This window comes from Megalops cyprinoides, chromosome 18 (genome assembly GCF_013368585.1).
Source record: "Megalops cyprinoides isolate fMegCyp1 chromosome 18, fMegCyp1.pri, whole genome shotgun sequence".
Classification (NCBI taxonomy): Eukaryota; Metazoa; Chordata; class Actinopteri; order Elopiformes; family Megalopidae; genus Megalops; species Megalops cyprinoides.
Window position 1 is genome coordinate 4,557,070 of NC_050600.1, and position 69,557 is coordinate 4,626,626.

Below are 69,557 nucleotides of genomic sequence, written 5' to 3' on the forward strand. Positions count from 1 at the left end.
AGCACTTCACAGCAATGCTCTGTGAGGTTGCAGTGGTTCAGTCTGAAAAACACACAACATTACCACAAACTTCCTACCTGACTTTCCACCATCACCTGCAGGGCATCAAGATAACGAGATAAGTTCCTTTTAGCATGAATGTGTGGGATGCAGAGGGCATTGGCAGACTATTGGTCCATAACTTGAGCCACAGGGGTAATTTTTTAACAGATAGAATGTGCAATATTCTGTAATGGCACTTACAGAGCTGTTCGAGTCCTTTTCACCACTGGCAACAGCCTCAGAAGGCCTTCGTCTGATCTGGCGTATTTCTTCAAGTCAAACACATCCTGCACCTCTTTTGACATCAGCAACACAAAGACCAGAGCGGACCACTGTGCAGGCGAGAGTTTTTCATTTGAAAGACTTTCTGAGCTCAGGTAGGTCTGTATTTCTTCCACGAAGGAGTTATCATTCAGTTCATTTAGACAGTGGAAAAGATTGATGGACCGCTCCGGCGATGGATTCTCCCTTATCTTCTCTTGAATGTATTTGACCGTTTCACGGATACTTTGAGAAGTGCTCCCCATCCTCGTCTGTAGGCCTCTCAGCAGACTCTGATTGGAGTCCAGTGAGAGGCCGAGAAGGAAGCGGAGGAAAAGATCCAGGTGTCCGTTCTCACTCTGTAAGGCCTTGTCCACTGCGCTCTTGTGCAAGTCAAACAATGACAATTTACCCAGCATCCATTTCAACCCATGCCACTGAGCGTCACTCATTAGGTTTCCATATGACAGAAACACATACAAGGCCGCAAGGTACTCCTGAATGCTCAGATGCACGAAGCTGTACACTCTATCCTCGCAGAAATCAGTCTCCTCCTTGAAGATTTCTGTGCACATCCCAGAATACACAGAGGCTTCACTGACACTGAGACCACATTCACGCAGGTCCTCTTCGTAAAATATGAGATTGCCCTTTTCCAGCTGTCGAAAAGCCAGCTCACCCAGTTTCAGAATGGCTTGTCTCGTTGACTCAGAGATCCTCCTCGCATCTGTGTCCTTGGTCTCAGCGTACTTGTATGCAGTGATGTTTGTCTGAATGAGCAGTAAACGTGTGTACATTTGAGTTAAAGTGCAGGGGGTCTCCCCACCGTTTCCCTCCAATATTATTCGCTCAAGAACAGTGGCTGATATTGCGCAGAACACTGGTATGTGACACATGGTATAGAGGCTCCTTGATGATTTAATGTGTTTGACCGCTGTGCAAGCCAGGTTCTGGTCACTGAACCTCTTCCTGAAGTACTCCTCTTTCTGTTCGTCGTTAAATCCTCGCACCTCTGTCACCTGGTGGATATACCCAGGAGGGATCTTATTGGCTGCTGCTGGTCGGGTGGTTATCCAGAGGAGAGCAGAAGGAAGCAGATTCCCTCTAATGAGGTTTGCCAACAGCACGTCCACTGTGGCCGGCTCCATTGCGTCGTTTAGCTCGGAGCTTTGGAAATCTAGAGGAAGCCTACATTCGTCCAAACCGTCGAAGATGAACAGAACTTTGAATTCATCACAGTCAATACATTCAACGGCTTTCATGTCCGGAAAGTAGTGATGAAGAAGTTCCATTAAAGTGAATCGCTTATCCTTCATTGAGTTCAGATCTCGAAAAGGAAGGGTAAAAACAAAATCGATCTCCTGGTTTGCGTCACCGTTGGCCCAGTCAAGGATGAACTTCTTCACAGAGACCGTTTTGCCGACGCCCGCGATCCCCTTCATCAGCACCGTTCGGATGGACTTCTGCTGCAGAGTCAACGCTTTGAAGAGGTCATTGCACTTGATCACAGCCTCCTCCGTGACTCGTTTCCTGCCTCCTGTCTCAATCTGCCTCACTGCATGCTCATTACTGACTGTCCCACTTCCACCATCTGTTATGTAGACTTCTGTGTAAATGCTTTTCAGGAGCACCGAGACCCCTTGTTTGTCTGTCCCTTCATATATGCGCTCAGACCTCTTTTTCAGATTTATTTTCAGTTTCTCTTGAATTCTCTTCATAACAGGATCTGAGGATAACACTTGGGAATGCATGAAAAAGGGATTACAAAATTACATTTTGCCTTCTGGTAGCTCATTCAACACAAGTACAAATATGGTAGAGGAAAAAACATTACTAAATTATCAGACATAACCCAAAAAACATGCATTTTTATGTTAAAGCGTGAAGCATTATGAGGTCTGGTTGCAGGATTTTCTCCTCTCAACTAACAGAACACCTGGAGCTCCAGGTGAGTTACAGCCCCCTCCCTGGACACAAAACAGTTTCTCTCTGAAGTATTCAGGTTGGATAAAATCCAGGCAACCGTACGTCCACCCCTGTTGGCTACAATGCTTTTTGTCTCTGATGTGTCTGACTGGTCATCAGCTTACCAAGGTGCCCAGGTCTTGGTGTCCTGGTGTCCCCTGGGTCTAGAGAAAAAGGTGAAAAAGAAAAAAGTTTTTTTTTTTATTACTTTGTTGTCTCACCTGTCAGTTAATGTACATAAAAATAATATAATGATGTACTTTGCCAGTACATTTCATTTTTCATTTTATTTTCAAAAGCAGAAAGAAATGTCAATAATAAAATCATTAAATCAGAGAAAGAGTGTTGGGTGACAGAAAGTGAATGCAAAGTGAACCAGGCCACAGCAGACATGTGGAGACACATCCACTGAATGCAGTCATGCTTCTGAAAGTTTGTGGTCTGTATATCAACCACACGGAAAGGCTCGTGAAGGTTCCCATGACCTGTTAGTCTGATAAACATACACCTGTCAGAAGAGGTCAAGAGTTACCGCTGCCTTCACACTTTGGAATAACTTGACTCGAGCTTGCATTTCACGTAAACCCCGGGAATGACAGGCCGGTGATATTTTACCCGCCACATCCGCCAGCCGCTCAGCGAGGTCGTTCCTGTCCATCTTCTGGAGGATGTAGCGCGTGACCTCGGCCGCCCTCTGCCCCCGGCCGTAGTAACCCTGCATCGCAGTCACGATGTCTGTCCGGTCGCCGCCCTGCAGGATACCCTTCGGAATGCTCGGGCACACCTCGGGGTCGTCCCCGCTCAGGTGAAAACTGAAGCGCTTCAGCTCAGACTGCACCAGCTCCTCCAGAATCCTCAGCAGCAGGTCCCACACAGCAGACATGCTCCACAGCTGGTATGGAGTCTGCCAAATGAATAAATGTAAATGTAATGTAAAAGAACGGACAAGAAGCACGACAACGTTTTCCACAAATAGAATACGATTCTCATTGTCTCATTGTCTCACTGTAAAATTATTCTCATTGGAGATCCTGAGATTTTATATTTAAGAGATCAGATATGTCAGCTCTGGATTACACTAGTCCTCTTCAGACATACAGCCAATTCTCCACATGCCACAAGAATAGAGTTCTTGGAATACGTGAGCTGGACATTGAAATCTGACTTTCCCTCCAATTTTCTCTGAAAAACCTCATTAGCTAAGCCCCCCATTTTCTACACCAAGGCAACTCTAACTTTGGAAAAGAGAACCAGGCATGACATTAAAGTATTGCACAGTGAACTACTGGAAAGATGAATATGTTAACCTTTAGGGTAGACTTGGGGATGATAAAATGATCCCGGGGTCCAAAAACCAAACTGCAGGTTTACAAACTGATAATCCTCTCTAAACCTTTTTGACTAAATCAATGGCCATCAACAAACAAAATAAAGCAAGCATGATGCAATCATTTTTACAGACAAAGTGAAGCGGTAACTCATGAGCATGAGAAAATTTTTCGCTCCACTGACTGTTTCTCCCAGAATGCTCAGATACATGAGTTCACCCATCCACACTTGCACAAACCTGCGTACTTTATCTCAATCTGAAAACACAACTTAGCACACTCAAACCGCTCTTGGTCTCAATGCCTTCCTTTTTAATGTTAGGTTGAGGGACCATGTGAAGGTTTCTGTTCTTTGTTTTTGTATTTGCTGTGACTGTAAGTCAAAAAAAACCCTTTTCTTTTCATGCAGGTAGATTTGTCTGAAAATCTGTCTTACTGCTCTTTGATACTGCAGCAGTTTGGTGGGTAGGCAGGACTGACAGATGAGGAAAACAGCATGCAAATACTGCAGGCCTTTCATTTCCACAGCTGAGGAAGGAGTGTTAAGGAGATGGAGACGCTATTACTAACAAATAAAATAAAACAAAACCTACAGTTGCATTCTCTTTACAGAGAAAATAAAACAAAACCTACAATCTCATTCTCTAAACAGCCAGATAGCTAGGCTGGGGCAATCAGTACTCAGCATCATGGCAGAAGAAGCAGGAAGTGTTTACCACAGGAGATCTTCTGCAGCACTGGTCATGCAGGTCTCAGGGTGTCTCGTGTTGCAAGTGGATGGTTGACAGGTAATCACAGGAGTTTCTCCTTGAAAATCAGCAAACCAGCTCCACTTCTCCTCACACATGCACACCTACCGTTCACTTCCTACCCCTCCTCCCGTCATACAATAACATCAGATCTTAAATTCGCCCCTAATTTCCTTCATCACAGTCAGGCGTGCCTTGTTTCCTGTTTGTATGGTGTGAAGCTATGTATTCACTAGGGTTTTCAGGGCCAGCCCCTTCCTGGTGCCAAAATGCATGCTCAAATAATCAGAACTGCAGCAGCATGTTCAGCAAGAGCTTATCACAAGCACAAGTACAACGCATTCATCAGCTGTGCGTGCGAAAAGGACTCACAGTCATCTCTGGTCTAGATGATAGCCTAATAATAAGCATTTAACGACCTTGTGGTTTTTAAACTGTGGGCCTGTTGTTACAGAGGCTGGAGTGGAAACCTTTGTCAAGTGTATGTAAAGCACTTATTTGTTTGACAGATTCCTTTCTCTAGAGTGATCATACAGGGCATAAACAGTCATTTTTTTGAACATGGGTATCAAATAAGCCAGTAAAATATAACCTTGAGCTTGCAACTAAAGTATAACACAGAGACAACTCATCAAATTGACACAAATCTCTCTTGCTGTACATAGATCATTATTATAACTGACTGAATATCAGTACAACCAAAAAGTGGACTAATTTCCTTTATATTTTTGTTCGTCCTTAATTTATTGTCATTGCTTCACCTACATGTTATAAATAGCAAATCTCTTTTCTTTTTGCTCCAGCAACTCTTAAAAAGATGCCATTCTATAAAACAAAACCACTGAGAGCTGGGTTTGCATGTAATGGTACAATCATCAGTTAATAAAACTATTTTGTGACCGTAGAAAGATATGATTTCTCATGAGCTCCACAAACTCTTGTACAAATAGATATCTGTCAACTTACGCCATCTGGGGGAGACAATTAAAATGGCAACCCAGAGAGGCCGATGAGGAGAGGAGTGGCCCTAGAGTACACATGGACAAGGAAGACCTACAGGATCACAGAGCTGGAGCTGGACTGTCGGGCGGCATTGGCTGAGAGGGTGGTGTAAATTGAAAATCCCAGGGGACATGGCACCCTGGCCTAGAACAGCGGTTGACCAGAGGAGATGGTTAGAAACACACAGGCTCTTCCTAGCATGAAGAAGCCCCAAAGTCTGGTCTGCGTTGCAATGTAACTGAAAGCACATTATTTCTACTTCTTGCGGCGTAGCCTATGATTCAGAAGGTGTCTACATACATCAGACCTGATGTCGTACCCAAGTTTATTCATGCCGCACAGTGCGGCTTGCAATAAACTTATAAGATTGCTGAAATCTCACACTCTGTAGGCACCATTAGTGGATATCAAGTACAAGAACACACAAGAAAGGAAACATGCCAGGAGGAGAGCAAAAATGACATTATTCATAACCATTACCTGCTTTATTTGTTACTGTTGAGTATGGTCATGGTTAAAAAAAAAACATACAAGAAATCACTCTGGTCTGCCACTGTCCAGCACAGTAGTGATTTGAACTACACATGCTGCAGATCAAGGCTGCTGGATTTGGATGCCATACTACATTTCTCCACATGGGGGCGCTTTATCACCACTATCTATCCATCCCTTTTCTTTTTTCTTTCTTGCCTGTTTCTTTCCTCCTTTCTGTTTCAAGGATATCAGTAATACTGACCTCTTGTGTTATAAAAATACAAACAATACAAATACAGAGCCAGAAGTATCACAATTGATTTTCCAGGGACAGAAGCCTAGAAATGGGTGTACTATTTCTGGTATACAGACAGAGGTTTCCATATTTATTTCACAGGGGAGGCACAGCAACAGTGTGAGGAAGACATCGTGGTTCTATGCCCAGCAATGGAAGGTTCTGAGTTCCATAGTGACACAGGTTCTGTATGCTGTTTTATTTCCTAAGCGCTGTCCAACAGAGAAGGGTGTGGCATTACAATGCTGTCATAGCTCTGATCATCGGTCTGCGTGCAGAGAATGTGAATATATTCGCAGCTGTGGAGGTGACATGCATGGTTTCAAGTCACTTTCTTTTATTTAAGCCCTGCTAAAAGCAAACAAACCAACAAACAAAGGCCCTGTAGAAATACCACAGCTATAATTTGTCAGGATCTGTCCGCAGTCACCTCCTCTTTCCCCTTTACACAAAATCTCTAGTTTCGGTCATGTTCGCCCACAACTCTATTCTGGCTGGTCTCCCCATGAATGCCATCAGACCCATCCAGCTGACTCGGAAGGCATTTGCTCGACTGATCTACAACCAACCAAAATGCAGTCATGTCACACTTCTCCTCATCTCTTTACCTGCTGTGGCTGGGATAAATTTCAGATTGGACTGTTATACTCAGACTCTGTTATACTCAGACTCCTCAGATGGGCTCAGAAGAAAGCTGCGGCTTGTTCCTCTTTGTGTGCTGGGTGGGGCTGGAGTGCTGGCCTGACTCTTCTCTGTTGGCCAGAGGAGGACACAGCTGGATTCCTAGGTCTTTGTCCCCCTTTGAACAGGAGTCCAGGTTCTTCTACTCAGCCTTCTACCAAAACCTACCTAGACTTCTGGCTACTTCATTCACCAGATGCCAGCTTCTTGTTCTGGAAACAGATCGGTTCCCAACCAATCACCAGGCTTCACACCTGCTGAGATCCGCAAAGGAGCACCCAGCTTTATGACCCGTTGTTTAGCACACACAGAAAATGGAGAGGGAATAAGTTTTTTTTTCTCACATGGTGCAAAGAGGGAAATTGCTCTGCCTAAAGACATTACAAACATCACCCTCGCTGTACTATTGAATGTACTCTCTCTAATACCTGTAATAGAATACATGTAAATGACATTGTAAATATTTTTTTTCCAGTACAACATTAATTCACGTCCTCATCTCAAACAGCACCTAATCATAGGAATCTATTTTCAACTGTATTTTTCTTGGAGCCATTTCACAGGTCACATTAAAGGAACAAAGAGGAATCAATGTGAGTTGAGTGAGTTATTCTGTGTTGTTCTTAAAATTGTTATCCTCTCTTCTGACACAAGTTGCATCTGGAACATTTTGATAATACACTGGAGACCTGTGCTGCTGGTATTAAAGGTTTTCAGACAACAATCAGCAAACACATTTAACGCATTAATTTGGGAACCTCATATTTCTCAAAACATCCACACCATGGATTTCCTTTCAGCACTTTTAAAGGTAACCAAATTATATGTCTGTTGATGGAATTCCTTCAAAACCTATTTTGTTGAAAAAATAAACAAATACTTCAATGAATCGAACAACTCATTTTCTGTACCGAGTGTTTCTCTGTGATTTACCATCAAAATTATGATTTTAAAAACCCATGTATATGATCCCTTATTGGTCAACTGCCAACAAATAACCTGTTATACCGCTATTCCCCATACGTGAGGGAGGAGGGGATTATCCTCTTTTGACTGACGCCAATGCAATTACTGTCTGTGCACTCCTTCCGAATACGGCATAAGAGTTTTTCTGCCTCGGAATATTACACAGTATTTTCCCCCTGTGACTTCTGTTTATTTGTTCAGAACATGTCTTTCTTCAAGGCAATTTACAGATGTTACATTTTACATACTTAACCATTTACGTGGTGGGTTAATCGGCAATTCAGCTGGGTCACAACAGCCTGCATTTGAGTCAAACCTGCAACCCTCTGCTTACATTCCCAACTCCTTACCACACTGCCATTTAAATGAACAAATGACAACTAAAATTAATATCAGAAACACGCACAGAAACAAACAGAAACCGTGACAATTTTAGATTCCCTGAAGAGTCAAAAAATCTTCTCATGAACGGTTCACATTTAACTGTTCTTCTTGTTAAGTTACAGAAATTACTTATAGACAGTTATGGACAGCAAGCTGCAACATTAAATAGCCTGACAGCAATGGGAGTTACTTATTTTTTAATTATGCGAAAAGTAGACAAAAAAGGCAGTGTTAATCTATTGTAAAGAGCTTAAACTGGTTACACGAAATGTCCGTGATTGTAGACAACAATGAGAAGGGTCCTATTAAAAGTGATTGCATCTCTTGGCCACATATTACTTGTTTTCAAACCTTTGCATGCACAAAGTTTGACAACGTTTGTCTTAATTGGATAGTTCACCATTAAGTCAATTTACAAAACAAAACGGCTGTCACAGACAAACAAAACTGGGGCACAAATGATATTCGTTGCACTTATTCTCATACCCAATTTGAATTTATTAAACTGTCTCCACAGTAGGACCCTGTGCTACATAAACGCCAAATACAATCTGTGTTGGCACATGGCACATTTAATACATGTTTTAGGTGTTTAGACTCCTTGTTCCTTGTAGATCTATTTTAACTTCTGTTATTGCGCTGATATGTAATCTAAAACTCATCTTGCCATTTTGCCAAAGATGTGAAGAAATAAATATATGTTTTGGCAGGAAAGAGTGAAATGCAGAAACAATTATTTTACAAGCTTTTTATTTGTGTAAAAAAGGTTTCATTGATGTGGAAGCAAAAGTGAAAGTGTGTTACGTCTTGTTTGTAATAAAGCGTGTTATGAGACCAATTCTTTTTTGATGCTTTCAGCATGGGCCAAATTTCTTTTGCACGGGCCAACATCCCTGTTTTCATTCCACATTGTGAATGCCATTCCAAAGCTCCATAGTGTAATGTTTATTTTCATTACCTATTTTATCGTTACGTCTGGTGGCAGATGTCACATTTGTCAGGATATACAGAAGGAGGGGATGGGCAGGCTTATCCCTGAAAACCTGCTGTCACTCTATAATTCCTCCCAACCCACCACCACAGTCAATCCCCCACTCTCCCTCTCTCTCTTTCACACACACACATGCACACACACACACACTCTCTCTCTCTCCCTCCCTCTCCCTCTCTTTCACACACACACATGCACACACACACTCTCTCTCTCCCTCCCTCTCTCTCTCCCCCTCTCTCACACACACACTCCCTCTCTTGTTCTCACACGCACACACACCCTCTCTTGCTCTCTCTCTCTTTCTTTCTCTTTCTCCCTCTCTCTTGCTCTCTCTCTCTCTCACACACACACCATTTATTTAGTCTCTCAGCAACAACCTGCCCTTTCATATTTTAGCCTCCAGCCAGACTGCCAGTCAGTGCATCAAAACCTGTCAATCATGCGGTAAAACAAGACAAACATTCAATTAAGCTTCACACGGAGAGACTTCTTACTTAAAAGTGTTGCGCAAACGTCCCTGAAAATCAGCGGATGAGCAGGCAGATTGTCATCACTTTCACACACGCTACGTTTACGTTGCTTCAATTTAACACAGGATTACCTGCCTGGGTCGGGACATGTACATGGGCGGGATTAAGGTCACCGTTTCTTTTTACGTTTGGATGACATCAGGAAAAGAAAGTCCGTAACGACACCTCATTGGTGCGGCCCATCTGAGTGACATTTAATCCGACCCAATGGCAGTAGAGGGGCGGGACTCCGTCCACTCAGAGAGGTTCCGGATGTCGCTGTTGCGGCCCTGCCGTTGCAGCGGAGTGTAATGAGTCAGGGCTACCTGCGCTCCCGGACATTAACATTTTAAATGATATCTGTTATTGGCAAGTATTCAGGAAGTACTCACCTAGTTAAAAAACGCGACACCCGACGAAAACGACGAATATCGTTTGTGTAGACGGTTTAACGGCTTAACTAGCTACCAGTTTCCCCTAAAAGTATTGCTAAGTGGATAGCAGTGTAGCTAGCTAGCTAAGTTAGTAGGGACTAGGCATAAACATTATAACCTGCCTACCTTCGACGGCCGTTAAAGACGCAACCGTTGTCGGTTTTGGAGACTACGTTGCTAGCCACTGAACCAGCCATTTAACTAATATAGTAAAAGTTAAAACTAAGGTAGCTAAAACTAATTCGACTTATTCTGTCAGTCGTGTAGGGGTGTAAACGGTACGGATTTCCAGCGACATATTGCCAGCTAGCCATGCGTGTCAGGCTGGGATAAGAGGGGTTTAGGTGGCTAGCTACATCTCGTTACCCGAACCTAAGGTGTAGCTAGCTGGGTTACAAGAGGTAGCTTTTTATCCGGTTTGCTAGCAGCGCCTTGTCGGGCGAGTGGAGGTGATTTTTCTGTTTGCCGGAGTCCTAAGTGGTGAGGCTGGTTAGCTTCGTCCTGTGCACCCTCCACTAATTTTTTATTATCATTTCCGAAAGAGAGGCTATCCAAAGGGTTGTTATTAAATTAACGCCCAAAGAGGGAGCTTTACGGAACCATGGGAACAAGGACTTAAAATCTGCGTCCCCCTGCCCGACGGCCGGGCCCTTGCAGACGGACACATCGGACTCTTTGCCCGGATGAGACCCGGACTGGATGCGCACCTCGGAGACCGAAAGTTCGGGGATTCGCGTCGGGGCCTACGGCGAGTTTCGGACCGCAGCGCTTATTCACACCCTGCTCACAGGGCAAACGGACGGACACACCTACAGTAACGCGTACTACAGGTATTTCTTCCTCATAGTTAGCCAACACGATATCATTACACGCAGTTAGCTGGCTAGCGTGTTAGCTTTATTAATCAGAACTGTGTGACACCAATACAGTTACACGTTGTGTGTTCAAACATTGACAAAACTGGTTCGTTACCAAACTTAAAAAAACGAAAACTGTAAGCTAACGTTAACTAAACTATTAGATTTGGGTTGTGTATCTATGGGCACTCTAATGCCAAAAAAAACTGCATTTCAGATTTCATGTTGTTAGTTACTTTCGATTTGTCCTCATATTTTGTAGCTAATTGACTAGTTTATTATCTGTTCTCTCCGGATGTTTACTACAGAATTACTCACAGCCTTTGATCAAATATGAAGTAAACTCCTCTGTCGGAGGCATTGCAGAATCATGTACGTTTCAGATAAAGTGGGGATTTTATCGGTTAACGACACGATCCCTATCATGTTTGTCAGTTTTTTTAGGTCTAGTTACCATCATTAACGTTGCTGTGCACAGTGAAACATCTGTTTTTACTTTGCAGCCAGCGAGATATTTTCCATCTTTGTCGCTGTGCATATGGGAATTAGGTCTTTAGAATAGTAGCAGTGAGAGTGAAATATTACTTTCATATCCTTGCTGCTTATTTCCTTATCGAGTTTCATCAATGCGACCTCCTTTGCACGTTATTTCTGTTTCGATGTTGCTTACTGTGTTTGCTTTGATTCCTGGATATGTGGAATTTACAGGTCACGTTGTCATCATCTTTAAAGATTGGACGAGCGAAGTTTTTAGGTTAGATAGATAAACGACAGTTAAACATACTTTATGCCGATCTATAGTGTAGCACAGCGTAGTCATTGTCAACATCAGTGTCTGTATATCTCATAGTGTTGGTTTGTAAACGCAACAAAACTGACCCGTGAGATGTTTTTGGGGTTGGTGGCTGTTTTGATGAATGGTGCTGATGGGGATGGCGGTTGTGGAGCCCGTTTAAAGCAAACGTCACCTTAAAATGCAACCCTTTTCATGAGCGTAACCGAATGCTAATGCTCTCCAGCTACATGGAATGGAAAATGGGTTGATTTGTGTTCATGTTGACACACCTTCAGATGTGGTCTGTAGTTTTCTCTACACGTTGTTCAGGTGTCATCATAATGCTATATGCACTTATGTACCTTTGCTTTGTAACTTGTACTGGATAAGAATGTGCCAGTTGAATGCAGTACAATACAGTGTATTTGTAGAGCTAACCAAAAGAGCAAATGTGTGAATGATAAGGCAGAAAAATAAAGGCGATATTACTGAGCAATGCAAATGCAGTGTGGGCTGCAAAGCAGCTCAGATTTTAGCCTTGCTGTACATGTAATTTGTAAAAATCTGTGCTGATTGAACAGCGAGCGAACCTGACTTGCATTACGAAAGGGCTTCTGCCAGATTGGGGAAGTCGGAGCTGAGACACAGCACGCGATTTTAAATCATGGAATCATGCTGTATGTCATCACCTCAGACCTCATCAGTGATTTCAGATCCGTATAGCGCCACCCAGTGACGCACTGACGCACTTCGCAGCCTAAGGTGTTAAGGTGAGGTGTAATTACCAGCACACGTTTGCCCGCTTTTACTAAGAGTTGTATCAAACTCTGAAGGGTAATTAAAGAGCTGAACTGGGGGAAAAGTTGTAACTTGTGTAGCAGGCGTACAGGTTTGGATCACATATGCTGTTTAGTAATGCAATTGCCACAGTGTTGTTGCGTATCTTAAGCAACACCGTATTCTCCCCTGTAGACAGTAATTGCAAGACAGCTGTGCTGTGACCGGAAGGTAACAGCTGAGTTTCACTTGCTCTCATCTCATTGTCAGCCCTGGTCCAGTTGTGTTCGGATGCCGTTGCTAAGCGTAATGTTCCAATGGGAGCTCCAGCAGGAAGCTGTATGCTCGTTTCTCTCATCCTCATATGTGTGCTCACTTTAAGGACACACAGTATGGTGACAGTTATTTCAGAGCCCTTGCACAGTTGGCAGTGGTTCATCTTCGCCCATATCTGGTGCCACAGCAGTGCAAACACTTACTGTTAGCATGCGATAAAGAACTACACTGTTTGAATCTTGCTGATACTAGCATCCAAAAAAACTAGCTTAAGCCTGGTCAGCCGTGGTCGTGAGTGTGAGCGTAGAACCATCGGCATGGGTTTGTGAAGGCGAATTTGACCCTTAGTGACCAAAGTTTAAGTAGTTGTTCTGTTGGGTGCCATTGTCATTTTGAGGTCGTACTGAACGGTGGTCCAGGTTTGTTCAGAAAAGGGTAAAGGGACGTTTTTCGCACAGTTCTGATGGCGGTATACAGTTCGTTTTACCTCCTCTAATGAGACAAAGAGGAAAGGACGGTCCAGTACGGAGAGCAGAGAGAAATTGCTGAGCTTTCAGACGGCTGTGATCGCGGTGAAGCTGGGTTGGGACAGTGTGATTTATGGGGTATGGCAGAAGGTGGTCATTTATTCGGAGTGGACGGAAGGCGCAGACGATGGGCTGCTGGAGGAAGGGGACAGCAGAAACGGGATGGTGTGGGGGGGGGGCGGGGGGGGGGTGTCTGGCAGGCGCAGGAGCACAGAAGACGCTGCCAGCGAGGCTGTCTTGGAGGGAGCTGCTGGAGAGGATGGCTGCCTGAGCCCGGGGGCTGTGTCAGTGGGAAACGTCTCGACCGTGTCTGGTGTGTGTGTGTGTGCGTGTGTGTGCGTGTGTGTGTGTGTGTGTGTGTGGGTGTGTGTGTGTGTGTTCTCAGGTCCTGAGATGCAGCCTGCAGTGCTGTGAGCCAGCCTCCAAGAGATTTTCATTCATTGATTATTTTAAAAGAAGGATGGACCAGATTACCAGCTGACCTTAATTCAGCCGCCCAGCGGAAAGGATCAGAAGGCAAAAAAAATGAGTTAAGAACATACTACGGCCCTGAAGTACCGAAGCTTCAGAGGAGACGGTTCCTTTATGATCGCTGTAATTATTGCATTGTGTGTCTAACCAGCGTTGTTCAGATCAGGCAACCTCAGGACTGATCTGTGGGTCGATCCATGAGTGCTAAATGGATTTAAACCCTCGTCGGGAAGAAAGTGCCATGCAGTGAGACGGAAATTAAAGCAAGCTGTATCCCCATGTAGTAGGGAGTGAAACCATGTGACAGCGGCGTGAGCAGCATGGAAGTCACCGCTTATTGTAACGGAATCCAATGAGTTCATTGTAATGGAATCTCTGAGTCTTTAAAACCCAGGAGAAATTTCCCAGCAACAGCATATGTGATCAGTCCTCCCTGACCAAGACTTGACACTGCATAAAATCACCTGCCACTTCAGCTCTCAATTTAGCTGGCGCCGGGCTCGAATATTTATTGCCATAATTGTTTTGATTATTGCAGTAATTGTTCACAAGCAGAGACAGTCCTATGGGGATTCTTTAATTAGGCTAATTTTCACTTTGCCTTCTTGCAACCCAGAGCAGCGTGCACATGGGGCCGGTATATTAATAGCTAATTACTCCCTGCTCCTGCGGCTTTGGAGCTTTGTGGCAAATGCTCAGGCTTATATTGTATTTCGTCTATTTATGTACCTTTCGCTTTCGATGCATTGATGTTGGGCTCAGTTTCATATGTAATGACAGAACTGAAAGAAATCCTCTTGAAAGAGCTGCACGAGCACAAGCGCTGTAGAGTGCACGATTGAAACAACTGCCTAATAGGTGTCCAGTGTGTGTCCGGTGGTATTAACTGGATGCTGCGCTTGTTGTGGATAAAAGGCGCCTCTGTGCTTGACGGCACGCGTCACGTCAGTGTTCCATCAAGAGGAGCGCATAGGAACAAAGGGTTATTGTGACCCGGGGGAGCTGGGTCTGAGTGCATGCCAGACTGGCATAATATTAGTGTCTCCATCACACAACGGCTGACTTTAGCGGTGTTTGTGTGTGTCATCGTGCCAAAGAAAACGCCTCAAAGGATCTGAGAGTGGATCTCCACGACCTCTGTAAGGACGTGTTTCCCGGCAGATTGCGAAGAAGTGTGTGGTCCGTTGAAACGGCTGTTAAAAGCATTCTGTCGGTCGCGATCGCCGGTTTTGTTCCGGGAGAGCGTGTCTGTCGCGTCTCGGAGGTGAGGATGCCGCAGACCTCGCTCCTCACGCTGTCCGACGGCGCTGTTAGCGTTCTTGTCTCCCTGCCGTCTAATGTTCTCCCCCGTAGCTGACCGTTTGTGTTCATACCTGCAGTTCATAGCAGGCATGAGCGGGAACCGTTAAGCAGCTGCTACATTAAATCAGCGGTGAGGAGAATCGCAGGGCGTCCGTGTGTGAGTGTGTGTGAGTGTGTGTGAGTGTGTGTGAGTGTGTGTGAGTGTGTGTGAGTGTGTGTGAGTGTGTGTGAGTGTGAGTGTGTGTGAGTGTGAGTGTGAGTGTGTGTGAGTGTGTGTGAGTGTGTGTGTGTGTGTGTGTGAGTGTGAGTGTGTGAGTGTGTGTGAGTGTGTGTGTGTGAGTGTGTGTGTGTGAGTGTGTGTGTGTGAGTGTGTGTGTGTGAGTGTATGTGTGAGTGTGTGTGAGTGTGTGTGTGTGTGTGTGTGTGAGTGTGTGTGTGCGCGCACGCACGCGCCTGCCCGCGGTGTCCAATCTCGCTCGATCTGTTTACCGAGAGAGGGGACGCCCTTTTCCTGGTGAGTCAGTGCAGCAGTGAAGTGGAATCTGATCAGCCTGTGGTCAGGTTTCAACACAGAGCCACCAAACGGGTCACTGCGTGTGTGTGTGTGCGTGCGTGCGTGCGCGTGTGTGTGTACACGCAGAGCTGATGTGGAGGGGAGAGCCACACCCATCTCCCCTCCCTGGAGGACGCACGCAGGAGCGCAGGGTGAGCCCTCTCTGAGCTGTGCAGAGACCGCAGACGTCTCTCTCGGCTGCCTGACCTGTTTCGCTCTGCGCACTCGCTCACTCGTACCCGGAGAAGGAGGGCTGGAGCAACACTGCTCTCTCTCCATCCATCCCTCCCCCTCTCTGCCACTCCTCTGATTCTTTGGGTCCCTTTCTTCCTCCCTCTCAGGAAGTTACACAACCGCCGCTAGTCTCTCTGTCTTTTCTCTCTTTCCTCTTCTGTCTGTCACTTGTGCTGTGTCTCTCTCTCTCACACAATCCCATGGTCTGGACTTTTTTTTGGAGCTCCTTGAAGCTCATGGACAGGCAGGTTCTGCTGTGTACTGACCTGGGTTATTCTAGTTTGTCTAACTTGATCGATCACTGAGTTCTTTCACTTTCACTCAACAGCAGTATGTATGTATGTATGTATGTTTGTGTGTATGTTGTGTGTAGTTGTGTGAATGTGTATGTATACACATATGTATAATTTAATGTGGGAATATGTGAATATATATTTTCTGTAGTAGATATGTATGGAAGTTCCAGTGGAAAAGGTGTCGGACACACGCGTGTTCATGGTGTTGAGTACACTACACAGTGGTACCCTGAAAGCAGCACAACACTCATACAAACGCTTGGCTTAATCCTTATTCTTGTCATTGGGACAGAGGGCTGCCAAGTCTGCTAGTTGCTCTCGGCCTGTCCTGATCGTCTCCATCTGTGCTCCATCTTTGATGGTGCTTCCGATGCGCGTTTGTCGTGTACATCATTGGACCGCTTGGCTGGTGATTCACTTCATGTACAGGGTCTATCCCAGGCATTTCTTCATCAATAACAGGAACTGGAGTTCAAGAACACCTGTATCTTGCACTGATGCATACCTGTAGCATGTTTATATACACACCTGTGCTCAAGTTCATGGACTCCATAGTGTGGTTGTCCAGGTGTCCTCATCCCCTTGTGGAGTGTTTTCTCAATGGGCTTCCATGCCTCACTGTCCGATCTCACTATACACCTGTTGCACCAGCTTAAGTGCAGGCCAGTGTTAAGCCAGGATGTTGCTGTGTGTGACGTGTGTAATGGCCGCTCATGTAAATAAACATGCAACAGTACTTGTTGCTAGGCGCTGCTTGTGGCCAGCAGTACTCTGAAGATGGTACAGCTCATCCCCAACACTATTTTGACTGAAACAATTTGCATAGCACCCGACAATGAGGGCAGAGTAGGTGACAAAGCCGTAATTGATGCACACACTGACTGCTCTGGTAGCACATAAGCTGAGATGGGTCTCTTCTGCTTAATCCAAACCTCTTGGATCAGTTTTGTGTTGGTGTAAACAGTGAAATGATTATCACCTGTTTTAGAGAAGTTCCTGCCGCATGCGGCTGTCCCACCGTATCCCAGTGCAGAATCCAGCTGTGTCTGTTCTCTGCTTGGAATCTCTGGCAGTTAGCTTAGTCTGGCAGTTTGTCAGTCGTGTGAAAGCCTCAGATTCTGCTCCAGTTTCCATCAGCTTTTGAGACACTCTGTTTAGGCAGCATCACATTGTGGCTGCAGTGTTTCCATTCCTCTCTAAGCTCCTGTAAACTTTGCCCCAAGCTGTTTGCTGGGTGTTGGTTGTGGTGTTTGCTGTATCTGTGGAGTGTGCCCTGACGGCCTTTGGTGGGAGGCTACAGTATCTGGACTGGTCCAGTTGCTTTATCATTTTCTGGTTTCTTTAACTGCGTGTGTACCCTCTGTTGTGGTTGGCTCCAGGCTGACCTCTAGATCTCCTCCCTCCTCAGTGATAGCCCTGCTTACAGGCTGCTGAGGTGCTTCTACCTGTGCAGGTGTTTTGCAGGAAGGCTGCACGGTCCTCCTCCTGGCCCTGCCCTGCTGCGCTCTCAGCCTTTCTGCCTGAGGAGACTCTGATGCAGTTCTTCACCTGTCTCCCGTCTCTTTGGTGTCCTATCTCCTGCCTTCCCCTGCATCTTCATGCTGTCTCTGATGTCTTCAGTCTCCTCCCTTGTATCCCCATCTGGCTGTCTCCTGAATACCAGGTCTCCATTGCAGGCTGTCGCTAGCGTGTGCCTGACTCCTCATCGGTTTATGACCATCAGCAGAGCGGATGTCCTAACCAACACGTGACGTTTCCACAGTGCGCTTCTGAACTGGTTTACGTCGTGATCAGACCGTTCTGTTTCTTTTCACAAGTGCGCTGGCAGAGCAGTTGCAGCCTTGGTTTTAGATTGAGCTTCTTCCCTGAGGAGTGAAACCCAGAAGCTGGGGGTGTGTAGCTTTGGAAAGAATCCCAGTGCCTCATTCACTGCCCCCCCCTCCCCCCCCCCCCCCCCCCCCCCTCCAAACGTCCCATTCGTGGCGGAGCTGCCAGATCAATTCCTTGCTCTGCTGCCACGTACGTCCTCAGGCTCAGGTTGTCAGATCTCCGTTCCAAGCCACTTTCAGTCGCCTTGACCCAGTTGTGCAGTCTGTGCCGGTGTGGGCAGCGCGTGGGATGGCAAGGGACCAGGAGCTGATGTAATGAACTCATTTCATTGTCGATAGACATGTGATCTGTGATTTCTCTGTAGTTCACTTAGATCCGGCTGCGCTTCACTTGACGTGCAGTCCCCTGCTGGGGCCATACTGCAGCAGTGTATATGGGGAACCTGCAGTTAAGCACCACTGGAGGTCCATCGTTTCAGTTCTGCTGTCACTCGTGATGAAGGATAACATGCAGATGTAACTTGTGCTGCCGTGTATGTGCTGCAGCTGTGTTTTTAAATGGATGCCTCTGAAAGCAAAGTGCACCTCCTTCACCAGCCACCTCTGTGTCTCTGTCTTGTTTGTGCACGTTTTAGGGGGCGGATCCCGGCCTGGCCCGTGGGACGAGCAGCACGGGTGTGAAAGCCAAAAGAGGAGGACCTGAGAGTGCGGGGGGGGAGAAGGAGAGCGTGGAGGAGCACCAGAGTGGAGGAACTTCCTGTCGGAATTTACAAACCCTCACCTCCACCCTCCAAACGGTACCAGCCAAAGCGGCTCCAGTTCTGTGTCTGACTCATGATTTTGGAGGGTGGGGGGAAGCAAGACCGTGATGCACCTGGCCTGTCATGTGAACGGGTTCTGACGTTGACGAGTTGTGCGAGTCTGTCTTCAGCACCTTGGATGACGGACAAGGAGAAGGCACATTGAGACTTGCAGACACATTTTTTACGAATCTCTTGGATATTGTTTTTGTATTTTGGTTTTTTTGGCATAGTTTTGTTTTTAATTTTTAGCACAAATTCTCTCTTTCACAGTTTTTGTGAAAGAAAGAATTTCTTTCATTTTTTATCCCTTAAGTTTTTACTGCTTTGAGGTGAAGACCCTTTTTTTTCTTTTTTTTTTTACCCTTCTGGACTGAAAAGCAGCGCTGAGTCTTGCTGTTCAACTCGACATCCCATCACCTGTAGAAAGCCATCCGTGGAGTGATTTTCCCCCCCATCCCAATTGTAGACTGAAAAGTTCCACCGGTCCACCTTATCGATTCAGTGCTTTGGGCTTTCAGTTCAGAAAATACTCTGCTTTCCACTGGGACAGTGCAAGCAGTCTGCTTTTAGCCTTTTTTAAAAAGGGCCGCAATTCTGTGCTTCACATTGTAGCACAGCTCTGTGTGTTCTCTCCACCCTCTGAATGTGTTTCTCTGGGCCTGCTTCTCCAAAGGGCGCCTCCGTTCTCCCACCTGCGTTTCGTGCGCGTTTACCGTGGTGCATCCAAACCCCGCTCCTCGTGCGCGGGGGACCTGGCAAAATCAAGTGCCGTTTTGCAGCCTGAATCAGAATCCTTTTCTAAACAGCTAGCAGGAAAGAAAAACGGCCGTCTTTCTTCAGATTAACCGTTTGTATTTCATTTTTACATTTTTGTTTTCCCCCATCCACTCTGAAAAGCAGTCCAAATTGTCTGTCATCAGAAAAGCTCCCGCTCATCACCCCCATTACAAACAGCGCCTGGATTAGGCTAAAATAACCTCTCGCTCTCTCTTGCCTTTTCACGAGCTCTGCAGTGCGTCTGCTGGCACTTTTACACTTTATGTCCCGAAGGGTTTAAAAACACGGAGCCAAGACAGAAATTGAAAACGTGAAGTAAACACATTTTGACCCAACACAAAACAAACCTCTGACACTAATAGTTATTTTCCCTTCTCGGATGAAACCCCTCTACAGCGAATACACCCGTCTGATACCTGTTTTATATGTGCACTGTGGGATACATCCAGGCCTGGTGGACTAACACAGTACCATTGGAAAAAGTTACCTGCAGAAAACTGAACCTGACCGGTTGGAAGACTGTACTTAGAGTTGTGCCGGGAACCAAACAGCTGCTCCCTCGTCTCAGCCTGACCGTAAAGCACAGGGCGCCTGCTGTGTGTGTGAGACTCAGAGGACATTCATCACCACCGCTCCGCGGCTCAAACACCACCGTTTCCTGTAAGCCTGTTCAACTAAGACCAAAGCAAGGAGGAGACGAACTGCGGTCCTCCAGCTGAAAGGATAACAACATTCTTGCAGTGCACGCTGTTGGAATACCGTGGAGGAGAGGAAACAGACGTTTATATCTGTGTGAGCGTATCACACACGCCCTGCACAAGCAACGTGTGTTATGTCAGTGAATTTGCACTAGGTGGAATGCAGATTGCAGCGTTGGAAGAATCGGGCTGTACATCTGTTGCGCAGAAACGCGGTCCGAAAATGATCTCAGTTCAGCTATAGGCTGAAGTAGGAGGCACTGTTTACCATAGTGCAAGGCTAATCCAAGAGGCGACGTGTCAAACGTGTTAACCACCTTAACACAAAATAAATAGCTATTGCACGTGTTATTACATCTGAAATCACTACTGGAGTTCTCTACTAAAATTTGGATGGTTGGATTGCACAACTAGTACAAAAAAATTTACTAAGGAAGAGATTGTACTGATTTATTTTTTATTTTTGCACCAAATACAATTTTAAAAAGCCATATTGTAAAATAATTTCAAACTATTTTTAAAGAAACTGCACTTATTTTTCTATCACAGTATCCTCTTGATTTGAATTTGAAACTTTCATTTTGAAGCTATTTAATTGAGAAACATTAAATTGCACAACTCTTTATACATATGTACATTATTTGGGCCTAATTTGTCACAAAGACGTGATTGACTTTATTTTTTCATAATTTAAGTGTTTTCTTGACGTGTTTTGAGACCAAGCGTTGATGAGCGCCAGGATGTTGATTTAATTCTGATTCCCAGACGTTCACTCGGTGCAAATCTTCAGAACGTAACCTGCATCAGAGCGAGAAACAGAGACTCATCCGCATCCCTTTCAATCCGTAACTGACTTTTAACAAAGTCTGTCTCTATGCAGTGTTAATACACTATCACGAGCTGCTTGTCTCACCTTCTTCTCCTAAATTTGTGAAAAGTGGTTCTATAGCAAAGCAAAATTCTTAATACGTGTTTTTTTTTTTTTTTCCACCCAAAGTGTTGCTGTTTTGGTAGAGCCGTACACACAATACAAGCCTCTCTCTCCTTGGATTTAGTTTTTTTTTTTCCTTTCACTTATTTCCCCCCGTTCTGAGCAGTGAAGCACAGCCTTCCTCCCGTCTCAGCAGTAATCCCACCCCCCCCCCACTGCGTAGGGCTTTTTAGTCCAGAAGCTCATCGCTGTCGGCCTGGCCTCCCCCGCACCTCAGTGAAACATGCCTGCGCTTTGGTCCTCCCTCCATCCAGTGAGAAGACGAAGACTCCACTCTTTCTGACCCCTCCTCGCATCTTTACCCCCCCCCCCCCCCCCCCCCCCCTCCTCTTTATCTCTGATCCCTTGCTTCATCCACCCCTGAAATCTCTCAGGTCATTCTCCGTCTCCTCCCCGCTGCCGTACCTCCTCGCTCCCTCCTCCTCTCCCTCCCTCCCTCCGTCTGGGCCGCGGCAGTGATGCCGGGCGGCAGTAAGAGCGGGGGCGTCGGCGGCCCCTCTTCCTCGCCGCCCTCCTCGCCCTCTCGCCCGCTGCGCCCCAGCCGCTACATCCCCGTCTCTGCGGCAACGGCCTTCCTGGTGGGGGCCACCACCCTCTTCTTCTGCTTTACGTGAGTGTCGGCCCGGCCGCACGCGCTCGCTCACACACGCACACACACACACGCGCTCGCTCACACACGCACACACACACACGCGCTCGCTCACATACACACACACACACACGCACACGCACACGCACGCACACACGCACGCACACATGCACACGCACACGCACACAGACACACACACACACGCGCACACGCACATGCACACGCACACGCACACACACACACACACACACGCGCACCTGAGTATGTCTGCCATGTGTTCACTCGGGCAGATTTGCGCTCATTCATCAGACGACAGAAAGCAGCAGCTGTGCAAACCCCTGTTCTTGGAAATGAGACCTGTGCGTCACGGAGGAGACAATGAGTTACAGGCAGGATTTCTGATCCCCAGCAGCTCCTTCATGTGGAGACATGTGGCAGTTTTTCCCCCCTCTCCCCCTCCGTCTGAACCCCCCCCCCCGCCCCCCCGCTCTGGTCAGTGGGTTATTAGTTGTCCTCCAGATTAAAAACCGCAAAAGCAAAAACTAGGCCAGCATCTGTCAGGCTTAATGAGGCGGCCGTCCCCTCTCGCCGGGTGATTGTAATGTAATTCCCCGCACAGGCTGCAGCTCTCGCTGTGCTTCTTCTCCTCCTTAAGACAGTTTAAAAACAACAGCAAACGACAGCCGCAAATACGACAGGGAACGGCGTATATGAAGAGATTCATACCTCCCTGCAAGAATGCTTTCTGCAGCCAGACAAACCTGCACGAGCTTGTTGGGAACAGGCAGCGAGAGACACACAGACACACACATTCGCTCACTTGCTCACCCTCACACGCACACACACACTTGTTTTGCTTGCCGCTGTGAATGCAGGGTACTGTGTTTGTGTAATGTAATATATTTGTGTAACTGGATTAGAATTGGCTCCCCCCAGCTGCAGTGTGTTGACATAGCCGTAACCCTTTTAGTACCCGTCACTCAGCGGTGCAGCCCGGAGTCGCCGATCTGTAATTAACCCTTTCTGCTCCGCTCCCTCTGTCCCTCAGTTGCCCATGGCTGTCGGAGCAGTTCTCCATAGCCATCCCTATCTACAACGGAGTGGTCTTCCTCTTCGTTCTCGCCAACTTCTGCATGGCCACCTTCATGGACCCTGGCATCTTCCCCAGAGGTACCGGCCTGGCTGCGCCTCTCCCCCCACCCCCCCGCACGCTCCCACGCCCTGTTAATAAGCTGTGTTGTGTCCGTAGTGTGCAGCAGGTCAGAGGAAGTGTATTTGACAGTGCTTTATATCTGCCCTGTGGTGTGTGAAAGTCTCTAAAGTCTATGTGTTTTGTTATGATTCATGTGGAAAGAAATAGCTGGAAACATATAATAGCAAAAAAGACCCGTATTAGATGCCGCTATTAATGTCGGGCACAGGGCCAGTGTGCAGCACCAGCACATGTGTCAGTGTTAATGTGTCAGTGCTCTGTGTTAATGTGTCAGAAACGGTGTTAGTGCTCTGTGCTAGTGTATCACTGTGCTGCATTAATATGGCAGCTGTGTTAATGTGTCAGACGCAGTAGTAATGCTGTGTTCTCCCGCAGCGGAGGAGGATGAGGATAAGGAGGATGATTTCCGCGCTCCGCTCTATAAGACGGTGGAGATCCGCGGCATCCAGGTGCGGATGAAGTGGTGCTCCACCTGCCGCTTCTACAGACCCCCACGCTGCTCACACTGCTCCGTCTGCGACAACTGCGTGGAGGTACGAGTACATGCGCGCACGCACACACACGCACGCACGCGCGCGCACACACACACACGTACAGACCCCCGCGCTGCTCACACTGCTCCGTCTGCGACAACTGCGTGGAGGTACGAGTACACACACACACACACACACACACACACACACACACACGTACAGATACACATACTCTCACACACACACACACACACACACGCACACATGCGCACACACGTGCACTCACACGCCCCCACACGCACTCACACACACTCTCATTCACACACTCACACTCCCACACCCATGCCCACTCACACACCCATGCCCACTCACACACTCACTCACTCACACACTCACTCACACACACACTCACACACATTCACACACTCACACACATTCACACACTCACACACATCCACACACTCACACACACACACACGCACTCACACACATACACACGTATTCACACACGCACTCACACACACACTCACTCACTCACTCTTCAGACCTCAGTACTTCAGTAAGACCTTCCCAGTGTTGTGTATCCTGTATCCATTGCCACAGTGGAAATGTACTGCAGAATGTACTCGGTGTTGATGCTTTGCTAAGAGAAACCCGGCTCTGTATGTCCAGCAGTTGGAACAGATACTTCCTGCTCACCTTCCTATCCTGTGTTCTGCAGTTCAAAGCGTATGAGTCATTTATAGCAGACGTGTGTTTGACTCGCGCTCTGCTGAAAACAAATGACAAATTGTAAATAAATGTGTGGTTTATTACACTCGATTATTTATTAAAATGTGTATGGTGTAATTCAATTGGCATAAAAGCTCATTGATACAGACATACATTCCCTCGTGTTCTCTCCCTCTCTCTCCCTCTCTCTCTCGCCCTCTCCCTCTCCCGCAGGATTTTGACCATCACTGCCCGTGGGTGAATAACTGCATAGGGAGGCGGAACTACCGCTACTTCTTCCTGTTCCTGCTGTCGCTGACGGCCCACATCATGGCCGTGTTCGGCTTCGGCCTGCTCTTCATCCTGTACCACACGCAGCAGCTGGACCGAGTGCACTCCGCCGTCACGTATCCTTCCCCACCTGCCCTCGGGCTTCGTCTGCGCTTCTGTCTGTCTGTCTGTTTCTGTCTGTCTGTTTCTGTCTTTATCTGCCTCTTTGCACCCGTACGGGCCTGTGTCTGTCTGGCTGCATGTGGCTGTCTGTGTGGTTGTGTGTGTGTGTGTGTGTGTGTGTGTGTGTGTGTGTGTGTGTGTGTGTGAGTTCGTGTCTGTCTGTTTTTCTGCCTGTGTCCATGGGATCGTGTCTATCTGTGTCTGTCTGTGTCTGTAGGATCACGCCTGTGTCTGTCTCAGTGTCCGTGGGTCTGTGTCCGTCTCAGTGTCTCCACGTTGCCTGGCCTCCTTGACACAGTCCTCTCAGCATGGCTGTGATGTGTGTGGCCGGGCTCTTCTTTATCCCAGTCGCCGGCCTCACCGGTTTCCACATCGTACTGGTGGCCCGCGGCAGGACCACTAACGAACAGGTCTGTATGTGTGTGTGCGCTCGCGCGTGCACGCACGTGCATGCACGTGTGTGTGTCCGTTCAAGCGCGTGCTCGCGTGTGTGTACGTGTGTACTTACTGTGTAGCATTCCCTTTGAGTGTGTGTCAGCAGTGTGTCCTGTGTCAGCACTAGAGAGATCAATATATGCATTAATCAGAGACATGCTCTTCATTTCAATGGATCAAACTGAGACAGAATAAACCCCAGCAATCTCCAGGGTACAGAGGAGGAGGAGGAAGGAGGAGGAAGAGGAGGGGGAGGGAGGGGGGTCGGTTTAGGGAGGAGTCTGCGGGAGCCAGCAGTGGCAGCCGTAGTCGACATGGGAGCAGTAGTCACAGCACAGATACGTTAGTGTTTTCCAAAGGTTTCAGTACGAGAAGAAAAGAGGGATGAGGATGGAGAGAGAAATGAAAAGAGCAGATCTGGCTGCTTACAGAGAGTGGGAGGCTGAGGCACAGGGACAGTGGCTGTAAAAGCAGGCTCGTCAGCACAAAAGATGAGACTTGTCTGGTGCCTTCAGTGCTTGTAGAGAGTGGGATTACCCTGGAGTGAGTGGAGAACTGGCTACAGAGCAGTGCTGAACCAGTTACACATAAAAGTGTTCATCTTCTTGCCGATTTCAGTGTTTTCCTTTTTCATGCACTTGCAACGTGACATGGTTAATGACATCAACAAAACAATGTGCCACATAGCACCAGTGACTGGGGAAGTAGATGCCACTCCTACAGTTGTGTAACTGAACTGACTGATACAGAGTGTGTTATGGAGTGAATCTGGAGCTGGTGGTGAGGAAACGGCTCTGCCGATGGGATGCCGCTTTGTTTTTGAGTGAGACTGCGACCAAGGTGTTTGTGTGTGTACACCCTCCGGGAGGGCAGAGAGTCAATCCCTAAACGCTCTGTAATCCCGGCAGATACGACCCATTTACCCTAGCCCCACAGCCTGTAATCTCATCACTGAGGGAAATGAATCAACTCTCCCTCCCTCCCTCCCCCTCTCTCTGTCTCTCTCACTCTCTCACTCTCTGTCTCCCTCTGTCACCCCCCCCCACAGGTGACGGGGAAGTTCAGGGGGGGAGTGAACCCCTTCACTAACGGCTGTTGGAGGAATGTGTCTCACGTTCTCTGCAGCTCCCAGGCCCCCAGGTCTGTCTGCCTTCGCAAGTGCTGTCTATTCATCAGTCTGGATGTGTGCTGAAGCAGTTAATGTTACCTTTCAGAGAGGCTCACCTGTAAATCACACCCGGACTCCAGGTCCTTGTTACGCCACACTGTTCTGTCTATAAACATGGAAGACAAATATTTAAGGCCGTTCACCTTGTGTTGGAATTTGGGTTGGGAAAACAATGCATGAAGAAGCTGTAGTTTGACAACAGAAATTCCACATTGTGTACGCGTGTACTGTGTGTGCACGTCTGTATTCATGTGTGCGCCTGTGTGCGTGTGTGTGTCTGTGCGTGTGTGACTGTGTGTGTCTCTGTGCGTCTGTGTGTGTGTGTCTCTGTGCGCCTGTGTGCGTGTGTGTGTCTGTGCGTCTCTGTGCGTCTGTGTGTGTGTGTGTGTGTGTGTGTGTCTGTGCGTCTGTGTACGTGTGTGTCTGTGCGCGTGTGCGTCTGTGTGGGTATCTGTGTGCATGCGCGCGTGTCTCAGGTACGTGGGCCGGTGGAAGAAGCCGCAGACGGTGGTGGTCCAGCCTCCCTTCCTCAGACCCCAGCTCTCGGACACGCAGCTCGGGGCCAAAGTGCTGGACAACGGGATCCAGGCGGACCGGCACAGCTCTCGGGTACGGCCGCTGTCAGCGGGGGGGCGTGCAGGACGCGCTCTCTTTCTCTCTTTCCACTGTAGCCGTGCTTTTGCGCTGAATCATCACCGTCTGCGCTGTATTTAGCCCTCTCTTTCAGCGCTGCGTTACAGTGCTGTTATGACCTCGCTATCACACTGTCTGTGCTGTGTTGACCCTCCCCCCTCTCTCTCCCTGCCAGTCCAAGAGCAGTCTGGACATGATGGAGAGCCAATCAGCAGATGCAGAGCCTCCTCCCCCGCCCAAGCCTGAGCTCAGATACCCCGGCCTGCCCCGGGGGCAGCTGTCCATGGGGTACACAGAGGGTATGTTCCCCTCACCCAAACTTGCCTGCTCTGTGTCCTCTCTGCTGTGTTCTCATGTTATCTTTGGTACTGGGCGTAACTCTGTTGTATCACTCAGTATCAGTTCAGCCGTCTTTTCTCTCCCCCCAGAGAGCAGTCTGCTGAATGAGGCCCCACCCACACCCACCATGTACAAGTACAGACCCGCCTACAGCAGCCCAGGGAAGAACCACACAGCCCTGACCCACTCCAACAAGGTAACGCTCCCCTTTACCATAGTAAAACACAGCTCTGACCCACTCCATCAAGGTAATGCTCCTCTTTATCTTTACCATAGTAACACACAGCCCTCACCCACTCCGACAAGGTAACGCTCACTCTCACTCCCTTAATCTCCTCAAGTGCTGATCTACAGATGAATTCAGATCACTTTCCCTGAGTCTATCAGGTGCTGAATGTAAAGTCCTTTGAGCCCTACCCAACTCTCCGGTAGTAGAGCAGTCATAGCAATTATAGCTGTAATTCAAGAGAATTGTGACAGTATTTATGGCCTTTTTCTGTTGTTTTAATTCCCCTTTTGAGTACAACGTAGATGATATGTTGGCATCACTTTCCTTAGAATCCAAAAAGGGAACGTTAGCCAGGAATCTGACAGCTGCACAGAGAAATGGCAAGATTTGCATCGGAGTTTCGACAGGACTCGTGAACGAAGTTAAACAGGTTTTCACAATGCCGCTTGTGTGAAATTTTAAACTTCCTGACTGTTCGTGAAGGAAGTGCCTTGGTGATTACAAATCACACCAGTGGCTGAGTGGGACTAAAAGCTCAGCATTAGTTCGGTAATGATTATGTGTGATAATGTCCATTTTTCCTGAATTCAGATGTTCGGATGATCATATAACCATTGTGGGACAATCTGATTTAATTATTTTCGCAAAACAATTGAATGTGAATTTAAAATCTCTCATATCCAGTTTAAAAAATTGTGTGCACTCAGCAGAATCACAAATGTCACGCTCTGTGCAGATGAATATGTGATTGTTATGATTGCTTTATAGGTGTCACTGCTAGTTGCTGTACTTCTTGTGTCCTCTGTCTTGACACTTGAACTAACTTTATGTCTTTACGTTACTTTTGATCTTACATTCTTGTCGCAGTTTTCTTTTTCACTCTATAATGTTTTTTTGTTAGGTGATGTCCTGTATTCTCTTATGTTAATACCATTCCCTTTTATTTTTCTTTTGGTTTTCTCTGTCAATCAGTGGCAATCAGTTGATCAGTAAGTTAAACCTGGAATTACTCCCTTGTGTTTCTGTGGATCCATGTGTCACCTTCGTTATATTTCTGCACATAAACATGGCATCAGATGTGTGGGGGGGATTCAGTCACTGAACCAGAGTCTTTGCACCCCATAAGCAGAAGTTTCGTAGACAGCGCTAGTCTGAACAGCCACGTAGTATCAGTCTTTCAGAATAAACAGAGCAGGTGTCTGGGGGGGGGGGGGGGGGGGGGGGGGTGGCTTCCCGAAACTCTAAGAGGTTTTTCGTAATGTCAGAATGACCTGTGACAGCAGCGTTCATACCTCCATCTCCGTCTGTCAGTGGAGCATCAGTTGGCCGTATCGGGCTGCTCTGGCGTTGGCTGACTGTACACAGACGCCACAGGGGGTCTACAGACAACATTCAGTCTGCTCAGACAGACTCACGGTTCCTCATGCGATTAATATCGTACAGCCATCACTGAAAGCGCCATGAGGATTATATACGGTAGATGATTGTAATTTCGTAAAAGCCGGGCAAATCCATATGGATTCTATTCACGAGGATTTCAGAACCATCTGTTTTCCGACTATTCATTTCAGAATTGTCATATGGAGCCTCGTCTCCCCGCTCCTGGATATAGGGAAGATTCTCCGCTCGAGTGGAGGATGCGTAGTTTTTCAGACAGCACACTGGTTTAGATAATATTGTGTGGTGTGCGGATAATGCGGGGTAGCGCAGAACATTGCGGTGAGTAAAGAGCACACAGCCACGAGGCCCGGCCGAAAAGCAGGGGTGACGTGATCGCGTGGTCCCAGAGCAAGATTAACCCTGAATGAGTGATCTACCCCCCCTCCATGTGGCTGATCGGCGGCACCCCCAGCTCTGTCCTCCTGGTGTAGACTCGTGTGCTAAAGCTGGATTAACCCTTTTTCCCCTTTGTTGTTGTGTGGGCTTTGTGTCGCTGTGTCCTCTTAATCGTGTGGTCCGTTTCCAATAGAAACCGTGCTAAATCCCCTATTGTCCTCTCTCTCTCTCTAGTGCTTAGTGGTTGTAATACTGACCTTGTCTCTTTTTTTAGAGAGTGACATGCTGTCGGCCTTATCTCACTCCGTCTCCTTTTGTCTCCCCTGTTACCCACCCCCATCCCTCCTTCCCCCCTCCCCATCTGTCCTCTGGCCCCCACCCCTCCCTCGCCCCAGATGAGCCGGGGGGACAGTCTGAAGGAGCCCCCACCCATCCTGCAGTCCAGCCAGCAGCCCAGCTACCGGTCGGAGCCCAGCCTGGACGGGCGGGGCGGCCGTGGGGACAGGGGGGAGAGGGAGAAGGGCGGCGGCGGAGCCGGGGGGGCGGGCGGCGTGCCCAGCTCGGGGGCGTCGGCGTACTCCCTGGGGGGTCGCTCCTATCCCTCCTTCACCGACCCGTTGGTGCTGTCGGGGGGGGCCTCGCGCTCCTCCAGCCTGCGCTCCACGCACACAGCCCACAATGCCCTGGGCACGCTGCACTCGGAGGGCACCACCTCCACCAGCTACAAGAGCCTGGCCAACCAGACGCCCCGCAACGGCAGCCTGTCATACGACAGCCTCCTGACCCCCTCCGAGAGCCCAGAGTTTGAGTCGGCGGCCCCCGAGCTGTCCCCCCCGCACCCCCACCCCCCGAGTGCCCCCCCGCAGGTGCTGGGCTACAGCTCGCCCTTCTTGTCGGCCCAGATCACCCACCAGCGCGATTCTGAGCTGCACCAGGCCTCCGCCGCCCTCCTCTCCTCCCCCCACAAGTCTTACCTACGTGCCTCCAGCCCGCCCCCCCCGGAGAAAGAGCACCTGCTGCAAGACTCCTACCAGCCCCACCAGCACCACCCCCGGCCGGCCCGCTTCTCCCGCCCCCCACTCCTGTCCGACTCCCAGCCCTACACACCCCGCACCCACTCCCTGGGCTCCCCTGATGCCCCACAGACCCCCACCTCCCCCACTGCCCACCCGTCCACCTCCTCTCACCCCCCGCTGGGGAAGTCCCTGTCCTACACCGGTGCTGCGGTGGAGCTGCAGTACCGCAGCCGGCCACCGGAGGGCGGCGCCACCGCTGCGTACCCCGACGGGCTGCCCCCCAAGGGCAAGAAGGCCTCGGGCAGTGGTGGCAGTAGTGGGATCCAGGCTCCAAAGTGAGTACTGCTGTGTGCAGTGTCAGCCCCCTACCTTCTGTGAGTGTTTCCTCCTTTTCTATATTACTGTGATTTCCAAAACTGCTGTGCTCCCATCTTGGCCTCTTGCTGTGTGATTATTTCTGTTGCTTTTTCTTGCTGCTGTGTTTTTTCAACCATCTGTCTCTGTGAACCCCATGTGTGTCTGTGTCTGTCTGTGTATGTCGGGCAGGGGTCACTGTCCCCCTTCCTTCCCTATAGTGAACACTATTAGTGTTCATTAAACTGGGCTGTTTTTTCCTTCATGAGTTAAAAAGTTCTGCAGTATTAATAAACTCATTTTTGGAGGCACTGCCATTAGTTCACTGTGGTAGAAATATCTGCTAATTGCTAACTGATTATTTTGCTGAGTGGTTTTACTGTTTTTTTTTGCTCACATTGTTGATAATTGGTCATGCTGGCAAAGCAGTTGCTGAGAATGTGAGACCTGAGATTAGCATTAGCTTGTCCAATGTTGTGATGTTTGTGAATGTGTAATGGCATTACAGTAACTTTCACAAACACACCCATGGACCTGAGAAAGTGCAGTTTTACAAGTGTGCTCCGGGTCAGTGGTCCTGTCTGTATGCTGCATTCTTTCCATTTGCAGTCAAGGGGACTGTTTCATGGACATTTTTGCACTCACCAAAACTGCCCATACCTTGCATTTTTTCTTTGAATGGGTTGTGCTTGGTTCTCCGTAATTGATGAATTAAAGGTTGAGCATTAACAAAAGTCTAGTTAAATATAGACTCACAGCTATACACAGCTTCTCTGTTGGGTTCAGTCAAACATAACAGCTCTGTGTAATGGTTCCGGCTACGTAGCTGGAGGAATATCAACCAAGATTATTTTGCAATCAGTGTCACATTGCACTGAATGTGGTTATTTGGTTTTGTTTCCTCTTTTCCCATAATCATGTCTTTCCTTCACTCTGCTCCATATTCTCTTCCCTCCATCACCTGCCCTGCATCCTTCCCTGACTTTGTCCTGGTCACCTTCCCCTCTTCCTATCTGTAATTCTGTCTTTCAGGGACGAGATTCAGATGAAGTCCTTCAGCCGGTCAAATGGGCAGCCCAGGTCTGCTCCACCCACCCTCCCTCCTTCCTCCTCCCCTTCTTCTCCTTCCCATCCAATAAGCCCCACCACTCGCCTGGGCCTGGCCAATCACAGCTCTCCTTCCCCGCTTAGTCCCACCCACAAGCCAGGGGGTGGAGTGAAGAAGGTGACTGGCGTCGGAGGGACCACCTACGAAATCTCGGTCTGAGTGACGGGCAACCATTTACACCAATGAGGAGTAAGGATTTCCACCATGCTCCAACCAAGGGAACCTTCTCATTGGAGGAGAGGGATGTCATGGCATGATCTTCAGTGAACAAAGACGGAAGGAGATAATAACGAAAGATTTACAGACCTCTTAAAAAATGCTACTTGACACTCAATCTCTCCTTTGCCAGCAAGAAAGAACGAGACAGTGGAGGGGAGAGGGCTGGCTGACTGTGACATTCATAAAAGATAAACACGCACCTCACGCCTGTGGAATTTCATTCATTTAAAGTTTATGGAGAAAAAAAACCCTTAACTGTCGCTGTGGGCCCAGGAATCCAAGTCTGGCTAGAGAGGCAGGACTCGTTGACCAGCGGAAGAAAAACTGCTCAGCTAGCCAGTAACAGAAACACAAACTTTGTGGGCCTGACAGATGGGTGTCTAGTAGGGGCGGGGGGCATTTTAAATGGTAAGTATATAAATTGTTCATACTATACAATGTATTCTTTACAGGAGAAAAGAATTTTACATGGCTATTCACGAACTGTAGCGGCTGTGGGAGGAACTTTGTCTGAATCAAGATTTGTAGCCAATGGGAGCCGTCTCACTGGCCAAATGGACCTCTGTTATTGCCTCAAGACCACTGCTGCCATCAAAACCGATGACCAACTTTCATCAGAGACACGGAAATGTACTGAACTTCTGGGTAGAGAGATGCTGGATTGGGTTCATAGTAACGGCAAAAGCAGCCTGTTTAGATAAGCTTGGATTTTAGAGAGATGGCCTTTGGATTCCAGGGAAAATATTTTTCTTTTACTTTTTTTAATTCTTTTATTTTTTTAAATGTTATTTTATATGAATATGAATATATATATAGAAATGTTGATAAAAAAATCTCCAGGATTATATAGCTGGCCAATGACATTTGAGAGGCATAGAGTCTGGAGCTATTAAGAGACCTGTGCCCAATTTGATTGATGGCTGCATCAGCCAGTCAGAGGCTTTGCTCGAATTCTCGGCCAAAGAGAAGGTTGTTTCGTCAGATCTTCTCTCTTAGCTCAGACGGCCAATGGGAATAATGTAAGCCACACACACAGGAAAAAAAAAATAAATTCAGCATTACAAAATATTTTTTGTGGAAGATTCACATTCTGATATATTAATTATTGAGAATATGATATGCAAGTTGTCTGTTGTAGCTTTAAATTACTGTTCTTTCAACGTTTGCAATGTTTCAATCAAGAGCCAGAAGCCCTGTTTCTGTCTTTGGTTCTTAAGGATCGCTGGCCAACTAGGAAAAAAGCCAGCACAAGAGGTTGTGACTAGTGAGCCAGAGAGAGCCATATCATCCCAGTCTGATTGGATAATGCCTACAGCCAATCAGGACTTGGGAAGTCAAGATTAGAGACTTGACTGAGACCATGGGACCCCCCCCGACATCATTCTTAGTATCAGGTAATAACAATTTGTTTTTCCATAAAGCCAGCAAGAGCCAGATATGAAAAGTTTAGGGGCTTGCATTTATTTGAAGGGACAGTTTGACCAATCAGGAACAGAATTCTGGCAGCTGGGGGAGAAATATAGAGCAGTACAGTGCTCAGGATGTGATTGGCCCTCAACACAAACGGTCAGGAAAGGAGGCGGAGCCTGTGCAATGTGCATTTTGAAGATATAACCAGTAAACACACACTTTGTCTTTGCAGTGTCGGTTAATTTCTCTGGTTTTCCATCGTTGGCTGGGGTGGGAGTTTACTGTTGGCATTGTTGTTTCCCTCAGAATGAATGTCTACTTAATTGTTGGTTTTACTGCACAAGAGCAAGTGAGATTCTTCCCCCGAATCAGTGTCATATCAGATGTTTAGAGTAAAAGATAATATTCGCATGCAGCAGTGGCACAAGTTTACTATTTGCACAAAACCCCCGAGCAAACATTCTTGCTGCTGCCTCCAAAAGTCTCAAAACAAGCCATCTGTGGAGCTGAATGTGAAATGGGCTCAAAGAACGAAGCCAAATGAAAAGTGGGAGCCCTGACAAGGGGCATGAATGTGCGCGCTGGCCGACAGCGTGTTAACGTGCTGTGGGCGAGTCTGTCCAAAATCCCCCCCCCTCTGAAAAATGTGGTCTCAAACAAGCTGACAAACTGGTATGAAAGGGTTTTCCAAAGTGTTTCGAATAATTAAAACCCACAACCATGGCCTTATGAAGAGATTGTTGGATGAAAATGGTTCTCTCAAAAGTGTCTACCTTACAAATGTGTATGTGGTTGAAATAAAAGATGGCTGTATTCAGAAGTGGCGAGAGCAGTCGAGTGCTGTTACCTACAGGTTTACGACAGGTGTGCTGAGGAAGAGGAGCACCTGAGAAACGAAGGGCCGGTAAAAGGCTCAGACTGGAAGGCATTGGAGGGACGCTGGCCAGCAGGCAGGCTGTGTGTAGCCAGACGAGAAATACCGGTTCAAAAGTAAACACAATTATGAATCCAGATCCAGGGAAAAATACAGTAACAGAAAGTTCTTTTCCGGTGTTAAACTGGTTCCATGGATGATGCTTCTGCAAACGTTAAATGCCGTCATGCTACAGATGTATTGTCCCTTGGTCAGTATGCAGACAATTTGTTCAGCAATTGCCTTAATGAGTGGAATTATTTTTCTCTTTACAGAATCTTGGAGTTTTAACAAGAAAAAAAAAAGTTTAGCAAAAAAAGGCCTCTTAGGAGCACAGCAGTCCAGATTCAGCTGATTTCACCGATTTCCAGTTCAGTCATTTGTACAAGGCAGTCCTGACACAGGGTTTGCTTGTATTCACACACTTTATTTTGCATTGTTATTTAGTGGCACTGAATCTCAACAGAATAGTAATAAAAAAAATCACTCAACAGGCTCTTTCAGTCATACAGCACTAATATAAACCTACAAAGGCTGCCCCCTGCAGGCCACTGCGTGCAGCTGCCAGGGAGTTTGGAACACGATTGCTGAAGGGTTTAGCTGGAGAAGCACAGAAACATACCTGCACTGTGGAATAAACTCAGGGAGCAGTTGATAGTGTTTGTATTTGTGTGTAGCAGTAGAGGTGTATGCCATAAAAGGGTTAGTTGCAGTTGGACATGCCCATTTAGTGAAGTCTGACATGTTGTCACCCATCTGCCACAGCTGGGATCTCACTGGAAGAGGAAAACTTAAAACCTCTACAGCAAACTCCTTTAACCGTTATGCTAGCTGTGCCATCAGTTACTATGGGAGACAAATTCAACAAGATGTGCAGACAGTAGAAAAGTGGGCTGTATCAAGCAGCAGTGGGAGTGTGGAGCTGAGTGTGCTCTCAACACAAACAGCAGGGGGCGCCAAGGACACTGCTCTGAGCAGAGAGGGATGAGCTGAATCGCACCAGTGCGAGAATGCAGGACTATGAGACAACAAAGTAAAAATAGTATTAAAATGTTAAGACTTTACAGTGTTAAACTGAATCCATTTTAGTAAAGGCACACATGTAGGGGATTTGGGGAGAACATGCGGGGATATAACAGTTGAATCTGAGAACATTAGCTTTCTCTCCTCTCCTACATGGGAAGCCAGACCAACACCTGGCCCACAGACAGCTAAGGTTCTACTTCCTAATCTTCTTAAACTCCCTCTTCTTCATCAGTTAAGCCTATACTGTAGGATTATCCCAATTTAAATACAAGTTACCAAAATTCAACCGTATGCCTTCTATTAGACTTCTTCAGTAACAGTTCCAAATATTGACATTTAGGATTTTACTTACGAAAAAAATTCCTCCAAATGAGTGATTGGCTTTGATAAGTGATAAGCATTAGTGTTAGAAGTCCTCACGCCTTCATCATTCAGACAAAGCAAAGGCAAAGGGAACATGTGAGGGAGTATGAACAACTTTCAGCTTCTTGGTTCTCTGTTTTGTTCTGAGTCTCTTCTGCACCAAGATTAAGGCTGAACTCCCCACCACTACTGAATTTAAGGACAGAGAGAGATGAGCACCCTAACAGAAAGAACAACAAACTCTAGGAGTTGTAGAACTAGTCCTATCAAAGTGTTACACAGATCAAAGCCTGAGCCACATCGTCAAAATATGGACAACTGATTCCTCTGTGTAACCACCTGATAATCTGAATGCCATCATACTCCATTATTACTGCATATATATCTTGGTGTAACGGTTTTAACTGAAATGAATAGAACTCCTTCATAAAACCACCACCACCAAAACAGATTCAGTGCTAAAGCACATTGGTGGGGGGACTGGGCACTCTCAATGGAAGCAACATTTAGAATGAAAGAAAGAATAGAAACAATTTAAATACAGTGTTTCACATTTACAGCTAAATTCATTTTCATTAAAACACTGACAAACATAAATAGCTACTAGTGACTAAGCTGAATCTGAAATTAAAATTTTCTCATTTGTGCCCAAACTCCAACCTCGACAATCTCATCAATAAACCCCTCCCCTTTGCGTGAGCACAATTCCCCGCAGTCCCATTGTGATGTCACGCCATTGACCGGATGAGTTCCATCCTTATTCTGCCTTATTTGTCCTTCTTGCTCTCTGACTCCTCCTCTTGGACCTCTGGCTCCGCCTCTACCTCATCCTTCTCTGGCACGGTTGGGAGTTGGTCCTCTGCTAGCTTCTCACCTTTGTTCTTGGACAGCTTCTTGGATTTCTGGTAAAGCTCATTGAGGTTGAACTCTCGGATGATATTCTCCTACAGACATTGAAAAGGCAGAGGAGGGCTACGTCAGTATCAACAAAGTCACCATCTGGCCTTCACTCAGTTGGTTCAGAAAACAATGAAAATGAAGAGAGAGTGAAACCTCAGAGAAGGTCCAGGACACGGCTCTGCCCTTCTTGTCGATTTGGGGGCGTCTCATGAGCTCCTTCCCGCCCTGGAAGAGCGCGAGGGTGGGCAGCTGCTTGGTGAGAGGAGAGGTGCTCACCTTGTACCTGGGGTGGGTCACAAGAGAACACCGCGTTAACACTCCACTCACAGAGTAATCAGCTGGACACGGAAGGAGGAGGAGGAGAGAAGGGACAGACTTACTTATTGGTTACCTCTCCATACCGCCCCACATCCACTTTCCCAAACTTCAGTCCTGCACAATTGTATCTGGAACATAGCATCAATTCCATTATATTCCATTACGAACCTCATATCTCCCAACAGGAGAGGCTGTATTATCACAGCCTAATCCAACCATGATGCTGCATGAGGTACACTGTAACAGGAGGAAAGTCCTTCACTTTGAACTGAGTAGGTGAAAGCAGTAAATATGAGATCACTTTGATTAATTGTTACATGGATGTCCAGTGGTATGTAATGTGTGTCCTACAATGATGCAAAAATCTCTACTCAGTGATGAGCTTTGCATTTTAATTTTCCCTATTATTCAGATGGACATTTTCTGGTGAAATACACAGTATGTACTATGTACATTTCACAGGAGGGTCACAGGAGCTCTGTCCCTCCCAGAAGTCTACAGCCAATAAGACTACTCAGCTCCACAGCCAATCAGGTCTGTCATTGCATCACAATGCCTGCATCAGTGGCACAGTACATGCAACACGTGTGCACTCATACTTCAGTGACAGGTCCGCGTAGACGGAGGCGAAGGACTGGCACTCCGGGGACCAGTTGGCAAAGAACTCCACGATCCACGTCACACGGCTGTCCCTCTCCAGCTCCTCCTGTGATCGACACACAAATCAGTTAACACTTCACTCCAGTAACTACCTCTGCCCTAAATCCAGCTGCCCAAAAATGCAGTAATAAGGCTGTGCATTTCTTTCAAGCAATAATCTTATCTGCCTGCTTGCCTAAATCAATAACACCTTCCTGGTCAGGCTCATGCTATTTCGGTGGCAGTGCAATTCCACTCCCTGCTGGACAGACCCCGCATCTTCCCACCAATGAAGTTATTTTCTACTGCCTTGTAGTGCGTTACCACAAGCTGCTCTAGCCTGAAGTCTCCCAATCTTCAACATCTATGGTGCGCGATTGTCATGTTTAAGGTTAAGGAGTCCTCTATACAAGTACGGAAACTCACTTCTATAGTTTTGTCGCTGAAGTACTTGATGTACTCCGGGCCCATGTAGAGAGGAGGCTTGCACGTCATCAGGAACACTGAAACAAGGAGAGGTGACACCATGAGAAGGGTAGAGCCACACAGATTAACTACGCTAGTCGTCAGAACGGCACTAGGTGTCTTTACGGACTACATGCATTCAGGATGGTCACAGCAGTTCATTAAATACAGAGCTTTTTAGCCAGCATTGTGCTGTCTCCATATTAACAGGGCTGGACATGCCATTGGTCCACTATGGCAAAGGTTTGCTACACAGTCACTGCATAGCTATATGCTGTGTGGCTGTACTGACCAATACACATGGTGAGGTAGAGCAGTCCCATGCGAATGTCCAGCCGGAAGAAGAGGATGGCATTGGCCACTTTGCTGAAGAGGAAGATGTTCCCAACGTGTTGCTCCACGGTGACTGATATGAATGAGGCAGGCAGTGTGGGGGAGAGTGGAGGGGGTGAGGGGAGTGGAGGGGGTGAGGGGGGAGACAATAGGAGAGAAGAGCGTCAACAAACATGGCATCATTACTTTGTGTCAGCCGAAATTTACCAAACAATTGAGCAAACCAGAAGGCCACCATCCAATGTATACAGAGCACACATTAGTAGTAATGTATAATCAAATGGTTGGAGGTTTGTCAGTGCATAGTGTGTTTACAGTGAGCACAGCCGTTTCCCTGTATGTCCAGAGCAGCTTCAACAACACTCGGTTTCCAGTCAAAACCAGTCAGCACGGTGCAGTTAAGAACAGTCCCTTGCTGTGTGTAGTGCAGCGGCGCAGAGAAATGACGTGAGGCCTGGACCGAGTGTGACCAGGTCCGCGACCGCGCAGGAGTGGATTCACGTCATACAAACCCTGCGTTCTCAGAACGGACACTTACTGGCTCGCCTGTTCTTCATCATGACAATGGCACTCAGAAACATCAGGATCTCCACTTCTCTCTGTGGGAATCACATGCACACAGTTGGCTACAACACCACTGGACGTCCTTCAAACTCAAGCCGCTGGATGCTGGGCGCCTAGTTAATTGTGTTTGTGCTGTGACTTCACAAATCGTTGGCTAGCTAAAGGTGCTGCACTTAACTAATAATTAGTTGCTTAGTACTATGGCAGCTAGTGCAATAGAGCCTTCTAGAGCCACCCCCTACCCCACTCTTACGATGACAACTACCTAGCTAACATTACCAACATAATCCAGACTTCAGAATCACACTTTCCCACCATTTGCAACCAACCCCAGAAAAATAGTTTTTCAAATTCCTCATCAAACACAGTTACTTACTGACCCAGTCAAAGTCGCAGGAGTTGCCGTCTTCTCTCTGCGACGCCAGGTGTTCGCAAATGCCCGGCGTCTTTCGAACCACCAGGAAAGCAACAGACAAAATCAGCGAGGCAACATAATACGGCTTTAGCAGCCACTTATAAACACGTGGCAGGTGATACAAAAAGGCAAAAAATGTCGTTAGCAACGCCATTTCTTCAAATCGGAGAGGGGGAGACACCGACAGCTGAAACGCTTCTAAATTTGTTACAGGGCAGTATATGATAGCCGGACTCCTTGCGAAGCATGCGTGTATCTCACTTAAAGCGGCAGACACAAAAGCGGAGGTCATTGGGGACGAACGCCACTTCCGCCCCCTTTTTAAAATATAATTGGTCAGAGGCATAAAAAACTGGCTGATTATTGGTCTTTGTGGACGTCTGTCATATTTGCAAGGGGCGGGATAAGAGAAGTTTGTGGAAACAGCTTTACGGCGAAAAAGGGTTTTCTCTTTTACCGTAATTACCTGAGGCGGTCCACAGTAGACCTATACAACTTTTAACGAGGAAAATGTGTGCAGTTAATAAATATCAACCAGTTGCTTAACGTTCCACACAGACTAATATATTTTATGTGTAGTTTGTGTAGTGTATATTGCCAGTCAATTAACAATGGCAAGTACGTAATTTGCTTTCAGGGGTAGGTAGTGTCGTTTATATTTCATGTAATACGGTAATGAAAAAGACTCGGACGGATTCGCTGAATTGTCAACAACAGAAACGTGCCCAAATGTTTCGTCTTACCTGGGTGGCGGTGTTGAGCTGAATAATTTGTTATAGATACGTTTATTTTTATGTAATATTTGAATACAGATTATTTTGTGGTAGTTATGACGGAGATATTTTCATCTCTATTCGGCCAAAGTGATGCCCAGGGTCCCCCGAACTCATCGGCGCTGGGGTTCGGTCCAGGGAAGCCGCCGCCACCTCTACCGCACAATCAAGTCTCAATGACGGCACAGATGCCACCACAGCTCGGTGATGAGGGGCCTGTATTGCGGAAGCCGGGGGCTATGAATGAACCGTTCTATTTACTCCGAGAACTACCGTGTGAGTATGAGCGTGGAAGCGAGACTACACGATCACACGGTTTTAGCGATAAATAAGATACACGTTACGGGACATTGTTCTGACATCCGTTTTTTATTGAACAGCTGGTTTGCATAAGTATTGTGGCTTCAGCTGGTTAGCTAGCTCGCTAACATGTATTATGTAATGTATTACGTAGTTCCTTAATTAGAAACTTAACGTTATGCAGGCGTTGATTCAGTATGACCGTCTTATGTGTACATTTTTCCTGTACTTTGTAGTTTAACATTTTTCTAAACCTGTTCGCCTTTGCGCACTCATACTTAGCGATACCCAAATCGTTCTTACCAGAAATGTTGAGTTTTATATCTCTGTACATAGATTATGCATTTTGTATGAACGCCAGTGCATCATTACATTACATTATTGTCATTTAGCAGACGTTCTTATCCAGAGCGACTTACATCAGCTGTAGTTTTATCCATTTATACAGCTGGATATTTACTGGGACAATTTTGGGTTCAGTACCTTGCTCAAGGGTACAGCAGCAGTGCCGAGGCTGGGAATCGAACCAGCAACATTCCGGTCCTGCACCTTCCTGCTGTGCCGCACTGAATAAAAGCGTCTGCCAAAGGAATAAATCTAAACGTCAACGTAAATTTCTTTTCTTCCCTCCTCCTTAACCTGCACTTGCTTCCCTCTCTCTCTCCCGCATTCAGTGGGCAACGAGCTGACGGGGAACACCAACCTCATCACCCACTACAGCCTGGAGCACGCCTACAACAAGTTCTGCAGCAAGAAGGTGAAGGAGAAACTCAGCAACTTCCTGCCGGAGCTGCCAGGTGGGCGGAAGCCGTGCACTCGTTCGGGTCAAGGGGACGCTGTCTGTGGAAATCCAGCCACGTCACATGCTTAATTCAGCGTCGTTCTGGGCATCGGTTGGGCAAAACAGGCCCATGAACACAGAATAGTTTAAGGTTGTATATTCTTTGGCAGAGTATTTAAAAACTGAGTGGAGGATACCCTGGCCACTGGTGTTCTAGTGTTCCCTGAAATCTGTAGATTCTGCACTGTATCAATAATAAAGACTTGTGGGTAATGGGGATGTATTCCTGACACAGAAAAAACACACTTTCAGCATATAAACTACGTTCCAGCAAACAAGCGACTTCTACACACATACATGTAATAATGCTATAAAGGCGCATATGTAAAACTTAAGGGACCATGGATGGGAATGAAGCCAGGTGGGAATACTCAGGTTGCACAAGTTAACTTTTGGTAGTGCATATAATAGTGTTATGCTCACACTCACTGGTCATTGGTGTTGTTAGCCTGGTCTGACACTGTTGCTCTTTCAACTTGAATGGATACACTTCTGTTCTTTTGTGCTGGAAGATGCTCTGGATAAGCACTTCTGCTAAACGAATTTACTGTAAGGTAATGAATATTTATAACCACAAATTGCAGATTTATAATCAGCGGGGGTCTCCTGTAGTATATAAATGATATGACACAATGGCAGCCCGTGGCCTGTGTTTTAAACTCCTGTCTCCTCCAGGTATGATTGACTGTCCAGGCTCCCAGGACGGCAGTTCCCTGCGCTCCCTGATCGAGAAGCCCCCCGTCTGTGCGAACTCCTTCAGCCCCCTGACCGGAACCATGCTGACTGGCTTCAGACTGCACACAGGGCCGGTAAAAATCTCTAGAGTTCCTCTCCTTGCTCCTCATCAGCCGACTGATGGAATTATTACATCAGTCAGCCTTACATTACATTATTGTCATTTACATACGTTGCAATTTGTGTGTTATCCATGTATGCAGTTGGATATTTACTGAGGCAATTCTGGGTTAAGTATCTAGCACAAGGGTACAGCAGCAGTGTCCCTGCCGGGAATTGAACCAGCAACCTTTTGGTTATGAGCCCTGCTCCTTACCACAACACCACACTGGTGCCCTGGATTTGTGGATGTTAGGGATTCGTGAACTTGAAACACAGGTTGGGTGTCTTTCAGTGCTATGACCACGACAGGAACTAAGGTGATAAGTTAAACTTGGGATTGGGTCTTTATGGTTCTTGATGGGATCTCTTCAGTCAGGTTTCGTTGTGGCTGCACCAGTGAAAGACACCCAGATCTGCCTTTCACTGCCCAGAGTCTCCATGCTATAGAGAGTGTAAGTGTATATTTGAAAGCATTTTTAATCATACCCTCTGCGTTTCAGCTGCCAGAGCAGTACAGACTCATGCACATTCAGCCTCCCAAGAAGAAGAGCAAACACAAGCATCGGCATCACAGGCCACAGGACCCCATTCCTCCAGGTGACACAAACCTACCTGTTATTGACCACATTTTTCTGTTCGGCACACACGCAAACAGGCATGCGTGGGCGTACACACACGCGCACACATGCACACACACTTGAACACACACACCTCTTAAAATTTATGGTTGAGCTAAATTCACAAAATCAACATGCAGTGAAAAGTTTTTTTAGTAGCAATTGTCATGAGTATTACCCATGAGAATTACCCAAGTGCTTTGTTTTTGGCTAAAATTCATTTTGAAGTGATTGGCTAGAATTACAATCAGGTGCCTGTTGAAGCTGTACGTGTAACACATTCTTATTCATGATTTAAGCGTCCTTCATAGAAACACCTGGAGTTAATAAAAGTTGTTATGGCAGACTATGCTACTTACAATGCACACAGTCCTCCTGCTCCACATAGACACCTAAATAAATATCATTTTCTCTCATCTTCCAGAGACCCCTTCTGACTCCGACCACAAGAAGAAAAAGAAAAAGAGGGATGATGATCCGGACCGTAAGAAGAAGAAAAAGGACAAGAAAAAGAAGAAGGTAAGAGTGGTGGAATGATGAAGGGTCTAGAGGTCCAGAATACAAATACTTACTTACAGGGATTGTATGTGTGTAGCTGTGTGTTTTGATTTCTGTTCATCTGAGATGTTCATAATCAGAAACCGGTGTGCCTAAGATGAATGGTGAAAATTGTTTTTTTTTTAACTCCAATGATTGTGAGTTGGTCATTTTCATAACACAGTTATGACTAATGTTGTATTAAGAAGTATATCTTTAACAGTGTATTTCTGTATTTTCCCCCTTTTGGCAGAATCGTCACAGCCCTGACCATCCTGGACTGGCAGGCTCTCAGCCCAACAGCAGCAACAACCTGAGATAGAGGGGGATTATACATGTTGACTGTGTGTCTGCGCGTGCGTGCATGTGAATGCGCGTGTGTTGGCATGTGCAGGCTGTGTGTGAGTGTGTGTGTGTGTGTGAGAGAGAGAAAACGCTGTATAATGTGAGTGAAGTGGGGAGAGAATGTGCCCTTTCCCAAAATCATATTCGTCCAACAAATAAACTACCACAATAAACTTTTGTTACCTGTACAGATATCCTGTCTCGCTGCATCTCTTACGCTAAGATCTCACTTACTTTTCATTTTTTGAATATATTTCACTGATGCTCTTCAAAACTGTAGGGTTTCAATTGTTATAAAAACAGTTACTATAAAAAGATATACATGATTACAAAAATGCCCTGCACTCTTTAAGTTCATGTTAAAAATAACGGTGTTATAATTTCTTCATATTTTAAGTACCAAACCATAAGGGTGCTCTTAGCGGTGAATGTGTTATCCATATGCAAATATCTGCAAAATCCTTTAAATAATTTTGGGTGCTTTGTCAGGCATGCTGCCCCTGTGTGGAATGCTCTGGTACTGCAGCCTGTAGGTGCCTGTAGGAGGGGGCCCCACAGTACAACAAACACATCATCATCTGTACACAATATTTATTTTTAATAATATATAATTTAATATATAAATTACCTCAGAATGATTCACCAAACATAAATTCAACTGTTGGGATACAACTGTATTGAAAACCATATGACAGGAAGCGACATGGTGTTAGATGTATACAGACCGACCCTTATTTTAACTATTACATTTTCCCTTAACTTGTGATACAGTGAATAGTTGGGAATGGTCAGTTCACACTTTACTGGTGTACTCTTTTTAGGGAACTGGTAAAGTGCAAAACAAATATAAACATACACATACACAGTGCTTTACAAGTAAACTAACCCACAGCAGCTTGTAAGCCTGAGCACCACACTTTTGCAAAGTAGTAGCAATTACATTGTACATTAAGTTACAGTCATTTAGCAGATATTCTGATCCATAGGTTACAATTTATCCATTTATTTAACTGGATAATTACTGAGGCAATTGTGGGTTAAGTACCCCGCCTGCCAAAGGGTACAACAGCAGTGTCCCAGCAGGGAAGTGAACCATCAATCTTTCAGTTACAATTCCCTGCTCCTTACCACTATTGTAAAGATCAAAACAAGCTGCACACAATGTTATCCATCCAAATACCAGTAATAAAAGTTATACTTTACTCACTGATGCACTACATAAGTTACTTCCTGTGAAGTAAAGCTGTTACAATGTATTTCTGCAAACAAATGGCACTGCAATAAAAAAACCCTCAAATTTCAAAAAAAGACATTTCATGTTTTCATAATACAAATCTTACTTGTATTTTAGATTTTGTAATTCTCCTTCACAGAGAAAGTAATAAGACAACCACAAAAACCACAGGCATGTATAAGATCAACAATGAAAAAAGGTATAAAAAGTATTTGAATGCCCACGTTGCTGCATTCAGGTGCAATTCCAATTTGACAGCAAGCTGATTATAGCATAGAGACGATTCTGCTGCAAGTGAGAGCTTTGTTAAATCTGGAACAGCATGGAGACTGAAACAATGTCAAACCCCTAAGAAACAGAACCCTTTACTCTGAGAGGCAAAACAAGAGAAACACAGGACAGTATTACTACTAATGAGCTATACATTTTGACATATTGTACATGTCCATCAATGATGACTTGAAATAGTGATACAATTCAGGTTAAGTACCTTGCACAAAGGTATCACAGCCCCACCTGAGATTTGACACTGTAGTCTACAGGTTGAGTATCAAGTTTCTTAACCAACTGCAACGCAGCTGTAAATATAACAAATCAGTCATTTCAACAGTGGAGGCACTTACAAATACAAATACTTTACATGATGTATACAAATTTGTTGGAAAAATGTACAATTATGACACATTTTTCTGACAAAACAAAAAAGTTTGACAAAATCAAAAAATATATATTGACTTTTATTAAATATTATAAAATATAATTAACAAAATATCTGGAGCCCTCCTTTAAGGATGTTGTGTTGGGGTGAGCAAATTACAATTTTGGGAGGGGGAGCATTAAAAAAGGAAGAGGGCTCCATTAGTGTTGTTGGTAATCATGTGTAAAAAAATAACCTTAGCAAACTCCCACATCCGAGCAAGTCAAGTAAATGAATATGCAATTTTGATTTCACTGGCCTGAGGCTTATTTCAACTGCATATTTTTGTATTTTACCAGAATCAACACAGGATTGTACTGCTCCACAGATCCAGGTCCTGTGGCCCAATGTGTGGATCAAAATGGTTGGTGTCAGCGTTAGTGTTTTTCTTGAGTCTTTGAGTCTTTTTCCTCAGCTTGTTGAAGCAGAGGCCGTTTGGAGTGACGGCTCTCTATGGCTTGGGCTCAGGGGTTCTCTTACACTGAGAGAAGCATCATTACCTCTCGCGGCTCTGGCTTCACTTCTTACTAACGCTGAGATTAAAAGAGCAATAACCACACCAATGGGAACACCAACAACAGCTCCAATCACTCCTCTGTGAGCTCCACCTATCGCCCCTATGAGTGCCCCAATGACTGCGATCAGAACCACTAAAGCCGGCTTCATGTAGTACTTCAAAAGGGCCATCGCCTCCTCTCTGTACCCCATCCTGACCGCCTCCAACAGCTCTCCCCTCTGTATCTCTGGCTCTTTTATCTGTTCCTGCTTCTGTTCATTCGGCTCCTCATCTCCTCTGTCTCCAGACACTGAAACACACCAGAGAAAACACCTTGACACAGCCATATGCTCCATATACAGGTTGATCAACTCTGGTTGCAGGAGTTAAGCGCACATCTACAGAAAAAGCTTGTGGGAACACTGATGCTCCAAGACTGAAGTTGATCAGCACTCTTTCCATACAATACTGGGCCATGACAAAAACTAGTGCTAACTAATGGTTTCAATCGTTTAATAATTTTGGGATCTGTATCACAGCTTTTTAATACTTACAGTTAGGTGGGATATCAACGCTCCCCCTCCTCTGTCTTATCCTTGACATCAATTCATTTTCTCTCCTGCTCCACTCCTCCTCAAACTTTTTCTTCATGTCCTCTTCCTTCTTCCTGAATCTCTGTTTCAGCTGCTCTTCTCTCTCCTCGTATTTCACTCTCAGCTCAGTCAGCTCTCTCGGTGTTCTGCTCTCTATGATGTCATAATAAACTTGAGGGAGGTAGAAATCCCCGCAGTTTTCCTCCACCATCTGCTCCACCTTCTCCAGCAGGCCTGTGACCTGTGTGCGGGGGCAGCCGGGTGCACTGCTGAGGAAATGATACCTGTTCCCACACTGCTCGAGCAGCCACCGCAGGGACTCGCCTTCTCTCTCAATGTGTTCCTTAATGGCCGCGTCTCTCAGCTCCTCCTCGGATGTAAAAAGAACCATCATATGTCTCCATGCTCTCTCACCAAGAAGATGCAGATGTTTCTTCACTGTCTTCTTCTCCCTCTCTGGGAACTCCCCCACTGGAATGACCAGGAGGAAAGCGTGGGGTCCTGGGGGGCACAGGGACGCACTACGCACAATCTCCTGTTTGACCTGTTCTGATGTGCGCTGCATGTTGACTCTGTCCCACCCTGGAGTGTCCACCACAGTGACCTGCCTCCCAGCTACTTCCCCTTGTCTCTTCACACATATTGCCCCTTCACTTCTGAACTTTCTGCCAAGGATGGTGTTCCCTGCTGAGGTCTTCCCTGCCCCAATCTTGCCCACAAGTACAATTCTCAGGTCAGACATCTTGCCTTTCCTGTCAGAAAGAAATGACATAGATGGTTACTTTCCAGAGGATATTCCATGAGCAATTCACCCCCCCCCCCCCCCCCCCCCCTTCTTTTTTTTTTTTTGTTTTTGTATTGCTTAACTCTTGGGATAGAAAGGCTGCCAATTTCATTCTAAACTCTGTCTACATGCATTTCGCTCCAAAAGTGAGGGATTTATAAGCACAGAAAGAATGCCAGACTAAAACACTCTTGTTTAACATATGATTTACGGTTTGGCTGAACTGGCCGTCAAATTACAAGTAACAAATCGGATGCTTCTGAACAGAAACACACCTGCTGTCATTTTGGCTTCCCCTAAGTGCCAAACACTAGCGGAAATGTTACCCCAGTTCATTAATTCGTACCATCAAGTTATCAGTCCGTACCCTCCATTTATTAATCTGTATCCACAATTTCCGTAATTCGTACTTTGTAACTGACAGGAATTCCGAGTAAGGCAGACTCAGTGTAAACTAGCACGAAGTTTTGTTGTTTTTCCACCATGTCCTCTAAAGGGTTGCATACCAATACCACTGCGTGAAAAAGTGTAGTAACGACGTTACACTTTCGCTAAATTACACTTTATTCCCACCTCTCACCCTCTCGAAAGACTAATGTGTAAAATTCACAGAAATGCAAATGGCGTGCTCCATGTTTCCGCGTTTACGCAGGCTCGCTCACCTGGAAGCCGCAACGTTGGGCTAGCAGATTCCTCCTTTCGCACCACTTATCCTTCCGTGAAACAAATTTTTAAACGACACCACTTGACCCCAGACTCCTTGTATAACATGCATTAAACAAGAAAATGAATGTACAGATCGTACAGTCTTCTATCAAGACATTTCCTTGTGCTGTCCTTGCTCTCACAAATTACTTTCGATTTCGTGAGGTATCATGTGACTGCGCAGTTACTAGTTTCTGTTGTGATGAGAACTGTAATGATGAGGAAGTTTTCTTTCGACATATATAACGTTGTAACCATATGGCTCATTGCTATTACAGCAAATTACACTGAGATTGTTACGTTATGCAAAATATACTGTAGTTTTTAATCATACATATACAATATTCTTTATGACGAGAAATATGACGCAGTGCGTGTACTAGATCCTCCAAATACGTCAGTAGAAACAAAACCACAATGATTAGGAAATGGCCAAAGCTGTGAACTATTGCTGCCGCAGAGCCTTCTTGCAATGCAAATTCTCATATAGTCTGTGTGCCTGGCTTCCTCATTTATATAACTATACTTCCACACGTGAGCCCTGGTCCAGTTTGGAGGTAGCTTGCTACACGCAATTCTGCACCAGTTCATAGATCTGGATGATTACAGCCTATTCACTGTGCCCGCTATATTGACTGATGCACACATCAGAAGAACCAGCGAATATACACCAAAAGTAGAAGACCCTCAAACACAAGTCCAGCCTTAGTGTAGCAGACAAGGCGCCAAGCATCCTCCAGCTGCCTGGTCTTGCATACTCTGCAGACTTCACAACTTTACATGGGATTGGTCCTCTCTCCAAAGTGCTGGACTAGCCAGTGTGGTAGAGCCACCCAGGACTACTGCCATAGATAAAGGTAAGAAATGATAGTACGTATCAGACCAAAACCCCACCTGCATTCTCACCAAGTGTCAAACTTTTTCTGTGCAGGTGCAGTCAGAAGAGACTTTCACAGGTCACAGGAATTCAGCTGTGCCAGGCTCATGCTAAAGCAATCACAGACAAACCCTGACTTGGAGAAGGTCTTGCACGCAAGAGGACCCTGATCCTTTGAACCCTAAAAAGTCTTCTTGCTGCGAACAGAGTTTGAACCTGCACCAGGAGCCCCCGTTGGATTTCAAGTCCAGCGCCACTCGGCCATCACCAGCTACCTTGTGTTTGTTGGTTTGCTTGAACGTTGTGACCACTCTTTCCAGACATTGTAAAAACCCATGTGATAAGTACAAACAGCAATGCACACCCAAAAACACACACTACACAAAGGCTTTGCACGTTCTGATATTTTTGTGGCTTCATTTTCCATACCTTACAGTCTGGCATGACTTTTCGCAGAGACACTGCAGAAAATACACAAAGAAAGCAAAACCACATTTGGTTTTAAAATTTTAAAACCACATTTGGTTTTAAAATTAACATTAAAACCAAATGTGGCATAAGAGTCAAAGCCTATTTACAAAATAACTGGATTTCCATGATCTCTCTTCCTGAATCCCATTCGAACTTCACTGTCCACCGTTGAAAAGGAAGGGATGGTGGCGCCGGGAGGGAGAACTTCCTCTCTCCAACAGCATGTCACGGCAATAGGGCGTGACCAAAGAGCACTTCATTCAATAAAGGTACAAGGCGGTGCAATGCTGCTGCTAAGTAAAGCTCCTCTTTAAAAAAATAAGTTAAGAGCAAAGGGCTAATGGTATGCACTGTTCAACACAAAACAGATTAAAACCGAAGCTTGTGGAAACAGTGTGACAATCTACAGCACAACAGCGCCCCCATTCACCCAGTCAGGCAAAGCAAAACTGCAACTCAGTGAGGCAAAGCAGTTAGGACAATTACTGAAACACTTGCAGTACACACTACCTAAATGCACTGAATTTAAATACGTGAATTTAAATTTCTTTGGTTTCTTTCGTGTCTATGTAGTGTAGTATCCACAACAACCATTACTGTTAATTTCCTTGGTAGACATCTGTACCATGGTGACTTAGCTTACATATTACACATTATTGTTTAATACAGTTGGAAAGTAACTGAAGAAATTCAGGTTAAGTGTCTTGCTACAATGGTCTGCCTGGGAATTTAACCCTTCCATATTATAGTTCCATTCTGTGAAAATCAAGGCACTTCCTGTATCAGAATCAGAATCAGATTTATTGGCCAAGTATGCTAGCACACACAAGGAATTTGGTTCTGGCCTTTGGTGTCTCTCAAGCAATACAGACAATATACAGACAATGTATTATTACTTACAGACAACACACAATATACAAGCAATATACCGATTATATAAAAGACAATATACATAAAGTACATGCGTGTGTGGTAGTGCAAACAATAATGTGCATCATATATGGGAATGAAATTGTGATGTATGAGTACTTGTACAATACAGTATTTGTAGATGTGAAGCAGGGTGTCATAACTATCTGAAGAAAGAGAAGCTATGGCATAGCAGATGATGCTGGTAGAGTTAGAGGCATGATCACTGTTTGCTCTCCTACTGAGGCACTGATGCTGTGGCACTGTTGCTTTCCTAAACTGTCCCTCCTATGCAAGTATTCATACTTTACATCAGAACCCATTAAATGTCAATGTGTTAAATGTTTTAACACATTCGTCGTCGTTTGTCCCATGTGCAGTAGATATTCTAAATACAACTGGAATTTAGACATGCTAGCCACAGAAATGGAGAGTGTTTTTTTATGGATTGTGTTTTAGTGTATTTATTATTGACTATGTTTTATGTTGTATGTTTTAAATGCCTTTGACCTGTCTTATATGTATTGGTGAGCCAAAGGAAAATGTCCACCCCAGTGGACAAGAAAGATCTATTTATCTATATCTATTTTAGATTGTAGTTGTTACCGTACTCTGAACATGGGGACTCAGTGACACCTCACAACCGGCAGGGAGCACATGACACCTGTGAGATGACCAAATGCACAGGCAAGCTTGCATCACTGTGGGTTAGAATTTCACTACATAAAACTGTTCAGTTGGGCCTAACCAATCTCCATTTAGTATAAGGAACCTCTGCTGGTCCTGGAAGCACCTCTGTTGACACCATTTCTCTGAGCTACTAAAAAAAAAAGACAACGGAGTCACTATACAATTAACCCCTCCATTACTGAAAAAACTGTCAAATGGGGTTGATTGATTGGCAATTTTGCAAAGATGCAAATATGCAAATCTTCTCCTTACTCCCATATTCTAAAAACAGATATTTTGTCACTTATTTCTAAAAAGGGATCATTCCTCATAAAAATCCTGCCCAACTTGCCCTGAAAAAGAATGCTGTGTATATACAGAAAATATCTTTGAACGTTCAAAGATATTTTCGGTATATACACAGCATACTTCTCAGCATAATTTTCAGTCATCAGGCATTGGAAAAAATTACAGTGCTCCAATGAAAAAAGTGTCCAGTGCTTATGGCTCTGTGTGTGGATCAAAAGACATCAGCGTCAGTGTTAGTATAGCATTGCTGGCCTTTTCCCCTTCCTTCCTCCTTCTGTTCATTCTGTTCCTCTTCTCTTCCATCTTCAGACACTGAAAAATAAAACACCATGACACGGCCATATGCACCATACTCAGGATAATCAACTCTGCTCACAGGAGTCCACAATTAAGTAGACTTTCCAGCTCTCTTAAAACCAAAAGCAGCTGAAGGTAACTAAATTGGTTAAATAGGATTGTGACACTTATGGTTTACTACCATTTTTGCTCTTAGCCAAAACATCTTGTACGCACTTTTGCAAGTCACTCTGGATAAGACAGCCTGCTAAATGACTACATGTAAATGTAATCAAGCCAATGATTAGCTGAACTGGCAGTTAGGTGCATGTCTGCAAAAAGCTTATGGGAACCCTGGGGCTCCAAGACCAGGGTTAACTCGCGCTGCTTCCATACTGTACTGAACCACAACAAAAGCTTGTGTGTCAAAACTATCCTTTATGAAAAAAAAAAAAACACACCCCTACCATTATGATTTCTGACTTGTGTGACTTATATTTAAGATAAGAAATCTTAGACATGAAAGATAAATATAACAATGGTATCAAAGACACTTTTAGTTGCATCAAAATTTCACTTTAAAACTCATGTGTGGCATGTTGAGGCCAAGGCCTGGAAGTCATTCCAGCGATTGGTATAGGATGAGGTGAGAAACTCTCTAACTCCCTCTGGAACTGTCACTCTAGGTAGTCTTTCTCTGCAGTGCATTGATATTGATGAATTAGAAAGCAAGGCACTATATACGGCAAAGAAAGTATATTAAACTGGCATAGTGCACATGTGGTTTTATATCAGCCATTGATTAATAGTTTATGTACTGTTCAGTGCTACCTAATGGTTTTATGACTAATAATTTTGTGATCCATATGGCGGCTTTTTTAATACTCACTGTTAGGTCGGACACCAATGCTGCTGCTGCTTCTCCTTCTAATCTCTTGCTTTATCTCATTTTCTCTCCTACTCCACTCCTCCTCAGACTTTTCCTTAAGCTCCTCCTCAGCTCCTCTGTCGGTGAACATAAACAAAATCTGTCATGGCCTCACCTTACCACAGGAAGCTTTCACCTGGCAGTGAAAGCATTAAAGGAGGAAGCACACAGGGTTGTTTATGTCATAAAGTAATCTAGACAACATAAACCTCTCCAATCAAACTGCAATAGGAAATTGCAGCAGATACAATATTTCACTTAAAGTTTTTCTTCTGATAAAAGTGAGAAAAACATTATACTACTTCCTTAAACTATGTGCCTCTCACTGACAATTTTTTTATAGTACACATACCAAATAAAACAGAATTATCTTCTCCCTGGGTGTCTGCACTCACAACATGACAATTCTACATCTACATTTAGTTTTTTACTTTTCTTAAAATACTTTCTAACTGAAAACCAATGCTAACATAAAAGTTAATTTTGAGTTTCAGTGTTTTTAAATAAAGTATCACACAGAATGAGCTGTAATTCAGTAAAATCAGAATTATTCAAGGGTCTGAATACTTTTGCAATGCACTGTATATGTACTTATAGCACAATCACCAAATAAAGCACTGAGATTATCTTCTCCGTGAGAACATAAAAACTGTGGAAAAACAAACTTAAGACATGAAACATGTAATAGAAGGAGAGACCTGTGGATTGCTCAAGACCAGGCACAACACAGTTCCAGATGCCCTCCAGACTATGGAAAAAAGGCCTACACAGGTCCAATGGCATGTTCTTCTCATTAAACTTTAGTGAAATGCTTTGTCCATCATATGTGCCCCCCATTCCTGCTGGGGTGTAACCTGCCTGCCCAATTAATTGAGTGCAAAATTCATTCTGAGGTAATAACTAGATCAGTTCTGAAGATACATTTCAAATGGTATCCCGAAACCAGGTGTCTCACCTGCTCACCAGCCAGGCTGGATGAGGCCTATACTTGGCCAGCAGAATTCCCATGGAAGGGGATGGGCTGTTGGCACTGAGAAAAAGAAAATAAACCACTCATAGAGTATAATATTGTTACATACTTCCCATACACACGGAGAGTGTGGGTATCCCACTACAGTGCAGGCCCTAGTTAGGAGTTACACAGACGCTGCTCAGACAGGAAGTGCACGGAGTAACAGCTGGCTGTGAACGTGTGTAAGTAAACTGTGAGGTGTGGGAGAAGGAATGAGGCAGAGGGCACAACTTATTTCCACAGCTACTACTTAGTTACTATAACAAGTGTAATGTACAACAGCTACTACAAAGGTAACGGTAAAAAAAACAATGACAATGCAGCGGCTGGATAATGTGAATCCGTCTACTCTTTACGGCATTACAAACACAAGTTTTTCACCGTGCAGATTTGTTATTAACTTAGTATAGAATTGTCAATTGAAAACATGCGGTTTTTCAGTTTCCTCAAGATTTCAAAGACATAAAGGGACATACAAGATTAAACAAAACCGTTCTGTTGCCTTTTCGCAACATACGTGTAAATCTAAGACGAGTGTGTACCTGCGTATAGAACACCATGTATTTTGCTCTATCACACTAAAACTTGAGTATTACTTAAATACTTTAGTTAGCCCTTTCCAATTTAATCTGCACTGTGCTTTTCAATAGAACATAAAACACCAGATTGACAAAAGACGTGACATACAAGACCTATTATTCAAGTTAAAATATCAAGCATATCGTTAAAATGCAGTTTATGCTATAATTTATTATATAGGCCAAAAATATTGGCACCCCTACACTTCTTTCAGATAATGCACCACTTCTCCCAGAAGATTGTTGCAATTAAAAATGCTTTGGTATTCACATGTTTATTTCTTTTGTTTGCATTGGAACAACACCAAAAAGCCGAGGGGAAAAGGCCAAATCTGATGTCATTCCACACAGAACTCCAAGAATGGACTGGAAAAAATTATTGGCACCTTTTCAAAACTGGAAGGAATAATTGGAATTCAAGCATGTGATGCTCCTTTAATTTGTATTTAAACTCACCTGTGGCAAGTAACAGGTACTGGCAATATAGAAATCACACTCAACTCAATATTTGGTAGCACACCCTTTGGAAAAAATAACTGAAATCAATAGTTTCCTGTAACCATGAATGAGTTTATTACACCTCTCTACTGGAATTTTGGACCACTCTTCTTTTGCGAACTGTTCCAGGTCTCTCAGATTTGAAGGGTGCCTTCTCCCAACTGCTGCTGTTGAGATCTCTCCACAGGTGTTCTATGGGATTTAGATCTGGACTCATTGCTGGCCACTCCAGAACTCTCCAGCGCTGTGTCTTAAACCATTTCTGGGTGCTTTGGGTCATTATCCTCAAGACCCATGATCTCTGATGGAGACTCCGCTTTCTGACACTGGGCCCTACATTGCGCTCCAAAGTTCTTTGGTAGTCTTCAGATTTCATGACACAGGAACATTAAGACCTCTGGATATGAACTTGTAGCTGTGAGATTGTCCATGCTTTTCCAATTTTTGGAATTCTGGTTCTCAAATCCTCAGACAAATCTTTGCTCTTCTTTCTTTTCTCCATGCTCAGTGTGGTACACACAACACAGGTTGAGTCAACTTTTCTGGTTGCAAGTGTGATTTCTATATTGCCAGTACCTGTTACTTGCCACAGGTGAGTTTAAATACAAATTAAAGGAGCATCACATGCTAGAATTCCAATTATTCCTTCCAGTTTTGAAAATGTGCCAATAATTCTGTCCAGTCCATTTTTGGAGTTCTGTGTGAAATGACATCCGATTTGGCTTTTTTCCCTCTGCTTTTTGGTGTTGTTCCAATGCAAACAAAATCTATCATTACTTTCATCCTGTTTCCCTTTATCTTCCTTGATCAACAATAAAACAAATAATTCACAGAATAATTGACACCAATCGCGTAAATGGAGTAAATGATCATGCTCGCGAAACAGCGCAGATTGTCTGTAGTTTGTGTGCTTGCAAAAGCTACATGAGATTGTTTAATTAACAAGGATGGTATTTATCGATTTAAATTACATTAAATGCTCATGACACATCACAGCTTTTGTGAGGTCTGTGTTCTAAACGTTATTGTTCATTGCAAACAACCTAACCTAAAATTTTATTCTCAGTAATTTAAATCGATAAAACTAAATTTAGCTCCGTTTTGTAATTTGAAATTTTGTAACATGAGAAAGCTTTAATGTGAAACATTTAAGAGAAAGCTTTGGGATTACTTGCCACTTAATTGTTCAAATTGCCATCCTTGTAGCTTTCGCAATAGCGCACACACTACAATCTGCGCGGTTTCGCGAGCATAATCATTTACTCCATTTACGCATTGGTGTCAATTATTCTGTGAATTATTTGTTTTATTGTTAAGGAGGATAAAGGTTGAAAGTAATGATAGATTTGAAGGTAATGTTTCAGCCTCCCCTGTTTCCCGCTCACCAGCCGCCACTGATACACACAGGCACACTGAGAAACACAACCTGCTCGCTGTCGAGCTGTAAATGTCATATAAGAAATTACCACACTAATGTTCCTCTGAAATGTGGCTCCCATTCATTGAATAATGTCTGCAATCCGTGGAATCTACTGCTGGTTCCCAGGACCTTGGGAAGAGGCTTTAAATTGGGGGTGCTGTAGTGGGATGTGCATTTTTTGCGTGTCCAGCCCGGGGCGTTAAAATGAGCATTCGCGATGAATAGGCTATAGGATACTATAGGCTACTAATAAAATACTTCCCCACACTTACTGAAATCAAAGGCAACGAAGCATGCATATATGAAACCTTCTCCAATCGTTTACATTTTTTTAACGTTAGCTGCCAAGATAGCTAGCTGTCTGCGTTCAGTCAAACACGTGACACAAGTGTGTGCCGTTTGCAATTTGCGATTCTTTCCTCCAGCAATGTCTGCAATCCGTGGAATCTCCAGCGCAACTGTATGACATTACGTAAGCGCTTGCTTACATTCCCCTTTTCCTTACAGACATGCATTAAAGACATTATCAAAAAGAAAACTTACATCACTTATCTTCGCGATTTATTCGCACTCAGTTGGACTATTTTTGCTACTACTTTCTCTAGGTTCAAAAATGCCTTAATCCCGTTTTAACACGTATATATTCTCCCGTGGTTCTTGCGCTCTTCTTTTTCTGCGGGGCAAATGTTCTTCGGGCTCTCAAAACTTTCTCCACTATTCCAGCCAATCAAGACGTTGCTTCAGGAGCACGGAAGGGACGGGTGAAATTTCATTGGCTGTTGAGCTCAATCATCATCAACAACCTTTTGCCAGAATCGAGACCTGTACTTTTAATCTGAGTTGAAAACACAACGGGGCAATTACTCTGTCAGTATTTTAGCTACGCTTTAGAACTGTTACTGTACTACTTAAAACGGAAGTATCACGAATTTAACGCGCAGCTGTGTGTTAAGGTAAACGTGATTGCTGTTTAACAACACGCATGGGTTCAGTTAAACTATCTGGAAACTGGAAGTTGGAGATCTACCCCGGGCTGCAAATTTATAGGCTACCGAAGCGATGTAGGGTTACTTCCATTGTCAGCCAGGGTCCTGCCAGCCTGTGAGCCCTGGGTCTTAAACCCCGTTTTCCCCCGCTGTTAATCCGGCCCTGGATTATGGTCGTTATCTCACGTTAACCGTTTTCCTCTCCATTGACGCCCGTTACAAGGAAAAGGCTCAACGTGGCTTAATGTTCCAAAACAGCAATCAATGATCACCAAATTTGTCTGACATCTCACACGGCATAAACACCATCTCCTATCAAAAAAGCAAAACTCTCCATTGACAGATCTCATACCATCTGCTTCATTCCAAACAGGTTGTTTAATTGTTGCTTGTAACTGTCATTGTGTAACTTAATTGTAGACAACCAGGCACTGGTCAATGAGCCACACCTGCCTAATTAAAGGCATGTTAAATTTAGGCGTGTGGCTGAAGAGGAAGAGCAGGAGCTCATTTTTTTCTTTTGCAGTTGACTGCGTTCTGAGGCTGGTTCTTTGGTGTATTACATTGAAACAGTAGATGGCGCTGTGACAGGGGACATGAATGTGAAAAGAGGAAGCAGAAGGAGGCTCATGAACATGTAAAGTTACTCTCTGGTCGCCTTCTGTTTCTGCATGCATTGGTCTGTTGGGTTTTAAAAATATTTGCTCTTTCTGTTCATATTTTATGGAGAGAAGTGTCAGCACCCACCAGAGGTGCCCTTGAGCTACTCATGTGAATTATCGGGCAAATATCAGGCTATGAACAGACAGCACAGCTGGACAAGGGCCAGATCCAAATAAATGTTAACTAGATCCAAATTAATGTTAATGATCAAATATTTAATCAACAGAAGCCCAAAATATTAAAACTATTCACATTCTTACGTAAAGAACTTTTATACCATTACTGGTAACTTCATTTGCAACTCTGTAATCATTAACTAATATGCTTACTTTTAGATATTTCCCAGTTTGTAGGTTGGAAGAACTGATTCATTTATTGATTGTTGTTAACAGATTGGGCACACTTATGTTCTTTGCTGTGAAGAACAAAGTCTTTTGACTGGTTCATACAGTCATTGATAATGGCTCAGTCTCCATTCATCATAGAACCCAGACAAGGGAAGATGACTAACCAAATCCCAGTGAGTAGACATTTGTGCAAGCAGGACACCTTCAAGCCCTGTCTTCAAAATGCTGGACTGGCCACTGTGGTAGAGCCACCCAGGATTACTGCAATGAAAAACTGAGAAATGATAGTATGTATCAGACCAAAACCCACCCACATCCTCACCAAGTGTCTGAACTCTTCGTTTCAGCCTTTTTCCTGCCTCATTTTGCCTCATGTTTTTTATTTATTGTGCATGTTCTGACCCTCTTGGCTTTATACCTTGGACTGTTTTGTGACCTCAGTGATTGGCTCCAAACTGTCATTAAAGGCAAACTTTTCACTGGTCTGGTCTGCGTCTGGATCCTTCTCTCAGATTCCTGCCAAGTTTACCCCACGTTGTGACCACTCTTCCTTCCATGTTGCCATGCAACAAAAACGTGCTAATAATGACAAGCAAAAACAGCAATGCACACCCAAAAACACACACTACACAAAGGCGTTTCACGTTCTGACATTCCTGTGGCTTTATTTTCCATACCTTAAAGTCTGGCATCACATTTCACAGAGATACTGCAGAAAATACACAAAGAAAACAAAACCAACAACAAAAAAAAAAAACCCACAAAATTAACATTAAAACCAAATGTTGTGGCATAAGAGTCAAAGCCTATTTACAAAATAACTGGATTTCCATGATCTCTCTTCCTGAATCCCATTTGAACTTCACTGTTCACTGTTGTAAAGGAAGGGATGGTGGCGCCGGGAGGGAGAACTTCCTCTCTCCAACAGCATGTCACGGCAATAAGGCGTGACCAAAGAGCACTTCATTCAATAAAGGTACAAGGCGGTGCAATGCTGCTGCTAAGTAAAGCTCCTCTTTAAAAAAATAAGTTAAGAGCTAAGGGCTAATGGTATGCACTGTTCAACACAAAACAGATTAAAACTGAAGCTTGTGGAAACAGTGTGACAATCTACAGCACAACAGCGCCCCCATTCACCCAGTCAGGCAAAGCAAAAGAACTGCAACTCAGCGAGGCAAAGCAGTTAGGACAATTACTGAAACACTTGCAGTACACACTACCTAAATGCATTACTGATTGAATACGTTCCTGAGGCACGATGTTCAGCTTTTAAAGAAGCTACATCTTCATTCGGGTTATCTAGCCGCAACGAGAATTTAAATTTCTTTGGTTCCTTTCGTGTCTATGTAGTGTAGTATCCACAACAACCATTACTGTTAATTTCCTCGGTAGACATCTGTATCATGGCAACTTAGCTTACATATTACACGTTATTGTTTAATACAGTTGGAAAGTAACTGAAGAAATTCAGGTTAAGTGTCTTGCTCAAGGGTATAGTGGTCTACCTGGGAATTTATCCCATCCATCTTATAGTTCCACTCTGCGAAAATCAAGGCACTTCCTGTAAGAGGCATAATCACTGTTGTGTACCCTCCGACGCCCCTGAGGCACTGATGCTGTGGCACTGTTGCTTTCCTAAACCGTCCCTCCTAAGTTCATTATTGTTCATTATTACACTTGCAGAACACCATATATTGCATGAACAAATAAAGTATATTGCAGTATTTTGTATGTTTCTGTCATTTTAAGTGAACAAAAATCAGACTAAGTCACTAAAAAATGAAATGAATCTTTCAGAATTACCCTACAGATTGAAGGGAGGGGTGGGAGAGGAAAATAGTTGCCACCCTCAGTTGACCTCTTCAAGGCATGGACTTCAATGTCATGAAGACAGCAAAGCTCACGCTTTCTTTGGCTGTGGTGTCCAGCACCTCATGAAATTAGCCCCTCACGGGACTACAAACATGGCTGCAATGAACAGTTCTTTAAAAACCTATACACACAAGTTCCCTTTTTTAAATACATCTTTTACACACAAACAGCATGTACAGTACATGTCTGCACAACACACCACAAAAAAAACTTTTGACAAATTCTATGACAGACAGAAATCAAAGAATCATTTTTAGGCAAACAGATGCTGAAGCCATGACATTAACAATAGCAGTACTCTCAAATAACATCTGACAGACACATGGAAATAGACTGGTAAGACCAACGGATAGAGACTTGTGGGCCATTTCAGATGATACTCAGGGAGGTAGCTCTTGTTTAATTCAGTCAGCTGTTCAGACTTATTTTAGCAGCCTTATTTTTTTAAAGGACATGTTGCCAAAATACTCGTGATGATGACTGAAATATTGTGACATTAAACGGCAATGACAACGAGGAGATGGGTGTGCAATAATGGTAGCCATTTTGGTCAAAGTGAGCATGTGCGGGCAACCCCTTCAGCACTGGAGACTGCCACTGTGTTAAAGATTAACTGTGTTCACTTTTGGTCAAACACTGATGTAGCAGATGAAGTCAGCAACAGACTGATGAAATGTAGGAGCTCAGTAGTGACTGTTTATATACTGTTTTGATGGCTCTGAGTTGTGTGAGAATAAATAAGAAGGCAAATACCACAATAGTCAACAAAACGACACCTTAACTGTGCATGCTAAAAACTACAAAAAAGCAACATTACACAGATTGCTAACATGAGATACTGCATCAAGTCAAGTCAATTCTGGGGATTTTGGTTTGAAATAAATGGTTCGAGCTAGACAGAAAATTGGAATAAACAATAACAATGACATCATTATCATTATTATTATTATTATTAATAATAATAGTAGTAATAATAATATTATTATTAAATTTTTTTTTATCATTATCATTGTTATTATTATATTTATTATTACTATGAAAATATTTTTTTCAGTCACATAATGCTTATATTTTTTATGTTACGTTAAGCTTCCTGAGAAAGATGGCCGTTGCTATGGTGTTTGCCATACTGGTTCAGAGCCTCCCGTTCGGGCCCCGAGTGGTCCACGGCCTCCTTCTCTCTCTCCTCCTTCTCTCGGACGAGGTTTCTACGGAGGTAGAACAGGTATCCGGGCAACAGGAACCCAGCCAGTGAGAAGATGAGCAGCCCCAGGTTGATCTGTTGACATGTGAGGAGAGGTCAATCACCACGCCGTACAGGGTGACGCTGTGAGTGTGAGAGTGTCAGTGTCCGCTCCGTTCTTCTCACCCAGTAGGGGTCTCCCTTTAATGGGCCCACCATGGCAATGAAGAGCAGCTGCTGGAAAAGGGCGAACACAGCACTGATCATGGACTGGAGCCCCGTCAGGGTCCCGAAGTGATTAGAGGGGTACCTGAGAGAGAGAGAGAGAGAGAGAGAGAGAGAGAGAGAGAGACAGGGAGAGAGAGAAAGAGAGTGGGGGAAGAGAGACAGAGAGAGAGAGAGAGAGAGAGAGAGAGAGAGACAGGGAGAGAGAGAGAAAGAGCGAGAGAGAGAGAGAAAGGGAGAGGGAGAGAGAGAAAGGGGGGGAAGAGAGACAGAGAGAGAGAGAGAGAGAAAGGGGGAGGGAGAGAGAGAAAGGGAGAGGGACAGGGAGAGGGAGAGAGAGAAAGGGGGGGAAGAGAGACAGGGAGAGAGAGAGAAAGGGGGAGGGAGAGAGAGAAAGAGAGAGAGACAGGGAGAGGGAGAGAGAGAAAGAGAGTGGGGGAAGAGAGACAGAGAGAGAGAGAGAAAGGGGGAGGGAGAGAGAGAAAGGGAGAGGGAGAGAGAGTCAAGATAAAAAGAAAATGGAGGAGCAGGAAGAAAGAAATGAGAGAAAGAGAGAGAGAGAAGGAGAAGCTGATTAAACTTCACTACCTAGACTAAGTTAGGGAAGTAAAATAAAGCAGGTAAAGGGCTTTTACACTATTACACTAAGATGGCCTATTATGAGTGAGGTGAAAAGCACAGTACTTACACAGCAGCATACAGGCCTCCACAGCAGGAGTGGATGAATCCGCGCACCACGGTGTGGAGAGTGAAGGTGACCAGCTAAACAACACGAGGACACAGGGCACTGAATGGGCAACCACTCCTACAATCACACTCACTGCCACCGGTGACGATAACAGCAACGTGCAAGGTTACATTTCACTGAGTGTGAAAAGCAGGTTTCTTGTGTGTATCGCTTGATGCATATCTTTACGTTGTACCTCAACAAAGCAATGAAATTCATTACCGCTTGAAGCTTATGACCTAGATTTATTAGCACTACCTGAATCATGTGTCATGTCCTTACCACAACTGCTTGGGCTGTGTGCATTCTGTAGTTATAGCCACTGCTTACATTGTGTGGGTTTTTGTAGTTACTGGGCACTACTTAGATTGTGTGTGTTCAGAACTTATTGGTACTGTTTATATAGTGTATGTTCTGTAGTTCTGAGCACCACCTAGACTGAGTATGTGCTGTAGTTTTTAGCACTAATTAGATGAAGATGTTAGCTGTACTTACATTGAGTGTGATGAGTTTTTAGCACTGCTTATACTAAATGAAGCTTTTGGTTTCAGCACATATTAAATTGTGTATCTCTCTACTTATTAGCAGGGCTCGGAGCTGCCCACCTGGATGTAGCTCCACAATGCGTGTGCACTTCTCACCTGTACAGGTAAGTTGTCTATCAGGGAGATGATCCCGAAGATAACCAGCAGCAGGTTGGTAAACGTGAAGGCCCTCATGGCATTGGTGATTTTCTGGATTTTTCCATCTCTCTTTGGGGAGGCAGGGGGTCTGTATGTGTGTTTTGGGACGAATGGCGGAAAACATGACATCAACATTCCGGGGCCACTCTGCACACAAAAGCGTTGTGATGTGAAGTTAACACACCACCTCCTAACATTAATCACGCCGTCCGTTCCTCTCACTCCGGCTCTCCTCTCCCTCTCACCTCTTCTCTCCCTCCGTCAGCGGGCCCTTCTCCACCTCACACTCCTTCATTTTCCAGTCCATGATGTAGCCAATCAGGGGACAGGTGACCAAACAGAGCAGCTGCAGGGTGCCAAAGACGGTGGAGTAGAATCCCACTGTCACAGAACACACAGTCAGAACGCACTGCCACCGTGTCACCACAGTACCGCCCACCGCAAACACCACGGAGCGAAAAAAAAAAAAAAAAAACGTCTGCCACATCGACACAGTGACGCAATCCATCCTCAAACTTTACACACTAAAAATAGCAACCGGCAAATGCAAAGAGAGAGAGAGAGAGAGAGAGAGAGAGAGAGATGCTGATCGAACTGAGGAATTGTGTTACGGTGACACGGGCTGTGCTCCAGCTGGAAGGGATACAAGACAAACAGGAGTCTCACCTTTCTCCTCGGCCTCTCTCTTCAGATGCTCTGGGGCTGAATCAAAGAGAAGGAAAAGACTGAATATGACTGGGCACCAGCACGCTGTCAGCAAAGTCAATAAAGCAGTGGTACTGTCCATCACTGCGGCAGACAACAATCATTCAGCCAGTCAGCTAACCAACCAGCTAGAAAGCCAGCTAACTAGCCAGCTAGCCAACCAGTCGGCCTGCCAGCAAGCTAACCAAGCAGCTATTCATTCAGTTGTCTGACAGTCAAGTGTACAAGCTTAATTTCTTTTAAAACTGGCCCAAATCTATTACCCGCCAAAACTGAAGTAGATTCACCCTGTAAGTTTTACTTTTGGTTTCCTCATAATGTTTGAGTGTTTCTGGTGTTTTTTTCAACCCCCCCCACCCCCAAGAGCGAATTGCTCACAAAGTATCTCACCATATATAACTGTAAGGAATTCCATTAGGACTCTCATTATTTTGGGTTACATCCACTAATACTTTACATGACAGTTCCTTTTTGAGACTGAACTACATTTCAGTCTTCCGGCCAGGCGGTCCGTTTGGGCATTTGTCTGGGGGGGGGGGGGGGGGCGTTCGTCTGACAGGCAGCCACAGGGAGCAGCGACAGGCGGGACTCACGATTGGGGTCGCCGTGGGTAACCAGGAACTCCACCATCTTGTTCATGGCTCCCATGAAGAAGATGAGCCGCAGCTGAGTCATCCCCATGGTGATTAGACTCCACAGGAAGATGGGAGAGCAGACAGACCTGCGGAAGGGAACCGAGCCTGAGAGAGAGAGAGAGGAACAGAGGAAGAGAGGGAAAGAGAGAGAAAGCAAGAGAGGCAGACGAGAAAGAGAGAGAGAGAGAGAGACAGGGAGGGAGGGAGTCAGAATGCTGTCAATGAGAACTGACTGGGTGTTGTAAATGTGTTAGGTAACAGCAGGACAGCACTGTCAGTGATTCTTTGGGCTTGACTTTCTTGAACACAATATATCAACTTTAGACAACTTAAGATTAACTTTAGAGTCCAAATGCACGTGTGTGACATCGAGCTCCGTATTGGGCCAGGACTCACCGGGCGGGGCGGCCTTGGGGAGATGCTCGGAGGAGTGGTCCGCATCCCCGAGCGCCTGGCTCAGGCGCTGGCCCACTGAGGTCACGTGATTCTGGAAGGTGTCCCCCGACACCTTGTGATCGAGGGCCAGGTCCCCCGTCCTCATCTTCTTCCTGACAGAGGACAGAAAGTGCATGTTTGTGAGAGGGAGTGTCACCATACTTTATCATAAAAGCAAAATCCATCAATTCCTTTTTTGTGTTTCACGTTGATTTTTACTGTATAATTCACACTCTCACTGCGATCACAAATGTTGTCATATGTACAGTGTACTTATTCTTACTGTTAGCTTATAAGCCCCTCAACCTTAATTCAATTATTGTTGCTATAAACTACCACTCTAGCAAAAAACATCACCTTAAAAGACAGAATTTGACCAAGGGAGAGAGAGCTCTGTGTGCTGAATATTTAGTCCATCTGTAACGCCATGATGTACAGCTCTGCTGGTGTTACACATAGCTGAGCTATAAATACAGTCAGCATGCTGCAGTGGTTTACTGACCTATAACTGACCTACACTGATCTGTATTACTATATCCCACTGCCACACTTACGGCTAGATGGTCTTTAATCCTTTAGCTCAGCTGATTTACATGACTGTCAGCATGTACCAATGTAGCTATGAGGGTATCAGTGTAGTATAGTGGTGAGGAGCAGGGCTTGCAGCCCAAAGGTTGCTGGTTCATTTCCGCAGTGGGACGGTGTTATACCCCTGGGCAAGATGCTTGATCTGAATCACCTTGGGAAATGTCCAGATGTATAAAAACGCTAAGAGATTTAATTTTCTCTGGACAAGAACATTTCCTAAGCAACTGCAATGTAATACTGATTTGCGATTCACTGCTGTTTTGCAATCAGCATGTACCACTGGTTAAACTCTTGAGCAGCTGATCGATATTGTAGTGAAAATGTACAACTTGTATATTAATGTACAGCTAATCTATAATACGGTTAAATAATGTAAGGATGATCTGTACTATGGCCAAAATGTAACGCCGGTATACTGACGCGTATCTGATCCAAAATAATGTTCAGCTGATCAATATCATGGTCTCTATGCACCAACAGTATCCTACTAGCACAACAACAGTAGAGTTTTGTGACGTCAGAACAATCGGGTAACATGCACTATTGAAATACTAATGAGTAGCTGATCTATATTACAGTTATATGATGTGTATGGTGGAAAGCAAGTACCAGTAGCATACCCACATGCGGCTAATCTAGTTTATATTTTTTGTGATGTAAGGACGAGCTATATATTGCGTAGCATGTACCACTAATATGCTAATGTGTAGCTGATCTATGTTATGGTTATATGATGCGGTGCTACGGGCTATGTAGCATGTACCACTGGCATACTGACATGTAGCTGATCTCGTCAGGGGTTGGAAAAGCCTCCACAGGCCAGTTGAGGAAGCAGTTGAGGAAGACGAGGCAGGCCAGCAAACCCCACACCCACATGATCACCCGGAAGGACACGCCCGCATCGTATATCAGCTGAGGCAGGGGGGCCGATGAGGAGGGGAGGCAGCGAGAGAGACAGAGAGAGGGAGAGAGGGTTGGAGCTCTCACACAGCATTGACAGAACTAAAGCTGATAAAACAGTCAACAGCATCACCACATCTGAGCAAGCAGAAAAAGGTAGCACCAGTATGTAATGTAATTATGACTGTCTATTACTGTCTGTATTATCAATATTGTTCCACCAACTTAAAAAGCATCATCCATCACAATCCTCCAGGATACGAAATTAGCTACAGATCCACTATAATGACAAAATTATTACAATGGATTATTATTATTATTAATGGCCCACTGCCACCAGCCCTCATCAGAAGACATCTTTACTGTCATTCTGTAATAAGCAATTTAATAGTACAGATATTTTTCAAGAACAAAGGTTACAATTGCTTCTTTTCTTACTTGTGTGTCATTATGAATGTACTGGCCATATCAATGTACATGGTGCATGACGAGAGTGTTCCCACGTATTAGTGTCAGTGTATCTGTGTAACCGGCATCAGAGAGGCCGTACCTTCACTGCAGGGAAAGTGACCGCGGAGGAGGCGTAGGACCCGATCATGAGGGACATAATGGTGGAGCTGAGGCTGCCGAACATATTAGGCAACTGGGGGGAGAAAATAGACAAAGATGGATTCAGTGAAAAGAGAGACCAGGCAAATCCAGCGCAGTGCACAGCACCAGAGAGGGCGAAAACAGCACAAGGGGAAACGGCGTCAAGGAAAGCCGGCAGCGAACTTTCCCACTTTGAAAAACCCCAGCTCAGAAGCAGGGCTGCTCTTAACATGGGGACGCAGTGACATCTCATGGCCAGCAGGGGGCAGCACACAACACTGATGTCATTTAGGGAGATGATCACAGGCAAGGCACAGGCAAGCTTGCATCATTGTGGCATAGAATTTCACTACACAAAACTTTCCAGCCTGACCAATCGCCGTTTAGTGTAAGGAACTACCTCTGCTTGTGCCAGAAGCAAAGCTGTTGCTGACACCATCTCTCTGAGCTACTGAATGCAAAAGAAAAAAAAAACCAATGCACCCACTATAATTAACCCCTCCATTACTGACAACAAAACTGTCAGACGGAGTTGATTGATTGGCGTTTTTGCAAAGGAAGGGCGGGACCACGTACAAGTGCACGTTAACAGATTTCAATGGTCCGACAGCACAGCAATGCAAACCATCCTCACCACACTCTCAGGTTCTGCAGACAACACAGTGATGACTGATCAAAGACATTTTCTGTATACACACAATACACTTTCTGCAGAGCAAGTCGGGCATGTTTTTTTTTTTTTTTTCAGAAAACATCCCTCAAATTAGTCACCAGTCTCTTGCATAAAAGCACAAAACCACAAAACCAAACACACATGCTGTAATGCTGGAGCCAGAGTCAGTGGAGGTAACGGACCCTCTGCCGCGGGGAGGTCCCGTCCAGACTTCACTCCCACACTCTCTCCTGAGTATACAACAGGAAACCCTAACTCATGTGTGGGTATTTCACAGACACTCACTCTCTCCTTCCCTTTCACTCCCTGTCTCATTCTCTGACCGTGGGTGCACTCCCCCCCCCCACCCCCCTTTCTGCACGGACCAGTTCTGTTCCTGTTTTCTGTGTTCGAAGTGGGTCGTGCTGGCAGTGTGATGTGGGGCAGAGTAACAGGAACACCCTGTTGCTGTGGGTGAGGCAAGCAAAACACACCCGCTGTAAGCAGCTCTTAACAGTAACCCCCCCCCCCCCCCCCCCCCCGGGGAAACATTCCTCCTGCCCCCTCCCTCAGACAGTCACCACCCCGCACCATGCCACAAATCTGACCTCTCAGTCCTCCATAGCAACCACACACAACACCTCTCTCCCCCCCATAACAGGAAGGGGGGGGGGGGGGGGGGTGACTGAGAGAGAGAGCATATAAGGGCTTGCATCCTGGGGGCAGTGAGAGTCAGGGGAATTAGCCATTTATGCTAACTGTGGAATACTGGGGATGGTAATGGCAGAGAATGTGCTGTGTGCGTGTGTGCGCGTGAGTGCGTGTGTGCCACCAGGCCAGGACCCAGCAGAATTTTGGTCAAGCAAACAAGAGTTCCTCAGAATCCAATTGAATTAGGGCATAGGGGCTGAGATGGGGCGGCAGCCAGAGAGAAACAGAGAGGCTGGTATTTATGCCCTCTCCCTTCAGAGAGGACAGGACAGGATCATTATGTCACAGCTGGGGGGGGGGGGGGGGGGGGTCACGAGGAAGAAGGACACTTCTGTTCATGTCCAGGACAAGGGGGGGAGGAGGAGTTTGTTTTTAATATATATGGAAGGAAACGTCTGCTTTGTCCAACGTGGAAATGGGGGAGCACGAGGGAGGGTGGGAATTTGAGACGGGATATTCTGTTATGATGCCAGCCTATCATGGCACTCTTTTTTGCTTAATCACATACACTCTTGACAACGCAGGACCGTCAGACAGATGGAAACGGATCGAGGGAGAGAGAGAGGCAGACGGACAGATGGAGGGTGAAAGTACGATGGGGGCGGAAACACGAGGTGAAAACCCAGAGGCAAGGAAGCAATCGAACAGCTGAGACACGCCGGTCACCTAACCGCCCGCAGGTCGTGCACCTCACGACTGCCCTTAACCTTTCACCTTTCACCTTTCACCATCTGCATCCTCCGTCCGCACACACAACCCTGGCCAGCGGTGTGGCAACACAGAAAACACAATGCATGGGGCAACAGAGAGGAAAAGACAGACAAGGTTAACAGTTCAGCACCCAGAAGTATGGCGGGGGTTACTGAAGGACATTTAAGACAAAGACCGGCAAATGGAGACAGAGAGAGAGAGAGAGAGAGAGAGAGAGAGAGAGGGAGAGAGAGAGAGAGAGAGAGAGAGAGAGAGAGAGAGAGAGAGAGAGAGAGAGAGAGAGAGAGAGAGAGAGAGAGAATGAGACTTTGAAAAGCATGTGCCCTTCTCTTGGTTAGAGGTGGGAGGGTGGAGCTGAGGGAAAGGCGTGCGGGCAGGAGAGGGCTGCGATTGGTCGAGGTTTGAGACCTTTAATTTCAATCCTGGAAGCGGAACGTCATGTGCAGCTCAGGAGTCTGTGAGGCCAAAATACTCGTGATGTTCATTCCATGATGTAAACACACACAAACACACACCTGTTCGGGTCCAAAAAACACACACGCATGCCACCTAAAGCATGCCACGCTCAGCCGTGCAAACAAAAACGCACCGATACTGTATTCACAGAGCGAACGCACGGACAAAAGCGCCTGGAATGTTTCTCTCTTGTTATATTCATCGAGGGTTTTGGCGTGGCACGGAATAACCACGTAGGATGACACCAACAATTTTAATATCCTGCTGCTGGTATGTAGGATTCCAGGAAATACAGAAAACCTAGAAGGAGTCAGTAGTCACAGCTTATCAAACTGGAGAGGAATGAGGAAACCGCAGTGAGCGTACTGTGATGTGACGTACAGAAGAAGCATGAGAACAGAAATGTCAAGAATACAAGGCTGCATAGACTTCATGGGTGGTTTGCCAAGTGACTCCAAGACACGTGTTC

General features: G+C 45.4%; 6 protein-coding genes and 1 long non-coding RNA gene across 8 annotated transcripts in view; 2 read left to right on the top strand and 5 right to left on the bottom strand.

The window, feature by feature from the left end:
• The window catches only part of LOC118793557 (NACHT, LRR and PYD domains-containing protein 3-like), a 7,430-nt gene extending 4,279 nt beyond the window's left edge, over positions 1-3,151 (bottom strand). Inside the window, exons 1-3 of the mRNA XM_036551781.1 lie at positions 2,884-3,151; positions 244-2,029; positions 1-42 (exon numbers count right to left, since the gene is read on the bottom strand). The exon at positions 1-42 is cut by the window's left edge and continues 132 nt beyond it. Coding sequence (XP_036407674.1) covers positions 1-42; positions 244-2,029; positions 2,884-3,151 — 2,096 coding nt within the window. The remainder of the gene's footprint in view (positions 43-243; positions 2,030-2,883) is intronic.
• A 17,609-nt stretch (positions 3,152-20,760) lies between these two features.
• On the top strand, positions 20,761-34,181 carry LOC118792957 (palmitoyltransferase ZDHHC5-like). Of its 2 annotated transcripts, none has more exons than XM_036550864.1 (11): positions 20,761-21,860; positions 22,888-23,009; positions 23,428-23,585; positions 24,471-24,643; positions 24,997-25,099; positions 26,173-26,264; positions 26,769-26,901; positions 27,101-27,224; positions 27,354-27,460; positions 29,665-30,620; positions 31,672-34,181. In XM_036550864.1, the coding sequence occupies exons 1-11, from the start codon at positions 21,709-21,711 to the stop codon at positions 31,904-31,906; spliced, it is 2,355 nt and encodes a 784-aa protein (XP_036406757.1). In that variant the 5' UTR covers positions 20,761-21,708; the 3' UTR covers positions 31,907-34,181. The 2 variants fall into 2 exon arrangements, with proteins under 2 accessions (XP_036406757.1, XP_036406758.1); XM_036550865.1 differs by having other exon boundaries at positions 20,762-21,860; positions 29,665-30,659; positions 31,672-31,749.
• A 590-nt stretch (positions 34,182-34,771) lies between these two features.
• Positions 34,772-39,577, bottom strand: LOC118792977 (thioredoxin-related transmembrane protein 2-B-like). The gene is made up of 8 exons (XM_036550892.1): positions 39,278-39,577; positions 38,872-38,932; positions 38,293-38,406; positions 37,962-38,038; positions 37,496-37,602; positions 36,959-37,024; positions 36,732-36,861; positions 34,772-36,622 (listed from the first exon to the last, which is right to left on the bottom strand). The coding sequence occupies exons 1-8, from the start codon at positions 39,464-39,466 to the stop codon at positions 36,446-36,448; spliced, it is 921 nt and encodes a 306-aa protein (XP_036406785.1). The 5' UTR covers positions 39,467-39,577; the 3' UTR covers positions 34,772-36,445.
• A 439-nt stretch (positions 39,578-40,016) lies between these two features.
• Positions 40,017-43,750, top strand: med19a (mediator complex subunit 19a). Its single transcript, XM_036550895.1, has 6 exons — positions 40,017-40,361; positions 41,060-41,182; positions 41,902-42,035; positions 42,564-42,660; positions 43,105-43,199; positions 43,471-43,750. The coding sequence occupies exons 1-6, from the start codon at positions 40,142-40,144 to the stop codon at positions 43,537-43,539; spliced, it is 738 nt and encodes a 245-aa protein (XP_036406788.1). The 5' UTR covers positions 40,017-40,141; the 3' UTR covers positions 43,540-43,750.
• Positions 43,751-45,574: 1,824 nt separating this feature from the next.
• Positions 45,575-48,212, bottom strand: LOC118792973 (GTPase IMAP family member 9-like). Its single transcript, XM_036550887.1, has 3 exons — positions 48,029-48,212; positions 46,544-47,334; positions 45,575-46,299 (listed from the first exon to the last, which is right to left on the bottom strand). Exons 2-3 carry the CDS (start codon positions 47,322-47,324, stop codon positions 45,905-45,907), a joined length of 1,176 nt encoding a protein of 391 aa, XP_036406780.1. The 5' UTR covers positions 47,325-47,334; positions 48,029-48,212; the 3' UTR covers positions 45,575-45,904.
• Positions 48,213-52,496: 4,284 nt separating this feature from the next.
• On the bottom strand, positions 52,497-56,723 carry LOC118792997. Its single transcript, XR_005005644.1, has 4 exons — positions 56,562-56,723; positions 56,065-56,147; positions 53,466-53,540; positions 52,497-52,587 (listed from the first exon to the last, which is right to left on the bottom strand). It is a non-coding gene; the product is annotated as an uncharacterized LOC118792997 (long non-coding RNA).
• A 4,207-nt stretch (positions 56,724-60,930) lies between these two features.
• slc43a1a (solute carrier family 43 member 1a) overlaps positions 60,931-69,557 on the bottom strand; it is a 20,075-nt gene continuing 11,448 nt past the window's right edge. The window contains exons 6-15 of the mRNA XM_036550871.1: positions 66,518-66,610; positions 65,846-65,979; positions 64,441-64,592; positions 64,003-64,149; positions 63,371-63,406; positions 62,950-63,085; positions 62,663-62,792; positions 61,983-62,056; positions 61,256-61,379; positions 60,931-61,165 (exon numbers count right to left, since the gene is read on the bottom strand). Of these exons, the coding sequence (XP_036406764.1) occupies positions 60,971-61,165; positions 61,256-61,379; positions 61,983-62,056; positions 62,663-62,792; positions 62,950-63,085; positions 63,371-63,406; positions 64,003-64,149; positions 64,441-64,592; positions 65,846-65,979; positions 66,518-66,610 (1,221 nt within the window). The 3' untranslated portion in view covers positions 60,931-60,970. The remainder of the gene's footprint in view (positions 61,166-61,255; positions 61,380-61,982; positions 62,057-62,662; positions 62,793-62,949; positions 63,086-63,370; positions 63,407-64,002; positions 64,150-64,440; positions 64,593-65,845; positions 65,980-66,517; positions 66,611-69,557) is intronic.

Coding starts and splice junctions, on each gene's coding strand:
- LOC118792957 (XM_036550864.1), top strand. CDS start 21,709: ATGCCGGGCGGCAGTAAGAGCGGGGGCGTCGGCGGCCCCTCTTCCTCG. Junction 21,861..22,887: donor ACCCTCTTCTTCTGCTTTAC/GTGAGTGTCGGC, acceptor TCTGTCCCTCAG/TTGCCCATGGCTGTCGGAGC. Junction 26,902..27,100: donor CGGACCGGCACAGCTCTCGG/GTACGGCCGCTG, acceptor TCTCCCTGCCAG/TCCAAGAGCAGTCTGGACAT.
- LOC118792977 (XM_036550892.1), bottom strand. CDS start 39,466: ATGGCGTTGCTAACGACATTTTTTGCCTTTTTGTATCACCTGCCACGT. Junction 38,933..39,277: donor ACTCCTGCGACTTTGACTGG/GTCAGTAAGTAA, acceptor TGATTCCCACAG/AGAGAAGTGGAGATCCTGAT. Junction 37,025..37,495: donor TACGCGGACCTGTCACTGAA/GTATGAGTGCAC, acceptor GCTATGTTCCAG/ATACAATTGTGCAGGACTGA.
- med19a (XM_036550895.1), top strand. CDS start 40,142: ATGACGGAGATATTTTCATCTCTATTCGGCCAAAGTGATGCCCAGGGT. Junction 40,362..41,059: donor TTTACTCCGAGAACTACCGT/GTGAGTATGAGC, acceptor TCCCGCATTCAG/TGGGCAACGAGCTGACGGGG. Junction 41,183..41,901: donor CTTCCTGCCGGAGCTGCCAG/GTGGGCGGAAGC, acceptor TGTCTCCTCCAG/GTATGATTGACTGTCCAGGC.
- LOC118792973 (XM_036550887.1), bottom strand. CDS start 47,324: ATGTCTGACCTGAGAATTGTACTTGTGGGCAAGATTGGGGCAGGGAAG. Junction 46,300..46,543: donor CGTTGATATCCCACCTAACT/GTAAGTATTAAA, acceptor GGTGTGTTTCAG/TGTCTGGAGACAGAGGAGAT.